The sequence below is a fragment of the Pomacea canaliculata genome, linkage group LG1 (assembly GCF_003073045.1).
Source record: "Pomacea canaliculata isolate SZHN2017 linkage group LG1, ASM307304v1, whole genome shotgun sequence".
Classification (NCBI taxonomy): Eukaryota; Metazoa; Mollusca; class Gastropoda; order Architaenioglossa; family Ampullariidae; genus Pomacea; species Pomacea canaliculata.
In genome coordinates, this window is record NC_037590.1 from 23,657,933 (window position 1) to 23,726,621 (window position 68,689).

Here is a 68,689-nt window from a genome sequence, read left to right on the forward strand (position 1 = left end):
GATTAACCTGCGCACGTCGATCTCTTACATCCTGAGAAAGAGAGAGACTGTGCTTTACAGAAGTAATTTTTATAAAACAGTATATTCAAGTGTATCTCCCATTCGCATGTAGCGCAATATGCATGATCGCATGCACGATTTCTTTTCTAGGCTTGCACGACACAACGTAGCCGGCGACATATACCTTCACGTCAGTGAAATAGCTTTTAATCCATCTAAACAAGCCTCCACAAACTCATGCGGCTAATTTGACTAACATATAAGCTGTGTAGTTTTACAAATCATTCGACTTTACTTAACTTTAGTATTTTATTTCCTTGAGTGATATATTCCATGGCTACTTTTATTTTCATGTTTAATCTTGCATATGAAAGCAACACCTGAGTGGCTCCTTTTAAGCCTTTTTGAAAACTTGTGTACATTGTATCACCGTTGCTGTGTGAGAGGCACTATATAAACCTGAGCAGGCTCTAAATGTATCACCATTCAGCCACACCCAGTGTAATTCTCAAGCTTTTAAACCAAAAACCGCTATATCTTTAAAACTGGCAGTTACCTATAGTATGGCAATGAAAAGGTTGGGCGGGTGAAATAGAAAACAGAATAGGCAGGTGAACACAGTTATCTTTCTGTACAATCAGATTAAAAACAAGAAGAAATGTCACAGAGAAAATAATTTTAAGGAGCTATCCCAGCCACTCACACAACCAAACTTTTTAGACTACAGATACTCTTAGATCAAAAAACAATTTGTTGTCATAAATATTTTATTTTACTTTGCAAAAGTACTAAAAATGCACTGACAACATTTCATACAGTTAGGTAACAGAAAAGACAGCTGAGCAGAAGTGTTACTTATCATACAGGAACAATGTACAACAAAGATAGCAGGAAAAAAGTCATTTAATCAGACACTGACAAGGAATTTCATGTTGGAATGTAAATGCTTCTGGAAATAATTTATTTACAAACTATCATGAGCTTACACCATAATGTGCACCAGCACTGTATATTCCCAGCCAAAAGGTCAAAGTTCTCTCCAACTGCATAATCGTTGTATCTATGAATTACTTTACAATGCACGTTCAACACTTTTCACTCCTGACATGAGATAGCTGAAGTACCAATGTTTGATGGATTAGCCATGATTCTTTGTACATGTATGCAATCTATGAAAACTGCATGACGAAAAATAATGCACTAAACCTTCAGTTTCCCCAGCCTATCTCTAGCTCCTCTACCCAAAAACTTCTTTTGGCTTGGAAGTCTCTTCCACTCCAAATTAACTTTTATCCATCAGCCTCACTGAAACGTGGTTGTAGTTTCTTTGGTCCTTGCAGAATTTCACCAAAAACAGTACAGTATTTGAATTTGTCTATGTGACTGTAGATTCAGAAACCAGAACAGCAGCATCTGCAGTTACCGATTTGTGAACATGGCGGTAAACCCTATTCCAAGTTTAATCAATTACGAGAAGAATGGCTTTTTAATTAACACTTTACAGCTCTGTCAAACCAGGTCAGCTAAAAAAAAAAAAATTTACTGGATGTAAATGAGCAAGAAACTCTGAGCTGTAAAGAATTAAATAACTTTTTTCCTTCTTTGGTTGGCTGCAGTAAATGCATTTATTTTTAATTGATTTTCATGGAGTTTGTCTAAGTTAAAGATTGGGACCATTCTGAGCAATAAATGATTCTGAAAATATTTGTAAAGTTTTCTGTACTTCTGTACATCTCCAAAAAAAAAACCCGGCATACAAAACATCACTCAATAGAATTCATTTCTACAGCAATGTGAAACATTACCATAAATAAAAAAGACACAAAGAAATAAAATGATGAGTAAATATGAATGAAAATGTGCTCTCCCAATCTTTCTGAAAAAAGACTAGGATGTTCAATGACAATGCAGCCTGAGCTAAATATATCACGTCAAATGTACTGTCATGACTCCATGAGTAACATGATGACTGGGTACAAAAGGAACTACAAAGAAGCCTTGAAGAGAAATGCACATACTAACAATGAAGAACTTTTCACAGCTTATTTCAGTTTTGGCTTTTAACAAATAAAAGTGTTATAAAAACCAGATCTTACAAATTTACAAAAATACTGACCTTTTTTTCAGAAAGTATCTGAAAGCTCATTCCAACTGTATTGACTATATCAATATTCTGCAGATAAACTTTCTTAATATCTGTCAAAATCCCTCAAAATATCTGTCTAAATAAGCATAACTTATATAAGTTTAACATCTTAAACCTATTCTTTGATCTCGGTTATACAACTTTAGCACAGTTAACAAATCGTTTATGACAACAACAATTATAAAATATAGCATGCTCCAGCAATCCCTACATCCTCAAGTAACAATAAAGAATATTTTCTTTTGTAGCCAATATTTGCAATTAATCACAAGTGTTACTGAAATTAACAAAAGCTAAGTAGTTACAAATACAAAATATTGAAATCATTCAAAAGTACATAAACTTTAGCCATCAAACATGGATAAATTTCACTGTGGTCTGTATCATGTATTTATTTTCCTGTTCTATAGGATGAATAAAAGTTGATTTACATGTGTATGCAAATAAACCACCTCACAAAAACTAGAAACATGGTTCAAAAGAATCACATAAGTAAAACTAACATACAAGTGTGGTCATGAAAACCAGTAGTTGCAATGCTACTAATAATACACATTTCACCATGCCCATGTTATTAACCACAGGAAAAAAAATACCCTTTTGTTTGTTCACAAAACTCAACAATAAGATTCAAGATAAGTGTTGTTTTTATCAATAAGTTAAACAAGGATTGCTTGTTTTTAGCTATGTTATGTTTATCAGCTAAAATGCTTTGAAAACTCAACAAGAACCTATAAAATTAAGTTGTTTTTTTTAATCTTATACTTCAATCTACAGTCATACCACAAGCCAGCCTACTGATAGCTCAAGAGATAAACCCGATTCTATGGCATTGGGTCAAAATGTAAACCACTGGAGCAGTTTAAATTTTACAACTGTGCAGCCTCTACAAAGTATATAAGGCCCATTTTTCCTACTCTTTCAGCAAGGGATATCTACTAAGTAACTGAATGGTGAAAGACCATTAATGTATCCTTTCAAAAGAAATCGGAAGTCTCAGTAACCAAAGTGCTATGGAAAGTTTGTTTCACTATAGCAGATTGGTAGCCTTTTCAGACCCGCTGAACAAAAAAGTGCCACAACATTAGAAAAACTACATCAAAGAGTAGATTTAAACATACAACTCTTATTATTGTAATAGGTACCCCCCCCCCCCAAAAAAAAAAGCAAGGTGCCACAAGTATAAAAAAAATAAATGCTATAACAGATAAAAAGTGGAATGTGAAATGATGTTTGAAAAAAGTTCTAGGCAAGACATGTTTGGCACAAAAGAAATGATTCCAGAAAATCTGGAAGATTTATCTTATTACTTTATTGTGTTCCAAAAAAAAAACCCCCATTTAAGTTTATTCTAAATCACAGTAAATATGTAACAATGAAAGATTATAAAGTTAATCGACATACCTGCAAAGAAAACTGAAATATTTGCCATTTACATATCTTTCAGTTTTACTCTTTTATGCTCACTCATAGTCCATAGTCTTTCCAGATTTTCTAGCTGAATACTAACTGAAGCATAAAAAACAGAACCTTATTAACCCTGAGGTTACTTGGGTTCAGAATTTTATGTAATGCTGGGTTAACCCCCAACATTATGTGGGCAGTGCTCTTCTGCCATCTAAATGCAACATTTTGTTTTGCATTTTTTCCCAGGGTAAATATAATGCTAAAAAGACTTAAAAAAAACCCACACACAAATGATTATGCTGGAGTTAAAAAAAAAACAGCACAAAAGTGATACATATCACATAGAAGTGAATCATAGAACCTCCTTATTAACACTAACTGAAAAAATATGGAATAATGAGAATGGATGTGCTCTTAAGTAATGTGACATTACAGAGTTTGATTAGTTTTCAGTCCATTCTATAACATGCAAACCTAAAATCCAAAGAATTTACTGTACATTCATTTTCAAGTATTTTAATGAAATGTTTTGCTAAACTATAGATTCTTGTGTTGTAAAGAATTTAAAAAATGTACATTTTCTCTTCCTATAAGAGCAGACTACATTTCTGGTAACAAAAACAGCTGTTTAACATAATAAAAGCAAGTAATACTGTCAGTCATTTTTTTTTTTTTGCATCAGAATTATCCATGTGCTGGTCAACAGCTTAATTATATTAACTCATCTCGATACATACACTTTCTTTTTTAAAAAATCAGTTTTTCAAAAGGAAGCAAGATTCTGAAGAAATTTAGGAATGAACATGCACATGAATATGCCAAAATTTAAAAAAACATGAAATTCCATTTACTAATCATCTCATATTTATCATAACTTACCACTTCAAGGCCCTTCTTAACCGGACAAAAATGGATGAATGTTTGACTATGTCTAGTTTTCATATAATTAAGTAAAAACTCTACCAAACGTGGACAAACATTTGGCCATATTTGTCTGGTCAAGAAGAGTCTTTAATGGAGAGAAGGTATGGAAAATACAAACAAAAAACTATGATTAAACACATTATGTGCTCCAAGCTTCTGTACATCTGAGAAAAAATGGTAATCACAATTTGATTGTCCTGAGGGATGTAAATAGTTAAGCATGCCAAATGTGGTACTTCCTGGAAACAGCATGGAATGTTTAGGGAACTACATGGAATCATCTTCCTTGATTTCTCTATAATCAAGTTTTTGATCAATAATGAACTACACCATGGAAGCAAAACCTTTAGGAAGTCAGGATTTTCTATGGTACATACCACAGAAACCACTGCTTTAACAAAACAATTGAATCATTGCTAGGTGTGGGTTAGCAAAGGTCTTAGAGGAATGAGGCTGTTATTGACCATCTTTAACCTAACACTGGCATCATGCAAATGATGGTCATGGATAAACTGATTATCTCATGACAAACAACACCTCTCAAAACTTCATCTCAGCATTCATGCATGCTAAACTTTGCCTGCTTTGTAAAATTTTCCAAAATTTTGTTGTAAATGAAGCAAGTACCTACATGAATCCTCTACATTCTAGTGAAATAAAGAAATCGCCAAAAACAACCAGTAAATGGGTTTTCTTAACCTTAAGTTAATGACCTTATTAAACCTTACAATTTTTATTTTTTGAAGAACTAAAGCACTCTTTCATTAGATGTGATGCTACAGGTGAAATTCACAGTATGTTTATTTCAACTACCTGTAAACTAAGACATATGTGACCACCAAACAATACTTAAAGCATAGCTAGAACCGAAAATAGGCTTGGTTCTTTTTCGCACAGCTAGTTCTTGACTTCTCGGACATAGTTGCGTGGGAAAAGACCTTGCTCTCCAGAAGACTGCACTTGTCCGGTCCACCAATTCTCGTCGGTCTTCTCTAGTAGTATAATCTTGTCTCCACGCCGGAAACCCACCTCTTCAGGAGCTTCAGGATGAAAATCATGCTCTGCCTCAAACAGCTGGACTCCTGCTTGAGGCTTGAATAGGAAAGAAAACAAAAACCATAAAAAATGGTTGGTATCAGGATAGGTTATTCAATGTAAGCTTAAGCCATAGGTGTGGAGTACGGTGTGCAAAAAAGTGTATACATAGAAATATGTGGACTGAAAGTATAAATAAATTTAGTCCTGTATATGAATCCCACTTCTGTCACCTGAGCATAAATAAATAAATAAATAAAGATTGAGACAGCAGAGACCTTAGTTTTCATCACTTTCTATGCATTCTTGTTTGCTGACAGTCATTTTCCACTGCATTTCTCCGTTTATAATGTCTCATTTTTTTTAATATGCCTTAACCACTGAGGAAAGATGAGGAGGAGGGGAGAAGATGGATGGGAGCCATTACATAGAACCCGCCTACATGACAACTTTTTTTTTTTTTTTGTAAACCCCTCTGATTTATGCTTTTTACTTCTGTGATCTGTATAGTTCTAGACAACAGAAATATTGCAAGGGCAAGTTTAAGATCAGGGTTTATTTTTCATTTGTCTTATTTATTTTTATAATAATGTGTATACCATTATCTATACTGCTAATGAAACAAACTTAAGGCAAAAGAAAATGAAAGGCCAAATAAACCTCATTAACATGCATAGTAACAGAAAAGAATTATCTAAAAGTTTTTTAAGATGCACAAAATCAAATCTATTATAATGCATAAACTGATTTAATCGGGTTTTCTGCCTTGAACAAAACTGCATATATGTATGGCTAATAAACTTTTAAAATTAATGCAATCTAAGCAGAGAATGAACACAAATCACACATTTGGCACAGATGTATAATTGAACTTTCTAAATGGTTTTTGTTACCAGTCTATATATATCTCTCTCTTCCTATATAAATAATTTTAAGTGTATAATTTAAAAATTTGCATATGTTTTTGTTGTCTCTACCTACCAATACATCATATTTTTCTATCTACATCATAAATATTAGAACTGCTTCAAGTCACCAACCCCATTCTCCCCCCCCCACATTTTATTTTGGTTTAATTGGCAGACTGGTTGATAATTCTGTTTCAAAAACCAAGCTTACCACCCCAGCCAGGTTGGGAAGGAAGTGCACAAACCACTTAGTTCATGAGACTGTTCAGTTTGTAAAATGCTTCTGCTGGCACTAGTGATAATTGTGAAAGCACTACACTCACATATGAGAGTTTAAGGGCAGGAAATCACTTCTTTGCAGCCACAAAGGAGAAAAGCGCCAAACTGCTTTAATGCTCACTTAACAATAGGTAGGGTGGGGAGGTGTGTGTGCACACATGCATGTGCATGCATGCAAATGCAACGTACTACAGCCAAGCAAGCAATAAGCACGGGGAAGCTTGTATTTTAATTTTTTTTATAATAACATCTAAGATACGAGTTTTATTATGCTTGTGTATGCTTGATTATAGTGATAACAGCTGTCTAAAATCGAATTGATTCTTGGTTTGCTTGTATGACAGTACGGATTCTATCGAACTGTACAGTCACTGCTTCCTTCTTTTCTGCCTGTTCTTGTTTTATATTTTCAGAATCTGGGACCCTATATAATAGTACTGTGTGGTCAAATGTCCAATGAAGAGCAGCATGAATTAGGAAGGAGTCTGACTTGTACATCTGAAATCTCTTTTTAATAAGTGTTCTTCTTGCAGATCTCACTGTTTGTGCAAAAGCTACAGAAGCAGTAGGAACTATATAATCCCAGTGTTTATTTGAAGCACTTTTACTCTTTTGAGCATGTAGATGTGGATATCTAGTTAAGATACAGAACTTTCTTTACCTTGCTAAGTCCACCTTTCTTCTTATCTTTTGCATTACTTGCCTTTAAACAAGCAAAAACAAAAATGGCTAGTATACTAAACAAACATTTTAAAAATAAGAAAAATATATTTATATATTTTAAAATATATCTTAATTTCTATCAAGCTCAGTTGACTTACCAAATTAAAGTATTACTCCTTGAATAATATAAACTTTCCTTGAAGTCTAAAGACACACCCGCAATTTGCAACGTTGAACATTTTTAATCTTTAAATATTAAAAAAGTTGTTTTGTTCTATACATATGCATAAATCACCCACTTATTCTGACCTTTTACCAAAAACAGAATTGTGAAGCATGCATTCTATGGAATACGTCTTGGGGCCTAGTCTAAGTTTAGGCATAACAACCCCATGCCCATTCAAAAAAATGTACCAGACTGCTTTGATCTTTATACCAAGATATAGACTATTTGTAAAGCTGATTTTATTCAGGGATTTTATCTAAACCCTGTAATGCTCTGATAAACATGTAGGAAGAAGGCAAAATAACAGGAAAATGCAATAGAAGAGCCCAAAAAAACTGGAAAGACTGGACATCAAAGAATGGACCCATCTTCATACCCCAGCCCTGCTTTGATGGCCCTCCAAGTTGTCTCATGTCTCCCATACAAATATATAGATCAACTGACTATGTTAAAAAAACCTATGCCATTCTGAAACATTTATGGCTGCTTCTCTTTTGTAATGGCATTTTAAGGAACAAAATATCCCATTTATATTATCTCTTTAAATAGTTTTTAAAAGTGCTTTGAATTTCATTTAACACCTGGATCAGGTGTTATATTGTTATATATGAACTTTGTGAAAGCATGAAGTTCACTAATGGATAAAGTTCTACTGATTGAAGATTTATTGTGACTTTCCCCCTTATATCACCTTAAAATATGCTTAATTTAAAAGCAAACTGACAATACTAAAATACAGCATGTCAACTATTTAAAATATCTGTTTTAAACAACAACTGTAAAATTAAGATACCACAGAGGTTGAGATTTTTTTAAAACTATCACTAGTTGGTATAGTTTTAAATTTTGGCAAAGTTTATTCAGAAAATTTTGCTGTTTTTGGTTTGTATGCTTTTTTTTTTCAGTCGAATTTCAATTTTACATTGGTCTGCAGTTTCAAAAAGTGTTATTTTAGTATTTGCCACAGCTGGGTATTCTGTATATTAATGAACACTGGAATATTGTAGCAGAGAATAATGACATAAAGACATGCTGTGATTGCACTGAGTTGAGAACAAACAGATTTTTTAAAATCAAATTACAGATAAGCCCTGATACTTTCCACTAAAACTGGAAGGAAAAAAACTTTTCATTCACCAGTTTGATGGAAAATTTCACTTACGCAAAACATGCAATTTTTAATAACTTGATCAGCAAAAATACACGGCTTTCAAAATAAAAAACAGATTTGTACCTGCATACAACATTTAGCATTTCATTCACTATATTTCTGTCGAATCCTAAGATGTCTTTTTTTTTTAATGTGTATGCTCCTTTGAAATGTAAAAAAAAAAAAATATTACAAAATGTTGAAAAAAATAATACCTCTTGTAGGTCTTTCAGCAATATAACAGTGCGTGAGTCCCGTGCTACTGAATTCGTGCGGTGGTGGTTGATAAGCTCATTGATAGAAGTGAAATACTTGTGTGGCCATAAGTAGTACTGACCATCCTGGTTACTGAGAATCTTGAAGTGCTGTGGACAGCTCCCATGCCTGAAGCCATTCCAATGCCAACATAATGATACTATGGGCATAACACTTATGAAAAGATGTTCCAAAGAGACACATACACTCACATTTTTACTATCAAACACAAAGTATTAAATGTTATAGTCCACTGCAGAGCATACAAATTACACAATATTTCACGGATAAATTAAATGTTAAGCATCCTTTCTTCTATTCTGAGTAAATGAATTTTCACATATAATTAAATAAAGAAGTAGCAAAACAAACATTTGCTACAGAGTATATCAATATTGTTACAAAATAATTTACGCTTACTCCACATCTGACCTGGAGTCAAGTCATTGACTGAAACATGTAATTTTGATCCAATGATCCATTTTCAGTGCCAGGAAGTCATTCTTCCTCATTACTGACACTACTTACTACACATTATGAAAACAAATAAGTTACTTAAATGCCAAATTCATAGGGATGTAAAATTAAATTGTATTCGCTGATATTTAGCTGAGAGTACCAGGAAGGAAAATCCCACACAAAGCTGCCTTTTCAATTACACACAACTTTTGTAATAATTTATTTTCTCACAAAGAAACAAACATTTACTCACTTCACTGACAACGAGAACTGGTTTCTGTCTGATTCACAGTCACGCACTATGAAAGTGCCATCAGGATATACATGGTGACCCTGAGAGTTTGTTTTCATTAAGAACATTTCTGCTTCTGCTCGGGACATCTTTCCTTTATACCATCTGCAAGATTGCAAGGACTTATGTGATGACTGAACATTAACAGTGACTGGAACCACACTTCTGAAAACTTCTGATAAAGCCCATTTGATTCTTGTACCAATTGAATAAAAACAGCCATACCCATAATCCACCTAATATGGATATCTGTGAAACAGAAGTGTGTAAACTCAATGTTAGCTGTTATCCCTGTCATTTGTTTTCAAAGCTAGGCAAATATTAAAAACTGTACAAATAACAACAGGAGGATATGTCAGTGTGATAACGCTTACATCATATGCAATGTGAGGCTAAATGTACTACTCTAGATCTTGCTTAAGCTGTGTACTTGTAATTAGACTTCCATTCGTTCAATGAGTCACACAGCATATTTCAAAAAGGTCTACCGAAAAAGCAATAATTTTTGGTTGATCTAAAAAGAATAAATCCTATGTTAACTAATGGCTGCCTTGAACAGAATAAATAAAACAGATTTAAAAAGCATATTAAAGCAGCAGGCTCAATATGTTTTACAAAACCAAGCCAGATGAAGAAGATAAATAATACTGTACATACTCATTTTTCTCCAATTCAACATATGTTGCAGGAATGTAGCCTGTTCTGGCACCCAACTGGGCCTGATACCAGTCTTTGTCTTCCATGTTTCGAATCTGAAAAGAGACAATTAAAAAGCAACAAGTTAAGAGATAGAACTTTGTACAGCCTTTCCTGATAGTTCAGTTCAGTTCAGTCCCATGCCCGGTCCGGGGTAGGGGGGACCGTCCGGCAGCAGCAACAGACAGAATTTTCCACCCGGTCCTGTCTTGAGCAGATGAGAGCAGGTCCGGCATCTCGCGTTCGGTCCATTCTTTGATGTTGGTGACCCAGCTTTTCCTCGGACGACCACGACGACGGCTCCCTTCAAGGGTTCCCTGTAGAATCGTCTTGGACAGTGTGTTGTGGCGGGTGACGTGACTGAACCAGGCGAGCTTGCGCCGCTTCACTGTTGCCAGAAGGGGTTCATGTGGGCCCATGAGGGAGGTCACGGTGCTCCGTACGTATTCGTTGGTCTTGTGTTCGCGGTACGAGATGCGGAAGCAGCTTTCTCAAGCACTTGTTCTCAAAGGCCTGGAGTTTCTTTTCCGTTGTGGCAAGCAGCGTCCAAGTCTCGCAGCCGTAGAGTAGGATTGACACTACGAGGGACTTGTACAGCCTGTGCTTGGTACTGAAGCTGATTGAGTTGCTCTGCCAGATCCTATCCAGCCTGGACATTGCGGATGTTGCCATACCAATCCTGATACGGATCTCTGCTGCACAGCAACCATCTTTAGTCAGGGTGGCACCCAAGTACTTGAAGCTGTTGACCTCCTCCAGTTTCTGGCCGTTCATGACGATGTTGCTGCTACTGTCGTTGGTGGAAATAATCATCACTTTGCTTTTTTCTGAGCTTATTTCCATGCCATAGGCCCCCGCTTGCCTGGAGAGTCTGTCTGTCAAATCCTGAAGTTCGTTATTGCTGCCTGCCATGAGGTCAATGTCATCTGCAAAGCAGAGGTTGCACAGGCGTCTGCCACCAATGGAGATTGAGGTAAGGTGGTCGTGGAGGGTTTCTTGCATGATTTTCTCAAGGAAGATGTTAAAAAGGATGGGAGAGAGTAGGCATCCTTGAACGGACCCCGATCATCATCTCGAAGAACTCGCCTAGTTGGTTGTTGAGTAGTACCGCGCTGGAGGCGTTCTTGTAGAGTGCCGCTATCACCTGGATCAGTCCCTCCTCTATGTTGAATGATCTCATGACCTGCCAGAGTCCATCGTGCCAGACATGATCAAAAGCTTTTTTGAAATCGATGAAGTTATGGTATAGTTCACGTTGATGCTCCAGGTGTTTTCTATCATAACATGGCAGTTAAAGATCTGTTCTACTGAGCTTCTTCCAGCCCTGAAGCCAGCCTGTTCTTCTGCCAGCAGTTCCTCAGCAATAGGTTTTAAGCGGTTGAGGATGATTCTGATCAATACTTTGCTTGGGTGACTTATCAGACTGATGGTTCTGTAGTTTTGGCACTGCTTCAGGTTCCCTTTCTTAGGGAGTGGGATGATGATAGACTGAGCCCATTCTTCTGTCTTTCCTGATAACCAATTACCAATTAATGATCAATTCTGCACCGCTTTCTTTTTTTTTCCAGTCTGGAATCATAGGATAATTTCTTAATTCGGAAACAAATGGAGTTTTACAGATTGGCAGAGCAGCTAATAAATTCAGGATATTATCCTTTGTAGGATAGTCTCCCAAATGTATCCACAGTCTAATGGCACTTGAGCTTTTCTTTAGGTCAAATGATCAATTTTCCTTCAACAGGATGCTTAAGGACCTTGCTTATCTTATTCACATCTTGCCCAAACACATTCTAGTCTATGCCACAATCATCCGAACAAGCTTATTTATGGATGAAAAATTTGAAGAAAAATGTGATAGGTTCATGTACCTGGGCAAATTCAACTACTTGCTACACCAGTGAGTTGTAATACATATATTTAATAAACGTATCATCTCTGAATTATCAATTACTTGTCACTTATCTATAAAAAGTATAAGTTCATTGTTCATATACTAAATAGTACTAACACATTTTTAGCTATAATTATCGTTGAGTGGCACACCGTAAAATAATCACAAAATTTAATGTTCTCGCGTGTTAGTGTGAGGAACTTCAATGCATCTTTCGTTTCAAGTAATTTAATAATCCGCTGTAAACTGAAAATCCATTGCCATTAACTGAAATGTTTCCAAGTTTTTTAAATACATGGGGTTCGCAAGTATAACCAGGAAGTAAGAATACATTCGAGTCCCAAAACAGTGAAAACGATAGTCTTGACGGTTGAAAAATGTTAGGATTTTACAAGTTTCTGAAATAAATTGAAGCCAAGAAATTATTCTTACCACCAAAACATCACCTCTTCTGAAGCTGAGTTCGTCTTGTTGCGAAGCATCAAAATTATACATCGCCTTGGCTTCCATGTTGGGCTATGTGTTTTTGCGTGCGATTGCTTATCAAGCTGTCCTGATGATTTATCACTTTATTTCCAAGCTGAACGTGATGTCTCCGAAAGACTTCAGTAATCTATCATTTCACAATCTCGCACAACACTAAGGACACATCAGCAATGAGTAGAGAGCTCTCTGCAAGAATACCCAAGTAGAAGTCCGCACTGAGAAGGCCTTGTCGGTGAACGACAGTCGTCCTCAGCTGTGCTCCGTTCAGCGACACAGCGACGAAGTGGGAATAGCAACCAAGTGAGACGTTGTAGATTTTGCGTCAGAACTGCGTGCATGTAACAGCTCATCACAAATAATAACCAGAAATATTAAATCTGAACGGAAGAATAATTAGTGTTCAGAAGGTAAAATCGAGGTGATATACTGATATAGATGGGATGTTCAAGAAATTAAAGAAATAATAATAACAACAGTTAGTGTAGTCTCGCTGTGTTGTCAACTCGAGAGTTTCGAAAGCAGACTTCGTTGTTAGTTCCTCGTTTGGGACTTCTGCGAGAGATGAATAATTTCTTTTTTATTGACCAGGCTCTCCTCGTTTAGTCACACGTTTCTGCCTGGAAATGCTTCATTATTATGTTATAGACTATTAATAATCACAATGATATATGTATGCTCTCGTGTTGATGCAGGAAGTGTTGGCAGTATAAGACGTACATTGTACATACACTGACACAGCTCATGACCTGACTTCATTGCTCGATTCAAATGTCAGATATGTCCTATAGTATCTTCTATTTGTGCGGGCCAGGAAATGTGTTGATCCTTGTTTAAATGAGGTCATGGATAAATATTTGTTTCAGCCACTACGGTACTTTTGTACATGTTCACCTCCCACTATATCTTTTGATATATCGTATACCTCACAAAAAGTGAACCAGTTATATTATTTATTTTGCTATTTATTCAGAAGTCCTGGTCATGAAATTGATGCTTAAAACTTCACTTTTGCTGTTTTCGATATGTGAAAAGAGTTATCATGCAGTTCCTTCAGATTTAGTACGTGCTGAACATATATATATATAGTGGCCAGCCCAATCAGTCTGTCTTGCAACATATTATATTGTTGATCTCATAATTTTTAATTAATAAGGAAATAAAATTAAGATAAAGAAAGACAAAAATCGTGTTAATAAAATATATACAGCTATGTGACAGCTAGTGTATAAAAATCATGCGAACTTACCTTTACGAACTCTCATGACGTCTTGGCGGTAGGACAGTATATGTCTCGTACGTACGCCTAAGTCCAGTTCACAGGTATATTCTAATAGAACAGTTCAGTTCACAGATCTTCCAACAGACCTTTAATGATTCAGCTTTGGATGGATGATAACTCCAAGCGCCCGAACAGGTAATTACAAAGTAAACTCGGCAGCACGAGATGTCTGCAGCCGCTAAAAAAAAAAAAGATTTTTACAACGTCCTGTGGGTTTTAAGTTTAAAGTTAAAACTACTTTTCCCCGATCTTGCTTTGTCCAGTCCTGTCAGTCTGATCTGAATTTCTTTTAAGTGAGATAGATTTATCTCTACCCTTCTCCGTTAAGCCACCCCACTTTAGGTCCTTATTTCAATCTCTCTCTTTTCTCTCTCATTTTAGGGACAACTATCAAAGCAGCATCGCACCGACTATAGGTCTTTGCTAAAAGCAGACATATGGATCACCTTCTTCGTCCAGTCTTGCTAATCTGATCTGACTGGTCATTAAGCTGTGATAGGTTTATCGCCACCTTTTCACCTAGCACCTCGACTAGTACTTTCTTCATGTGAGTAGGGGGATTTCAAACACTTGTCTAAAAGGCTTTAATGGATGGAGTGGCGACACGTCGATTGCTCCCTGATGCAGACAAGAAATCTGCAGCACCTTCCTCTGGTCTTATTTTGCTCTTTGGTCTAAAACTCCAGCTATCACAACCTCTAGCATCAGGCTACCCTAATCGCAGTGCCGCTTCCGCATGCTCCCATCCCGAGAGTACGCCTGACAGGAGGGCGGGCGGTACGAGGGATCGAGATTCTAAGAGACACTAACAATACAAATTTGTAAATCTCTGGTGTCAAGGTGCTGCCGTAAAACATTCCAATAGCCAACCCCGCTCGGTGTCCGGCCTGATAAAGTTTGTTGAAAACTAGGGAAACCTATACGAATTCTCTTTAATAACCAATTTTAAATATTCTATCAATAGAAGCATAAAAACAAGCTATCCGTTCAAACTGTCTACAAAGTGAACCTAAAAGCAGGTGTCCTGCAAATGTCATGAATATGATATTTTTCCCTAACGTTTTTCATCACTTAAAAAAGGCCACTTTTGCGCCCACATCCGTGACTGCAACATCAGCCCCTTCCCCATCCACCAACATCGCCCCTCCCCCGCCCCTATGCAGTCCCTTCTGCTCTCCCTACTTCCCCGCTAGTTATACTGGTCACTGCAAATGTGCGTTAGAGTAATGGGGTTTTGCTGATATACATGTACTGAGAAACCATGTGATCAACGTACAAGCAGAGGAAAGGTGGCCAGCTAATTAATTATATGAAAATGATATTTTTCCCTAACATTAATCATCTTTGAAATAAACAGCAGACCATCTTTGCGCCCCTCCGTGATTGCGCCCTAGGCGACTGTCTAGTTCACCTAATGAAAGAACCGGCCCTGCATATACCTTATATATTTATTACTACTTACTGTTTTAGTACTTAATTACTTATTCTTCCCCCGTAAAGGACGAAGCGGAGAAAAGCATGCCTGCTTGCTTACTCTCGTTAATAAAGACTCGTCATTGTCATGGGTCACCTTGCATGAGCGCACTGGAGAAAACAACCCACTCAACAGAGAGGCTTTATCCACATACATGTACATTGTTCATCTAAGTTCATTTGATGAAGTCCGGTTCCTGTTATTGTGTTAAGAGCTGAACTTCCACGGAGGCACGCGCATGCGCATGATGTATATCTGATCGTAAAACAGATGTAACAAAGAGGTTCCTTGTGGAAGCCCAAGTCATACCACCACGGACTTTACACGTCCATGATATCACACAATTTTATTGCCTATACATGTCCGTGGTAATACTAAAATTTAGTTTGGACCCAGACATAGTATTTTTCCCTTCATAATTCATTTAAAGTTTGTTTTCTTCTTCAATGATTTTTTTTAAACTGTAAATTGTTTGTGGGGAGGGGTTTAGTAGAAGTGAAATAAAATTCCATTTTCTCTTAATTACTTTTAGATGCAATGAAGAACAAACATATTTACTTCGAAAGAGGAAACATCGTGGCTGAAGGTTTTTTTCAATTTAAACTGCATGGTAGTCAACCAATGTCATTCTTTTTCTTCAAAAATTACAGGGAAAGGGCTAAGGAGATATGAATCTTTTAAAATCCTGCCTAAGAGAGAGAGAGCATGCAATGCGTTCGTTACTTTAATGGAGCCTCTAGTCACCATGTTAATCAAAAGCGCGGGGCCCCTGTCAGATGCCTCGTCTGCCTGTACGGTAATGTCTGCAGCTCAATGTTTCTAAAACCAAAGATGATAGTTGACTTGGGTTCAGATCCCACGGGGAACACCCGTGGAAGTGGTACCTGTTAACAGGGTTGGCGCTGGCCCTCCATTGTACTACAGCGCCAAATCACTACCAGGTGGAATTAAGCAGCTTTTCAACATTTCTTCTGGATCATGTCTTTAAAAAGTCCGAGAAAAAAACAAAGCACCGTATACTGCTGTTGTTGTTGTTTTGTTTTTTTGTCGAATTCTCGTTTGCCAAGCAGGTTATGAGGACGGTACACTGCACCACGGACTGTCTGGTATATCTACGCTCGTGACGTGGTGTAGGGTGCATGGACACATCCTGTTCCTCTCTTCATCTGTCAAGTGATCGCGTTGATAGCGAGAGACGAAACTGCGCGATATCCCGACTTAACAATAATTGTTTTATGTGTGCATGTGACTGAGTCAACTCCAGCTGACATGGGCAGGTGGGTGAGGAGGCCAGTGCATGCAGCACGTGCGCAGACAATAGAGACCATGGTGCGGAAATTCCGTTTACTACAGGAAACAGCGTTGAATCACGTTTCCAGGCATATAAAACAGGCCCGCAATTTCCTACACTGTGCGAGCCCAACGGTTATCAATGTCCGACAGAACTGCAAATTACATCATTCTCGCCTCATTTCCTTTTGTAGGAGACATGCAATACCTACACAAACTTAATTTCACATTTGACATTTCCAAAATCAAGACATTTTTACGCAAAAGAAGATGATGCATATTTTGATTTTGTTTACTGTCATCAGTGAATAAAACAGTGTCTAATATTGGCCTAAACAAGCAATGAGAAACAGATCAAAGAGTGTATTTTATGCTCTTCAAATAGCATTGCATAAAAATCCTGTCTCTTGATGCAAACAAGGATACTTCTAAGAAATAATAAAGCACTTGTGCTCCATCTTGACAAATAGACAAGGAAAAGTATGTGTAGAAACATAAGAGATGGATCAATATATGGTTTTATTGGTTTCAAATGTACCATTCAAAAAAATTCACTTCTTGTGCTTTGTCACAGTCATAATACATTCTTACTACCTATGATTTGTAAAGCTGATCACTCGATGCAGTAAGATGTTTTCCATATGCTTTTTGACAATTGTATGAATTATGTGTTTATACAACATATCCTTTGTTGTTAACTGAAACTTCCTTGCTAAACATATTTTCATTTCTTATTTCCTTGTTATTTAAAAAAAATTAAAATACTTCCAAGCATTAATCAGACATACATAATTTCCCATTAAATGTTTGCCCCTTATTTGGTGGCAAGTTTAAAATGCAGTGCAGTTCACTTTAGGGGACCTAGGCCTGGACTACGCTGCACAAGTGTTCATACCTTTTCCATACATACAACTTTCCACAAATTTCACTAGTCACTTTTAAATAAATGAAAGAGATAAGCTCTATTTTCCTGAGTTAATTAACAATACATATGATCCTTTTATTGAATTATCAAAGAAAGAGTTCATAATGGTATGGAAATCACAGATCGTACAGAAAAAATGGTAGCAGTTATTACCACTGACTAAATGTGTTCTTTCAATGATATCTAGGTGATCAGTCAAACCTCTCCAACTTCAGTAAATGAACCAAATATGCGTTTTAAAAAACTCCCAGAAGGTACTACTCTTTACACTAACAGCATATATTTTTGAGACTTAGCCATGCCCTACGAGTTACAACCATTGACACAAAATACATTTCAGATGACTAGAAATAAATGATATTCTGTAAAATATCTGGAAGATATACAACGCTGAGGAACTGCATTCAGCCAGTTTTACATTATTATGGATCTCTAAGGTATTTTGAAGCAAATGATTTAGATGAATGCCACATAGCACCGGCCTAAATATCTTCAGTACTGCTTTTTTGTCACTGTTGCTGTAACTAAGCATACATTACAACTTTATGGCCTATAAACTGTGAATAATTTCCCTTTGGAGGTTGAAAGCTCTGAAAAGTGAAAAAAACCTTGAGATGTCTCAGGAGCTAAAGTAAAAGCCCTCAATGTTTTATTTTTCTAGTTTGGAGTAAATTAGTTGTTCTTAAAAGCTTATAAAGGGCCATTCTTTCTTTAAAATAAGAACACAATTAACATATTGAAAGCATAAGGCATTATGCCTATGAAAAGAACATAAACGAATGAATAATAATCATATTTATGTATCGTTATCTGCAGATTCAAAGGATTACAATGAGGAGCAGGTATCTGGCTGTCATTTCTTCCTTTGCCAAAAATGTGGTCAACCATCATCCGTCCTCATTCATTCCATAGCAATAATTTACTAGCAATATTCTAATTAATCTGCAGTGGTTTATTACTCTGAGTCTTTCCTGTATTGAGGACGTCATGAGGAAAAACCAACATCTTCTGGAAAAATATGGGTTGTTGCCTACCTACTAGAGCTATATTTCAACCAGACATATTGCAGATTACTTGTGATCATTCTTCACTAGGCCAAGTTCTAAGATATTTTGACTGATGAAAAGACAGATTGTTATAGCTAAATCTATCTTAAACTCAAAGCTAAAAATCTATTTATATAAAAATGAATGGTTTGTTGGTTTATTTAGTAGGAGAGTGCTTCCACCTTGAGGTGATTTTGCACTATTGGTGGTGAGGAAACATGAGTACCCAGAGAAAATACCCAACGGAGACAACGCCTGAACCCGAGTTTCTCATTGCAGTGGTGACAAGTGTTTTAACTACTACTCTACTGGGCGGCCCTATAAAAATGCAGCACTTATGATATCTGTATATATCTTACTATATGTAGACATAGCTCCTACAGTTTTTATCCTAATTCAGTGGAATTTATAAAATTATGAACATTTGGTTCTTTAGTATGTCCAAAGGCCTAGGAGAAAAGAACGATTTTTATTTTCAGAATCTTGTGGTCACAGGGGAGTAACTATCTGGTTCATATATATATAAAATGGCATAAGCGAGGTAACATTTTCTTCCACAGGATTTAAAATTTTGTCAAATAAAGTTTTCCAGTAACTGATCTGGAGAAACTAATACTGAAAACCTTCTGCTCTGAAGGCAAGCATACTAAGCCAAAGGCTGTGAAACTTGCCTTTTATCCTACATACGCAACTCAAAGTATGTTCCAATGTGTCGCTGTCTCAGGTTAGTGCTAAACATCTAATTGATGCTTTAGATTTTTGTTATTTTGTAGACATTCAACATCACTTACCTTATTTGATTTGCATGCACATAAAAAAAAAGCTACATAACAGGATTCTGATTGTGTTTCTTAACAATTTCAGCTTTAAAAAAAAAACTGTCCCAAGTTTTCAGAAACCTGTGGAAAAAATATTCTTTAGCATCCTGTACAATTTATCATTATAAAATGACCAGTAAACACACAGGAAATAAAAAATTAGTTTGCACAGAGGTATGCATTAAAGAATAAGTGCCCAAAATATGAAGTGCATATATTCTAGTTTTCACTGTCTAGTACATACAGATCATCATGCTATTAATACTGGTACTTATTACCTACAACTAAGGAATAAGTAACAAGTTTATTATAATAGCTTTATCTGTTAACAACATGCTAACATGCTCTAAATGTTTCTAATTCAAGAACCTTAAAGACTCAAAACATTTACATGAAATGTTTTTCATGCAATAAAAGCCATTGAGTTTTTCCCTAAACAGAACAAACACCAACTTCTCATAGATGATCTTTATGAGTTTTTCTTCATTCATAAATCACTAACACCTGTTGCTGTATTAATTTGAAGTCTAAACTGGTAACTATTTCTAAGAAAATGTTAAATTAAGAATATATAAAGCATACATTTTCTTGACATTTACCTAATGACATATCCTAAAATGTTTCAGAACATGCTAAGATTTAACAAACTTCTAGATTTGCAATTAAATTATTATGTATACATAAACAGATATTTTCAAAATTTTGAATTGCCTTACAGATTAGAACTATCAACAAGTTAAAAAAAAGTCTTGGTACTTCCATAGCATATACAGATAAAATGTACAGTTATGAAAAACATTTAAAAAAACAAAACTCTTGATAATTTAAACATTAAAATCTAACCAATATAAATGGTTACTACATGACTGCAGTTCAGTTCCACCACCAAAAACAAAATTTTAGTGCTATTTCTCTGCAACAAACCATAATTCTACAAGCATTTATAGTTTTAAGAATCCAAGACAGAAATGAATTATGTATAAACCTGTTTCTTTTACATTTCAGCAGCAGCGGGTGAAGGTTAATTATTGTGATACCAATCATACACACATACATCTATGCATATACATGCTTTTCTAGTAATATAGCACAGATAATCCCATTTTTATCAATACTGTGTGTAAAACAAAACTCAATGTTCTTTGCTTTTTGTTTTTGTACACTATATAGACTGGGCACTTAGTGGAAATACTTTTTTTTTATAATGTTAGCTTGTTTTTTTTATTTTCATGACATAGAATACCAAACTTAAAGACAGAACCCTCCCTTAAAAACAAAATCCCAAACATATAGCCTCTTACCTTGAATCACAAACATTAAGCTTTACATAAAAACATCATTAAAAAAAACTACAGGATGAAAGATACACTATCAACACCTATTAGGTTTGATACAAAGAATGGAACAGATACAAAAAAACAAAACAAAGCACAAAAAAAATCCAATCACATCCATCCCCAAAATGTTTAAAGAAAACAAAAATAAAGTTATATCCTGCCAGGATAATGATGCTCACTGACTTAAAAGATTATATGCTGTAGAGTTTAATAAAGTTTAACAGACACAAAATGCCAGTAAAGCAGCCATACTGTCTTTCATGATTAAATTTCTTGAAGTCGGTTTACAAATAAATGTTGGTTGTTTAAATCATTTTTATGAAATCAGAGCATTAAATAAGATGTTTCTCTCTCACAGGAACAATGCTCCAACAAAATGTTTTTTGAACATTAGGTGGATCCATGCCAACCTTGCTTTTTTACAAGGGCTATTTAGGAAATTTAACAGCAAGGAAAAGGTAAAACAAATTCATTAAAACATTTGATATCTAATCACACACATGAAAGCTGGGTTCAGCAAGTGAAGCTCTATTACTCTTGCTTATTTCATTGTCTCATCCAAAAACCAACACTCACCATTCTTAACAAAGTCTCTTCAAAACATTGACCATATAAGGCGATCATGGTGCTTTCTCTTCTTTTTTTTTCTACTACATTTAAATCTGTCATGGCAGTCATCCACTGCTTGAAGCCACCAGTTGCTCGTCCAAACATCAGACCATTGTGGCAAGGTTTGAAAAGAGGCAATAAGCCAAAATGCACGAATACATGACCTGATTTCAAGAGGCTACTTCTTATCCCCACCCCACAGCCATCCCTTGACAAAACCAGTAATGCCACCTCCTGCCACCTTCTTTTGACCTTGCTCCAGCTTATCCTCAAGGGAAGGAAACCCTACATGATTAAGAGCTAGGTCAAAGAATAATGGCCGGCAGGGAATAGGTTCAAAATCTGGTGGGAATGAGGCAACAAATGGTTTCTTTCCAGTCAGAGACTTATCTTCTACATATTCATCCAGCCGATCCTCCAGGGGCTGTAACAAAAAAACTGCTTTCAACTACAGGTAAGTTTTAGAAGAGGTAAAGCAGGCAATAATTTAACAATGTGTATGCTTGGTAGTATTTCTATCACTTGATAGTCTACCAAAACAAAAAAAAAAAAAATACTGTACACACAAAAGATGCAATGAAGAAACGATTTATGAACCCATTCACGTGATTGAATTACTTCCCTTGCAGTATAAAAGCATATTTTAGAGCAGACCTGGGCAAAGGCCGCATCCGGCCCGCCTCCTGTCTCTGACCGGCCCGCTCGCCAGTGTATATACTTTATATACAGTATTGGGTAAAACCGAGTTAACTATATTAGTCCGGCCCTCTAAAACCATCCCAATTTCCCATGCGGCCCTTTGGGAAAATTAATTGCCCACCCCTGTTTTAGATAGGGGTAGTGGGTAGGTGGGGAAAAAGTAAATGGGTAGTCTGGTGACCTTTAATGCTGTATGTAAGGGAGGTGTTCTAGAAACTTATCTTAGGGCCAGCGCCCATCTCTTCTCCCTCACCACCATACCTTCCCTATTCCTGTAGGAAGTCAGCTACTAACTTCGCAGCTGGGTCTACTAGAGTTTAGTTGTTTGCATTTTATGCCATTCTGGCACTTAAGGCTATATCATGGCGAAGTTAGAGGAAGTAAGCTCTGCCACACGGGTATCGAATAGGCTAATGTGCAGGTTTCTGCTCTAACAACTAGACCTGTCCATTCACTCTTTATTTCCAGCATCAATCTTTTAAGCTTAACACTACTGTATACAAATGAATTATGTGTTCACTGGATCTTGAAGTAACATATTATACTTTTAAAGTCATTCAGAATATGGCTCACTTTTGATTTAAAAAAAAAGAGACATTCTACAGCTTATTTAAGATGACGTCCCTAGCCAGCATATTAATGAATGTCATGTGACTGATGTTTCACTGATACACAATATCTATAAAGCTCACCCTTCGTTCTGCAGCAACGTTGATTACTGCTTGATCTCCAGCAGGCGATAAGTCTAAAATACTGTTGGCATGGCAAGAGTACATCATTCCACTGATCTCCCCTTGAAGCTCCTTCAGGTTTTGAGCCTCTTTCTGTTCAGAGAATTTATTGCAAACTTTATTGATTTTCCTTTGTTCATCCACCATCTTGTTTCTTTTTATTATTATAGGACATCTGTTTAAAAGAAACTACAAATCTTTGACAAGAAAAGAAAAGGTTTACCCACCAGGCACTGTGTATCTGTCAACTTTTTGTAGCCAGTCAAAGCTTTTTGTGCACAGTCCAAAGCTCTCTGATATAGGGCTATTGCCTCTGTCCATTTTTTGGCACTTGAATAGGCACGGGCTATGTAAAATAACCTGTAGAATACCAAATATCTACTAACAAGGTAGTTGGGATCCATGTATATAGAGACACATTGGTACAGATTGACATACTGGTACAAGATCAGATACAACTTCTGTCCACCACACATGCATGCACCCATTCATTTAATGCGAACTATCATGTCACATTTTTTCACAGCAAACTAGAAGCATGAATTCACCTGTAAGCTTTGAATCCCTGAATTCGAGTGTTGCTCTCTTCTTCTAGTGTAGAATCTTCTTCAACACCATGCAGTTTTGGAATCTCCCCAAGATTCTAAAGAAACAAACTCAGCCATGTGATGCTATTTTTAATTTTAAATGTGACCTCTTTCCAAATGCACATGCCAAAAAGTGAACACTGTTTTGCAAGTTCATCATTCAACAAGGCATACAATTTTATCATCACAAAATCGAATCTGATGAGCTAAAAGAATGGTAACTACTAAGATAGCTATACAAAATTATAATTTAAGCACCAGAAAATAAAAAAAGTTATGCATGTAGAACTTTGTGGAATATCACTTATGGATGTGCAGAAAAATTGAAGCTGCAGAAGAATTCTATAGTAGAGGAATCTATAATTAAGCAATTTTGTCAGTGAAAAAGTAACCAACCTGAATAATGATATCATACAGCCTAACTAGGTCCTGAGGCTTGGTAACTTTGCGCCCTTCCTCCATCTGTGGTCCTTGAAGATACTGCCTTAAATTTTCTATAAGAAGGAGGTTTCTTTCAATAGCTATTTTCAAACGGAGATAAGTGAGATATGAGTATAGATAGTGCTGGTTGGAGATCTTCCCCTCTACTTGTTGACCACGGATGGCAGCTTTGAACACCTGAGAAAACGGCAGGATAAAGTGTAAGCTGACTGCCACTAGAAAACCAGGCTAACATACATGTGCATGCATATGTGCCCTACCCATTTTAATTTTTTTTTTGAGAGTCAATGTTGAGGGCAACCCTCAGAATTAACTACCAAAAGGCAAAAATCTAAATGAAGTTGGAAAATGATGAAAGTAATTAAGCAATACAAAAATCAGACCGAGTCTCATTGCACTTAAGAAATTGAAAAACATAAAAAGGAAACTTTCTTCATGAAAAAAGATACTACCATAGAAATTGCCCAGCCATATAATGTAAAACCAACAGGTTAAATTTCAATTTAAAAAAATGCCTCATCACTTACTACATCTTCCTGAAGTGTATCCCTCAAAGACTGCTGAGCATCAATGCACTGCTTTAGCAAAGTCTCATATATAGAGATTTTGCTGTCAAGTGTGTCCGCAGATTCTAGCTCTTTCTCTGCATCTCCCACACCAAGAAGAAACAAACGCACTGATTCAACCTTTACAGGCACCATACGACCACGCCAGGTCACCTCCGACAAAGTGGCTGCTTGCTTTTCTCTAGTCTGTGAGAGAAGATCCTAAAAAAAAAAAGTAGTAATCCATCAAGTAAACTGTTATCAGTTAAATATAGTCAAGTGATACTAAGCACAAGACAGAAGTATTTACAGCAAAACATAAGATTAAAAAAAAACTACTCTTCGGTGTTTACAATATTGACACTATTACACCAAACAAGTTTTACTTTGAGGCATGGCTATCTCTAAGCAACACCATAACATGACTCACATCAAGCTTTGATGAAAGCTGATCCTCTCCAGCTGCAATTCTCATCTTCTGAAGATCAATTATTGCAGACTCATCACCAATGTTGTAGGCACAGTAACGCAGATTGGGAGCAATCTCATCAACACGCTGCTGGTACACAACTTGTTGCTCTTCTGTGAAAGCACTGGCCAGTTTCTGGTAGATGGTCCTGTGAGACAAGTATTCCCCCTCATCATCATTAGCTGTATTTCATCTGACTCTTAGATCAAGATGGTAACTGAATGAAGCAAGCATATCAAACAAAACAAAAAATGTTCATTTATCTTTTTCATCTGATTTCTCTCTTGTAACTACCACATTCTTTTCCTTGTATATAGTTGAGAACTTGAAATTAGCACATTAGAAGGAAGAAGTTGCCCTAAGACTGGGTGAAGTCTTATAAAGTCATTGTGTGTGTGGTAATTTTTTTCCCTTGGTACAGTATGCCAGATACTGGTTTAGAATACCCAGTGAAGCAGAACGATTGTCTCCCTTGCAACAAATATTGTAAAATTTGAAGCTAGTGCTTAAAACAACTTTTGTGGTATGCAGTTGTAAACGAAATTTGGGAAAACTGCAGCCCACCACAAGCACAAAATAGTAGCAGACTCCTCAATAGCAGTTACAAAGACTGCTCATACTTTTACAAATTGCAGAGAAGCTTTTCCAAGAGCAACTGATTTACACCAGTTACCAAAATCTCAAGAAGCAATCTCTTAAAATATAATATTTTTTTGGTAATTTCTGCAAATGTTGTTACAGAGCATAACAGCTGGTGATGTCATGTCGTTTATAAAGAAAAATGTACATCAAAATGTTGTTGCACTTGGGAACATTTTAGAATGGAAATTTAACTGTATAGACAATCACTCTGCACTCCTATATGTCACTAATTTTTAAAAACATATTTACTTTGCTTTGGTGAATAACTCCATGGCTTGCTCCCAGTTTTCAAGCTCAAAGCGCAGAGAGCCGCTAATCCAAGTACTATAGGCCTAGGAGGCAAAATGACCAAAATCATCATGTGTAGCCAATTCTTTGTTGAAAGAAGCTGATGTAAAGGGAACAAAAGGATAACCACATGCTAAAATAAGAAAACAGCAGTAAATGTTTAAATGTACCCTCTTTAAGTTACACACCTCACATTCCAGCTTAGTCCTTGCATCACATTTTGGACTCTGGCAAAGTGCTACCAGCTCTTCTGCATAGTGAACAGCTTTTCTAAGCCGTGCTGTCATATGAAACTTTTTGCGGGGCTCTGTGTTGGCTTCAGCCTTCAGCTGCATAGCATAGGCCCAGCATCGTTCAGCACAGAAAAGAGGCAGCTGGATAAACCTGGACAGAGATTTGATTATTTAATAAACAGCAAAAAACATCCTGTCACACTGTGAACTGATGGATTTTAAAGTACCCAAGGATTAAATGAGTAAACAATGGTGCATCCATGCATTATGTAAAATGTCTGCCAAATCAAGTCTGTAAAATGATGCTCACTGTATCTCAAGAATGAAATGTGGGTGTTCTTTCTCTAGCTGGAGATAAACACATCCCTGTCATATCAGTATGAGTGCTCACTCATATCAAATGTAATGGTTTCAGGATCTCACTGTGAACATTCAAACATGGTATTTATGCTGCATTGTGGCAGGAAAATAATATTGCAGAAATTCAGTACAAGCTTACTAGTACTAAACAGGCACCCTACCTGGGATCTGTCAGTATTTCTGGTGTCACCTTTTTGGGTGTAACTCTGTTTTTCAACTCCCTGAGGAAAATGTAGTGACTTTCTTATTCTTCTGATTCTTCTAGAGCAGTAACTCCTGCACAAATAAACAGAATGAAACCTATGAAAAGATATATTTTATGCCACCAGGAAGATTTAGTTTGGAGAAGAACATCTAGCAATTCTTGGGTTTAAATTCAATTATTACAATGACTGCTTATTTCTATCATTATACAGATTCCCAGTGATGGATAATGTTTTGCACATTAAAAACTTGAAACTGAGGGTTACAGCTATAAAGACACCCATAACTGCATTAAAAAAAAAAGATATTGCCTAAGTACTAGAAGCTTAAGTGTTTATTCCAGTGCAGTTCATTTTTGTACTGAGTACAGCTCAGTGCAGGAAACTGTCTTTTAAAATCTGGGTGAATATCATTCCCACCTCCCACAAAATCAAGTACCGAAATTGTCCACAAGACATCAGGATTGTACAGAGACACATTTAGGCTGTTAAGGTCAATTGGAGAGCTGGGATTAGTATTTTTAGACAATTACGATAAAATCTGACCATTCCCTACAGTTCTGTTTTATGCGACATTAAAACATGCACAGAGGATTGCAAGGTCTTGAATGATCAATGTTCTCCATTGAAAGAACACGTGGGCACTACCAGTGCTATTATATTATAATAGAAATCCTTTAATTTATAATTACTTTTTGTTGGCTTTTATGTTTGGATGCTGAAGCAATGAAGAAGCGTGGGTTCATCCCTAACCCCTCCAATCATAAATTTACTATACTTGTACCCAGAAGCAAAAGCACAGTTGACTCGATAGTTGCAGACGACTGAGCAAACACTAGATCAACTGTTGTTAGCCTGAGGCTTGAGAACTCCTACATTTATTTCCATTAACATTAAAGTTAAATGGAGGGAATAATTTTACTGATGTTGCCAAAATACAAACTATATTTTATCCTGGTTCAGGAGACACATTTCTGCTGACCTATTTTTGCTCTCTTAGCCTACAGTTACTCCTATAAAAGTAAAAAGTTTTGTGTGCGTGTGTGTGTGGAAAAGTGCTAGAATAATATAATTATTTGAGATGTTTCAGACTTGGATAGTTTAATTATTTTAGAAAAGATTATAAATAATTTTTATTTTTATTGATAAACAATGAGATTAAGACCAGATTAACATTTACTGTTAACTGGTCAGAACCTCTTCTTTTAGGTTCTGCTGTGAACACTGAACTTCAAACTTGGGTTCCTAAAAGTAAAACAAGGCAGGTACTAACAATGTAATTGTGGAAACTGTAGGTGCACTTTCTTCTGAGATATGGTATGTTAGAAATTCAAAGTCACATTTCAATGGTATAAAAAAGCAACTCTGCTAATCTGCAATCTCTCCTCTTCCTGTCTCTCTTGCATACTGACACAAACTAACACATATGCACCAAAAAACCTCACTATCCTTTCACAATTAAATTACCAAGCATAAGAAGACTAAGGGTAGGGGTGGATACCTGTATCGTTGATAGTCTCCATGCCTTAATCCATGCTGCTGCTGAGCTTCTTTGATCAAAACCAATGCTGGATATATAAACACACACACACGACACACAGAACAGTAGGTGAAACTGAGTTATTAAATGAAGACAGATGCCTCATTTCTTAAGACCAAACTACACACGCACAAACGAACATGAGCATAAACGCCTTCATTATAGCTGCGGTTATTTTTATTTCTGGCGTTATACATATATCTTGAAAGCGAAATGGGCTGTGCCATAAGTGCATACAGCCATACACCATCTAACCAACACCAAACTATGTATACAATTAGCGTTGAGCAATACTCTGAAATCTATATAAATCTAGAATTACACATACTCATAACCCCCAGTTTTCTCATTCATACAGAATGTGATACAAATCCAGTGCACTAGAACGTTTTAATAATTTCAGTCACCGGCTTCTGTTATCGATGCACAAGACATATGGGTGGGAGAGAACACCGGCAGAGTGATTAACAGAACGTTTCACTCGTCCTACTAGCTGATCAACTATATCGAGCCAGTTGAAGTTGAAAAGCGAATAACTCTGAAACTATGATGTACCTTCTAATGTATAAGAATCTGAAGATACAGCTTCCGAAGCATGGTCGTCTGACTTTTCTTTTCCACCTGTCACGTTTTCCCCTTCGGCAGCCATTTTGACAAGCGATGTGTCGGATCAGGGATAACTCGTGCACGACCGCTGTGTGTTACCTCCCCTACTTTCCTGTCTGACATGGTTGTTCATGACGTGATGTGGCATGCAGCGGTGTCTCCGCGGCAATTTAAAAAAAAAAAAATTTTTTTTTTGCTCATTTTGGAACATAGTTATAGTGCACAGTACTTTTAAAGGTGCCACTTCGAGGAAAACTGTTCGTCATTCGGGGTGTGCGGTAGTGTAGTGGCTAAAGCACTCTCTTGTCACCACTGCAGTGAGCGGCTGAGGGTTCAGATCTCGTCTCGGGACACTCTGTATGTGACACCTTTTCGCTGGGCTGGGTGTCGGGGGTTTTCTCCGAATAGTCCGGTTCCCCCCTCCCCCCTAGCCTGCTTGTGGTGGGGCCCACTACTACCCCACTAGTTTTGTAAGCTGGACCTTTCCTTTCCCTCCATAGTGCAAAATAGTCGCAAGGTGGAAGCGCTTTCCTAATCAATAAAACAACTAACTATTCATCACCACTGCAGTGAGAAATTCAGGGTTCAGATCTCTTCTCAGGACACTTTCTGTAAGCGACAACTGGGCATCGGGGGTTTTCTGCGGGTATTCTGGCTTCCAACCCCTCCCTTTCCTCACAAAGTGCGAAATCACATTAAAGCGCTGTAAATAAACCAACCAAGCTTTCGTCATTTTTCTGAAGGTTTTATAACTGTTCTCTCTGTGTTGACAAAAGAAACTCATTTTCTTTCATTGTGTGTGTGTGTTACGGCAGATAGAGGTTCATGGTTGGGCAACCGCTCAGTAAGGAAAAGACACCCAGTCAAAGAGTGGCGCTCCTCCCCCTCCCCTCCAAACATTTTAAACTTTTGTTTTTATTGCTTTAGTAAGAGTAATTACTTTTGTTATAACACATCTCTTTTTTAATTTTGATCATTTTCATAATAACTCGATCTTGTTTTTGGTGTCAGCTTTTTCAAGTTAGCAGCAATTATTGTCTTGATACTTGCTATAAAGTTCTCCTTGATTAGGTCTTTTGTAAAGAACATTTTAACTGATATCTTGCCTTTTAAGGGATGCTGTCTGCTCATCTTGCCCAAAACTTAGTACGCCATTGTGTGTGTGCACGCTCATACACACCCATTTGTTGTAGGACAAGGTTTCTGGTGATCCATTAACGTTTGAATGCACTTAAAAAATTTTAATGTCAGAATATAACATAGAATATGATATCACATTGCTCCACACACACACACACAGAGTTTGGCAGACAGAAGCGCACAGATAACTCTATATTTTACACACACACACAGACAATATCATGATGGGAATCCTGAGATGTTTTATTCATCATACATATAACATTTTCTGTTGCTAGTGTTTAAAAGAAACAAAGTAATACTGGGTCAGAGGTTATCAAGCGCACTACGTCACGAAGGCCACAATGTTTGCTACTCTTGCGTGACTATGTGTGACGTAGGCATTGGACAAGAAGGGCGTCAAATGATGCAGTGAGCATTTTTTGCCGATTGGCCGGCACAACCCTGATTTTTAAGTTGCAGTCAAAGAGAAGCATGGCCAACTTGCAATCTGCTGAAAGGCAGAGCTTACAAGAATGATGTCTGCAGACTTGGCTTGATGTTTCTTTGATATTCTTCTATTCTTGACACACAGAGAAAGCTGGCCCGACAACTTCTTCCACAACGATTGCCATTTTGAAACATGCAGTAGCTACATTGAAACACTAGGTTACTGTTTGTTTACATTATATACTATATACATACATATTATACAATGCCAGTTTGTTGCAATTCGCTCAACATTTCATCACTCGTGCTCAGGTTGGAAAGTTCACTGCACGATCTCCAGATCCAGGATGACTGCTAGCTCTCGTGCACCACCATCTGTGATGTCCCTCGACAACATAACTTGGAGGCTTACTGGAGCATCTCACACCTGTGCTTTGGGCGTGAGTGTACGGAGATGATGCAACCCGAAAATTTGATGGGACGTGATTTAGAACGTCAGTTTTTATCTTTTCAACCAAACTTTTCATTTCCCTTGTTTTTGCCTACAACAAAAAAGTATCTGATCTTTGATACTATGGTCTCTGAAGTTAATTTGAGCCAAGCAATATGTCGTATCACCTACACCTGTATAAATATAAACAATTAATACAACGTGATAGTTGCATTGGATTTCTCCTTAAAAGAAAGAATCTCCTTTGGGTTTTCTGACAAATCTGCAGTGGGAACAGAAATCGATCCAAGGAAATGGTTTTTAATTGCCCCTTCTACACAAAATACAGTCAAAAAGGCACAAAATTTTTAACATACTGAGACATTACCAAAACATAGAGAAAAAACATTGAGAATTTTTTTTCTTTAGCCAGTGGAGGTGGAGCTTTGTCTTAAGGAGTATTTACACCATTAATGAACAAGATGGATGCAGGTACCCTTGGCAGGATGATCTAGAATCGCACACACGTCTGTAGCTTTGGGTACGTTTTTGCTGGGCAGTAACCAACACAGGTGTTGTCCAGCACATAGTCCATACAAACCTGCCACAAAAACATAACAGTAACATGTAGTCCACACAACCTGTCGTTAAAATGTAGCAATAACATGTCAACCTCACACACTTGCTGTACTCACGCAAAGAGTTCTGTAACAAGCAACAATTATCTCCTCTTCTTTCTCCTCTCGCAACTCTTTCCGTTTCGTCTGTCTCTTGTCTCTGTTTTCCTCCACCACCTCGTCTGTCTGTGTGCATTTGTGTGCTACGTCATGCATGAGTTAGCAAGTATGTGAATGGAGGGGTAAGCTCACCAAACAGTCTTGAGGACCAGGCCCTGTGCATCCTACAGCGCAGTTAGGGTGACAACAGCTGTCTTCTCCTGGTCCGTAACACCGAAACCTGCAATTCTCCGCGCAAGAACCTGTTACCACTGTAACAAATATATGTGAATATGATTATTGTCTGCCCAAGCGACTATGGGACTGTTGGAGTGTGTTTGTATATGTGTGTGTGGGTGGGTGAGGGTGTGGGTGTAAGGGGGGCTGCGAATGCTGTTTCTCACCCTCCTGGCACAGACTGGGGTCGTCGCCCCAGCATAGCCTGTAAGGATCCACCAGACATTCCTCGGGGCACACATCATCTTGCACTGTAACATAAAAGTCAAGGGTGCAGTTTGTCAGATGAACTGGCTCTGCCGTTTACGATTGAACCTCATTAAGCTGTCTGCTACTGCTGGAGGCACAGGGAAGAGTTGAAATATTTGACTAATACATGTAGTACCAGCCGCAATGCAGCTCCACAATAGTAACATAGCACCTATGTAGTCATCACCGTTGGCACAAAAGATTTAAGGGATAAGGTCGTCTGGAATCATGATGTCAATATCAACAAAACATTAGTCTGAGTGGCTAACATCAATGAATACAACATTTAAAAAACCAAAACGTTGAAAGTCAATTTTCTTTTGTTTCTAAACTAAGTCCTGTAACTAAACTATGCAAGTTCATTCTCCCTCTCCCAACAACAACACCGCTAAGTAAGGGTTCATGAAGTTTATCGACTAGACCCCTCAACCCTCTCCATAGAGAATATACACCAGTGACGTCACCGTACGTTTGGCGCTGAATGGTTTGGTCGCCAGGTGCACGCTGTCCGGCTCTCCGCGGGTGATGAGGTCCCACGACACGGACTTCATGTGCGTCAGCAGTGGATTCTCGGAAAACATCACTCGACCTCGTGAGATTTCTGCACAGGGACCGTCGTGATGTCATCAGAAGCACGAGAGCATCTATAACTGTCAAGGGCTAATCTGATTCAAACACGAAGGTTCTAACATTGATTGAGATGATTTTTAATTTTAAACACCGTTGAAGATCGTAGTCAATCCGTCACCTTGCTGTTGCCATTGGAACTACACGTTGGTGTCGTCGCTAGAAATGAGGTCTTGACCTACTTCCAAAATGCAGATGATGATTGTACTTTTCAATAGTGTGCATCTCGTAAATGGAACAAATTTATTCGTATTCGATTTCGGGAAGAAGTGATGTGTAATGAACTATACCCAATCAAGACCCAATGATTTAACATTCAGCTGCCTTCTTCCGAATCTGTTTAATGAGTTCACTTCAGCACAATTTGCTATCGCGGCAGTTAATTCTCCTTCTAGTCTTCCTTTCCTGCATGGATAAGAACTGTCACCAGGTTCAGTTTACCTTTGAGTTTGGGCATGTGCAGGTGTTTGAGGCCCGTGACCGGCGCCGTGTCCCGAGAGGTCAAGGCCACGACTAGTGCGTACTCATGACCCTGGATGCGATACGTCTGGTTGCCACGGATCACCTCCAAACTCAGCAGAGGGATCCGCTCCACCTGGCATCATCACCAAAGACAAAGGTAAATACATGTATAAGCTTTTCTATTTTCAGTATGTTTTTAAACACACTCCTGGTTTTCTATCAATAAATGATTTTTTTTAAAAAACACAGATCTGAAGCTATCATGAATTCTCAAATTTTCGATAAATCCAACGGCTCCTTCTACCCTGCCCCAACTCCTCTACACCGCCCGTTACCGGGTTGTGCAGTCTAAGGCCTGTTTGAGGTTTCCACCTGAAGCTGAGGTTCGCACCTGAGTCAAAAGTCCGATGAGGAGATAGCCGGAGACATATCTGATGGAAGACAGGAAGTCGAGGTCGTACTTCAGCATCGGATCGTCCAGGTTGGTGATCTCCAGGTTGCCGTGGACGTAGGTGCAGCCTGCGTAACGCTTGCGCAGCTGCTGGTAGTGAAGCTCCAGGGTACCCGAGTACCCGAACCCGACGCTGGTCCCATGGCACTCTGTCGATGATGGACAGACAGACGGAGGTCAGTGAACACCCACAGGGAGCGCCTCACCATCTCGTGCAAACCAGTGCAACATGTCTGCTTCAATGAACTCAATGCATGCTACTGATTCATCAAGTAAAATATTTTCCATGAACATCAGACACTACTGGCTCAACAGTAAGATCTTTTCATGAAGTACAGACCGACTACAGGTTCAGCAAGTAAAATTTCGTTTCTGGAGTTCTGGTTAGGCGTCTCCTTGTATTTACGATGTAGCTTTACCCAGACTGAGTTCCTGGTTTTAGTTTGTTATATACTTCTTTCGACAAAAAGTAAATCAAAACAAAAAATCCGCTAAGATATGCCTCATACTCCTCACTTTTCACACCCTGTCAACGTATCATAAGACCGGAGCTTAAAGCGTTTCACAATAATAATAATTGTCATCATTATCATAATCATGAGGTTTCTGTTTTCTTTTTCCCTCACTGTGAGTGGAGCAACTGAGTGCACCTATTTTGCTTAAACTGACATTACTTGTGTAAATGATGTATAATGATATTATTTGGGTAAATGGTGCATGATGATACGAGCGTTTACACACCAAACTCTGAAAGGGAGAGGTAAAGATTGTGGTAATGACGACGGAAGTTCAATGGTCTTATTTCCTGCTTCAGAAAATTTGACGAAAAGGTGAAGCAAGCATTTATCAGGAGAAACAGAGAGGAAATACGCGACACTTTGTGATTTAATGAAATAAAACAGCTGCAATAACAACGACAGGAACTTCCCCCTAAAAAAACAAACAAACAACAACTAACAAAGAAAAATAAAGCAGAAAAATACGAAACTTCCTCCTTAATACCAGCAAAAAATATATAATATTATAGAAGATTCCTTTGAGAAGAAAAAAGTATAAATCAATGACAACAAGTTAAATATATATATACACAGATCGCTCAGCGCTGTAGTTACGTTTCCCATTACAAAAACCTCAATGAGATTTTCTAACATCTACACATTCACCACCACACCGCGAGGAGTGCACGCGAGTGCATGTTGGGCAGCAGGCGGTGAGAACCTATACGCGGGGCCTACCACCAAAACCTCGGAGGAAAACTTATGGTCGCCATCGCGGCTTCCCGTGTGTACAGCCAAATTATCTCTCCCCACTCCTACTCCCCTCAATCCTTCCTTTCTTCTCCAGGCGTGCTAAATTTAGAGACTCTCCAACACGATGGCTGTACGGTGGCAACGTGTACCCTACAGACATCGGTCTACACACTGTCCATCCCTCTGCTTACCTCTCTCTTCCTCAACTTCCACTGCAGTGTCGAAGATATCCTCCTTCAGGTTGACTGCCAGGCACACTGTTGGCACTAGTGCCAGGATCGCCCCTGCCCACCACATGTCGGAGGTCAGAGGTCGAGGGGGGTAGGGGAGAGAAAGAATCGTCTACACAGGTAGTGTCCGAAACCTAAGATTAGTTTCGATCTGAAAATGAAGGTGGTAGGAAGACAACAACAGGGTGCCACTAGCCTTCCGCTTCGGAAACTGAAGCACCTGGTCACGTGACTCGCGGCCTGCTCGCAGCGCTGTGGAATTTTCAGGTTTCAGGTTGCCCAGGGAACGCTCGCTGGCTTCTCGGGTCAGCTTAGAAAATGATGGTTGGTAGAAATGTAGTTACACTGCTAGAGACAGCTCGTTAGTTTAGTTTTTAGGTTATTCCTTGTTGCTCCTTTCAGGAGCACAGGGCCGCAGAGGCTCTTTACATCATAGAATTGATATGAAGAACAGCCACTGTAGTAGGGGTGTGGGGCTGGTGATGGTGGTGGTGGGAGTGATCGAGGGGGAGGGACTAAAAACGGTTGGTCAGTGAATTTGAAAATTATGGACGACCAAGATATATCGATTTTGTGTCGGGTTTTTTTAATTGATTCCGTCATTACCTTATCGTTATTCCTCCACACGATTAAAGGGAAACCATTTCCCTTCCCACAAAGCAATCAACTAATCATATAAGCTACTGTACATAATCGACTAATTAACTTTAGATTCCTTTAAACCATGGGATGGAATAATCCTGCAGATGCTTTGTTTTTGGAATCTGAATCTGACACCTGTAACGTTAAAGTTTGAGTATCTAGTCTCACCTTTCTCTTTCTCACATATTTCAGATATAAAGGAATCTCGTATTTTAATCTTTAGAAAATAATTTGATTTTAATCTAGTATGTCTCTTTTTTGTGTAATGGCAATGGTGGGTGTAGGAAAAGGATGTTTGTACTGACAGGAAGTTACCCACTCCCCCTACCCAACACCGACTTCTTTCACAATGAAGCAGACGACAAACGGCGTTGGGCACTGACTGCCAAAAAATAAAAAATAAAAAATAAATAATGCATACATTACTGCATTGTTGTCTCCATGTACGAAGCTATGGCTTTGATTTTGAGTCTGTCAAGGGCTGAACAGTTGCACACATGTGCTCTTCAGCCTCTGAAAAATGTTGGCGTTTAAACTACAGAGCACCGACAGTTTCACACGAACCCAGGGACCTGTTGTCCTGAGAAATAACAGTACATTACGAGGTCAGAGATTCCTGACCCAAAAACTGTTGCTGCAGTTCATGGAAAACATTACTGGAGGGCTGGGATCTCTTAAGCTTTCGTCACCCCGGCATTTCGGGACCTGAGATTACAAACATTGGCATTTTAGCAGAACCAAGCTATGGTGGTCGTGGGTATCAGCTATGACTGTAGTTTTTGAAACATGAAGCGACACACACCACGTTCTCTCTCTGTAGGGACAATTTCAATCTCTTTCCTTCGATATTGTACACCGTGGACCAGTGATGGAACAGTTCTCAAGCAAGAGCGCCGTGTTTGATTTTTGTCACACACAGTTTTATGATCCAAGACAAAGATGAGAGCTGAATGCTGCCTTGTGTTTTATTTCACGCTCGTCGCCAAGGAAAGCAAACAAAGCCCTAAGGGGAAAAACTGCAGCATGGCTTCAAAACCGAAATGAAGTTTGCTCCCTTCTATTGCACTTCTATGTGTCTTTTGCGCGAGGCAGCAAGCACCGCGTTGCGACTTGGACCGACTTTGGCACCACCAAAAAGCAAATAGAATAAAATAGTAATAAATATAAGAATTTTGTATATAGGCTCTTTGTCTTGGTGTGAAACTCTTTACCGTGTGATAAAAACTTGTTTCATTGATCTCTCACAGCTATTCCTGTTGTCAAATGTGAGGTTTGTGCTAATGTCTAATGTTAGTGCAGCTGAGTCACGTACATCCAGTTGCAAAGTTTTTTCTTCAGTGTTTTTTTTAAAGCTGAGCAGCAGCTTTCATAAGCTGTAATAATCCTTGCAAGGACCTGCTGGATGTGACATTTAAAAATCGAGATTGTTTGTTGTGCTTTACGCCGTGCAGGGCGAGGAGCAGGCTCGTTCTTAGCCCCCGCGGGGGCCGAGGCAAAGGGCATGTGCGGGGCCCTGACGCCACGATCACACGGTTTTAGTTGGGATCTAAAGTCACTTTTTCCTCAGGGATATTCGTCTTTTTTATCATTGACAGCACGCTGCATACACATTACAACATAAGCCTCCGATTAATTTATATCAATCAAAAGCGCGGGGCCCTTTGAAGCGCGGGGCCCTAGGCAGATGCCTCGTCCGCCTGCCCCTAAGCACGGCCCTGGCGAGGAGGGTTATTATTTCACAGCGTAAAAATGGAAAAGGCGGCACAATTTGAACGATACATATTATTGTAGAGTTTTTTGACCAGCACCAAGGTCTTTCCAGCCTTAGCGAAGTGATATTCGATGCAGAATCAGATACAACCCCAGCTGACGAGGTGGCAAAGAGGTGATGACATGCCGCGTTCTTTGTCTGGGCGTCTGACAGTACAGTCGGACAGTCGACCTTCCCTAAGTCGAAAACCTCCCATATCGAATTAATTGTTAGTTCCCGGCCAAATACCTGGGCCTATTATGTCATTTCTCTAACTCGAAAACTCCGTAAGCCAAATTTTTTTCGGGTCCCTCTGAGTTCGACTAATCGAGGTCCGACTGTATGGCAACAGTGGCAACGGCTGTGTCCGTGTCTTCTGGTGCCGAGTAGTCTGTGGAACTCTGGCAGACAGGACTGACCAAGGCGGGTAAAGATGGACTGAAAGACAGGCACTCAAAAGCTGGGACTGTAGCTGTTAACCGCTAGACGTACCGTCCGTTGTAGTGACGTCATGACCAATCATATCGCGACTTTGGAGAATTTTGCCACGTAGACACTTTGCCGCGACATGACGTAATCGGCTGTTGGTGACAAGAAAGCCTTGAGACCATCAGGTAAGCGTACACCTGTCAATGTCTTCTTCATACCTTGGGAGACAAAATATCAAATAAACTTGCAGAATCTTTGTACTGACACTTGGCAAGTAAAACTGTTGTGCCAAAACCACGTGTCTGTAGAGGTGAAGGGGGGGGAGAGGGGAGGGATGCTATTGCGCATGCCCCCTGAAACAGCTAAGAAAAATGTATATGATATTGGTCTGTAAAGGAAAATCTCGCCGCGTGGCCACATTAAATGCATAATAAGTTGTTATTTTCCACAGCTGCGTTACAAATGTACGTGCATGCTCAATCAATGTAATTTTCATCGGGCGTGACAGACGGACTGAGGATAGCTGTACTTAGAAAGTGCAGACACTACAGAGAAGATTACTTAAGAGGATGCTGCAAAGGTCGGCACATTCTGTGTTATACTGAAGTGACATTTCGTGTTATACTCAAATGACATTTGGTGTGGGTTTTTAAAATATTTTTCTTCGCTCTTAACTCAGACGTCGATTATGGCAAGCCACACAAACAAAACATTCTCTTGTTATTTCCTTATTATTGAACTGGTTTTCATATAAATGTTTTTTTTTCTTGTTTTCCCTTTGGACTTTCGGCAATTTTTTATTTCTTTCTTCCTTCGTTCTTTTCCTTTCTTAGTGTTATATTCTGTTTGATGTTTGAGAAGATATCCTCGTTATATACATACGACTGAGCATTGTCTAAAGACAGAAATGCTGAACTAATTAAGCAAGGAACTCGTTTTACATTCAGTTTGGGTGAGCAGAGTAACAACTAATTCGACTTTTGTTTTCCGCATCTAGGCCAGGTTTGTAGCTATCCCATAATAGCCACACATGAACATGCATGTAAAAAAAAAAAAAAAAAAAAACAACCAACAAACAAACAAACAAAAACACAAAACAAAACCAAACCAGTGTTTTTCATTGTTTTACGCGACTGTAATGTACATATTGTTGTTAGGTTTTTTTTCTCTCCTCTTTTGCCCATGTCACGCTCAGAATTACAAGTGTATTTCTCTCCCATTTAACCTGTTGCTTTTCTGTCTGCAGTTCTGCTGTCGTCACAATCGATGCAAAGTTTTGTTTCTATGTCCAGCATCACGAAGGAAACTGTTTTGTCGAGTTAGCCCACAGAATAGGACCCGATGTCCTTTAAATTGAAAACACGCCTGTTTGGTTGGAAACAGTCCCAGGTTCTTGTTTTTCAACTTTTTTCGCTGGTAGCTCGTAAACTGTTTGCGCGGCAGTGCAGCAAAGTTCATTAGAGTAAATGTGAGATGTGCGTGCAGCCTCCAGCCTCCTCATTGTCCTCAGCGCTTCCTTCTCACCACCACATGCTGCACCACCGCCTTTAGTTCTCGCTGACAACTTTTGGTGTTTTTAAACTTTTTTATTGGTTTATCGAATTATTTTGTTTATTTCGTTATTTCTGTCAGCAGGTAGGATGCAAAAAAAAAAAGCTTGTTTTAAAAAGAAAATTTCACAGCACTCGTACGCACAGAGAAGTCAGGTTTACAGAGGCACACACACATACCTCTTTACAAAGGCAGTCGCATAATAAACACACACACACACACGTATAAACATATACAACCCATGGAACTGAAACCAGAAGGCAGGGATTTAAAAACAGCCGGCCACTGCACGACCGCGCGGCAAGGAATAAAACGTGAGCCATGGAGGCGATATCTGCGGGGCCTGTTAACTCTGAAGACATCTCCAGTCACCGCTTTAACAGCTTTTTAAATGCACGGAAAGCAATTTAAACCTCAGCGTCTCACGCGCCGCGCGCAAAATAAAAATGACGGGAAAGTGGTGGCAGCTCCCACCCCACAAAAAGGAGGTAAGGGAAATGTGTGGTGGGTGGGGTGGGGTGTGTGGGGGTGCGGGAGGTGGTTTTGCTCTGCCGCTCCGCTTAATGTTGGTCACGTGGTCGGTTTCTTCTCTCGCATTTGTTGGGCAGTAAACGAGAAACGTCACATAAATGTACGCATATACATATCCACTCTCTTTGTCAACAACCAAAAGACGGTATGAGTCTCCTACTATTACTTTTTAACCTATGAGATATTTAAAAAAAAAAAAAAAAGACTTGACGAGAACTTTTAAAAACGCATAGCTTCGTCTTTCATGCGCAGCTGGTTACGACCTGACATTTATAACATTTCCTCCCCTCTTCCCCCCCCTCCAACATCCCCCAACATCCCCCACACACACACAGGTGGTAAAGTGGGTCGTACTTCCTGGGTGGGGGGGAGGGAACCAATAATCTCAACAACAAAATGCCCTATACCCGCCTCAATCCTCACTCCGCACACCATATAGCTTTTGGTCCCTGAGCTCTTGTACTGCTCTTCCCAGATTCGCCATCAGTGTTGTTGTTTTTAAACAGGTCGTCAGCTGCTTCATCCTCACAGGTCCGTGGCTGGTTGTCAGGGAGTCCAGGCCTTTCTCTACCCCCTTCTCTCTCTCTCCTGGAGGGCAGTGAGGACACGGCAGATGCGCGGAAAGCCACGTTAAACATAACGGGTGGGTCGAGTGGCCGAGGTACTCGTGTTGTAACACTGAGCGACGATATATCTCTGGACTGCTGGCTAGTAGCTAGGACCCACTATTCGCCTCTTGCGAAGTTGTACTATGTCTGGTCTCGGCGAACTATTAGGACAGTTTAATATCCGGAAAACAAATTCTTCAAGGGAACAATAGACTTGCAATAAACTTGTAACATAGTTGTTTTTTTCTTTTTTTGGCAAAATTCCTCGACCTCCACCGAAGACGCAACAGACCTTAAAGCTTAAGCTTTTGTACCTCCATCACCACGAAAATTCGCATCTTCCGCTTTTCTTTTTTACGTTGGTAACTAAACTGGAGTCGAATTTGCGCTTTTAAAAGTTAACGAGGCTTGGAGGGTGTTAGGAAAAACATTCGTCTGAGAGAAGTCCAGATATGTAGGTCCGTGAACGGCTTGCAGGAGATTTCTCAGTTTCTCGTGACCACAGATACACCGCTGTTTGAAAGGAATATCATGATGATGAGGGTGATTATACATTCATCGCTGACACAACGAAAACTGGCACAATGGGTAAGAGAGATGACAGAGTGATACAGGACCGGTCATTTCTCATTCAGCCACGTGTACTTTGTCACGACAATGGTTACAGAAGTGGAACTACTGAAAGATCTCAGTGTAGCCAAGTAAATAATGGCGTTGTAAGATGGCTTTTGCTGGAAATTAAAGAGCATATTTTTCTATTATGTGCTTCGCTTGTAACCTTTGACCTGTCACACATTTGTAGAAACACTAGGGTTGCTGATACAAGAGAGAGAGAGAGAGCACGTGTACCCAAAGGTGGACAAAGAACGTGACGTCAATGTTGTATTTTGCTTAATCTTTCACGAAGGATTGAAAAAGGATGAACATTATGGTGGCTGATTGTGGTAAAATGCTAACATGAGAAAAGTCATCCAGCATGCGTTAGACATGACCACCTTGTATTTACGTGTGCGCGCCGCGCACACACATTTTCTCTCTCTCTCTTGAGATGATACATTGCTAGCGTCATCAGACATCCAGGAAATGTCACTTTCATTGTGTCTTTATGTGTTTTGAAAGTTTTGTTTGTTGTTTATAGCTAAATCAATATATTCATGGACGTTTTGCTGGGGCGTGGTGCCTTCTTTAAGGAGACATTATTAGTGAGTGGAGTAGATGTTATTACTGTGACATGTTTGGATGCGAAAGGGGTTATTACCGTAAATTGAAGTATACTGATGATCAGGAGAGGAAAGGTCGGTAGTCTTACACATCATGGTTTTGAGTCGAGAGCTTTTTGTTGTATGGAAGCTGCACGTGACTTTTCTTTGTCGCTCTCTGTCGTCTCTATTTTTCCTCCCCCTCCGGCACTTAACCCCCTCCTCACACATGTTCCCCCCCCCTCCCCGGCTAACTGAACCACACTCACTTACTCCGCCTCGTAATCAAGACGTGACGCACTGATGACTTTAACATTTCCCATTGGATCTCAATTTCCACGTCACGCACGGTGGTGGTGCGTGACCGCAGGCTGGCGCTGAACGGTTTCAGAAGTCTGCTGCTGTCGGACGCTCGTCGGAAAAAGAGAGAATGATGCTGTGTAATAGTCATCTTGGGATGCGGGGTAGAGAGACGGGGCAGTACCACACTGCGCCTCTACTTCACTATACTTGAGTTACAAAGAGATCTTTTTGAGCACAGCGGCAGAGGGCGGACACTCGTCGGACATCAGGAACCTCTGTTTTCAACAGTCAGGTGACATAAGATGTCTTCTTTGGCCACGTGACCTGGCACGACACCTTATGACTGGGGATTCGAGGCATTTTTTTCGGAGAATATCAGAGATAATACTAAATAAAAACGGCAGGCTACATATATCGGTAGAAATAACCTGTAGAATTCCATCCTTGAGATATTGGTAATAGCGCGGAACAGTAGCATGCTAGAAGAATTATCAATCACCTGTAACAACAGCATGGTAAGAGGAATGTTAATAATCTCAACAACAGACAACAGCATGTTAAAGACATTGGCAGTAACCTATCCCAACAGCCTCCGGGAGACGTTTAGTAATAACAACAGCATGCTAGAAGAATGGCGTAACCTGCGACAATAGCATTCTAGAGATAGTATCAATAACCTGTAACAATACAATGCTATAGGAATTGTCCATGACCTGTCTCAACAACAAAGATACTTCATCAATAATATGTAACAAAGTGTGCTAGAGCTTTTGCCATAACTGTAACAAAGAGTGATAACGACGAATTCGACACGGATCATGGTTTCTGGTGACGTCTTAACCTCGCAGCCAACATCGCGCCAGCTGTGGGGCCATTGTGTTGCCCGCGGCCATGTTTGATCTGGAAACGGCGTTGATTTGCATTAAACCTGCAACACGTGGGAAAAAATCAAGAGGACATTGAATTGGGACCACATTGTAAATCTCACCAGCCAACAGCTTGCCCACTCCCCTCTATCACTAGGATCACATTTTCTGACCCAAGCAACACCCCGCCTCCCGAAATATTCCCCCACCCCTTGCCACAAGGTGAGAGCCGAGAGGTTCGCGCCCTCTGCAATCAGTGTTGGCGCGGGGCTTGAGATGTCTTGGTGCCAGTAAAAAGACAGGCCAAGCCGCAGTGGGGCGCGATCGGGTGTTACTTAAAAGTCCGTTCTCAGAGCCTGGCACGGCGTCTTGTGCGTTTTATAGGGCTACAAGTCGCGCAACTTCCGCCGCCAACGACTGTTTTATGGCGCTCGCCAACCCGGGTGGGGGGCCCGACACAACAGCGCCTCTCATTCTTCTTCCCTCCAGTCTGTTGCGCATATTGCCTGTGGTTCGCCTCTTGTCTTTTCCTTTGTGTGTGCGTGTGTTTTTTTCAAATCAGATATCCAGCAAAAAGAGATTTATATCAGCAAATACAGGCTCTGTAACACGCAGACTGTCGCGGGTCTGTCACACATGTCCATACCTTGACTAGAACCAGCTGACATACGGGTAAGCTGGTCCACCCTTACTAGACGTCGGGTATAGATGCTAACACTGACAAGTTAGGCCTGTCTCGAATGGTGGTGGGCAGGTTATGTGGGAACGACCAGTCCTTAAAGACAACACCAAACGCTATAAAAGCAAGACATGAGAAGAGAATGAGATTTGAACAAACAACAGTCAAGCAAAGAGAGAAATATTATTTAAAAGTCCTATACCAAGTCGAGCGTCTAGACCTGCATCTAACGATGAGTAAGTAGCAGTGTTCAGTAGCTGCAAACGCACGTAGATACACCAACAAACACTGACGTCAGAGAGTGAGGGGAAGTGTCGGTCATTGTTAGGATTTGAACTCAAGTGATCGTTAGTTGGATAATAGTATATATACTAGTGATAACAATCAAGATGGCTATGAGCAATGTCCAACCATATCACTGATAAAGATTGTATTATTTACATTTAATCTTGGTACCTTCTAAACACCTATCAGATTACTTGTATACAAGTAATACTTTACACATAAAGTAATAAAGTGCGATGAAGATTATATTCATCACCTGTTGATGTATGCAATCACTTGACATCAAGCAGCCTCACAATAGACTGCTGGAGAATTTTAGTTTGGAGAGGTGAGGCTGCAAAACACATGCATCACTACAAACATCCATGAGCCGCTGATTTTAGTTTCGTCGACAAAAGTAGAGACAGAAGAAAGAAACAAAGTGAATAAGAGAGCGAATAAGAGAGAGAGAGATGCATCTTATTTCCCTAGGCCCCTTAAGGTTCGCAAAAGAGAGAGAGAATGGTGGAAAACCTGCCTTGAAATAATAACACATTTTTCAGAATGTGTATTTAAAAATAATTGTCAAAAAAAGTAGAGACTGATGACGGCATTCACTGTTTCTTCCACTAATGAGGGAAGGATTCGTCCTCTGGTCTGAAGTTGTTGCGATCAATGGAGCACGGAATAGCACGGTCCGCCCTTGACTCAAACGTTGTCACGACTCGCAGGCAACCTATTGTAAGCAGTGCTCAGCCCAAGATAAACACACGTAGGCTGCACCTGCTGCGCGCACATGCACATCTTTTTGTGAAGATTTTGACTTCTTGGGGTTAATCACTCAACCTGCGCCAAGAGAAATGCGTATCTAGGATCTGGTTATCATCGAGAGGAAAATACTAGGTACTTGCTATGCATCTGGGCCCTGGGTCTCGATGAATGAATGACTAGAGATTTTTGCATCTGAGCCTCCGGTTGTCCCTGAAGGGAAAGATTGTGGAGTCTTTGACATGGCAACGACGTGAGCGTCATACCTAGAACTGTCTCAAGCCCCGTTACTGTCCGATGTGTTTTAAATACAGGGATTACAGAATTTACAAATATGTTACTGCCATCAGGAATAATGCCTACAATTTGATTTCAAAGGATCAGAAATTTCGTTCTTCAATCCAAGATGAGATGGCATACACGCACGAGAATAACAACCAGAATCAGAGATTAGGAAACATAAAAATGTAAAGACATACAGGTGAAGGAACACAGAGAGACAGAGACATACAAAAGACAGAAAAAATAAATCAAAGGTAAGAGAATGATAAATCACGAAGCGGGGCCCAAGACCCATTCCGACCGGAAGTAGTATTTTAAGACACACACACGTGCCATGGACACATACTCTGTCACACACATCTCCACCCAGTCCTGACTGTCGACCCGACTCTCCTAACAGCTCCTTGTCCGCCCCTCCCAAACCCTCTCAATCAAAGCCTGAAAGAAGTCGTGACAAACCAATTTTTTACGGGAGTTACCTCCACCTCTTTGTCTCCTTTGTCGGTATCGTCGCCTCTGCTCAGGTCCGTACGATGGTCTGTTAAAGCCGCTTTCATGCCTTCCACAAGATCAATAGTTCGTCCTTTGCTTGAAGTTTCTTGTCTCAGCTTTCCTTCCGTTTGTTTTTGGTTTTCCGATTGCAGTATACAGGCCTATTTCCTTTGTCTCTCGTGTCACTCTTCCCTTTCTTTGGCGAGTAATAATTTGGTCTTGCCCGTTCTTGTCTGACCCTGGCCCCACATGTTCCTTTCTCATTTGTTCAGTTAAGGAACGCTCTAGAAAATCTGACGAGAAATGGATGAGAGTTTATGAGATTGCGATGATTATAACGGGACTGCCCCAGCACGGGTTAGCTCCTCCGACATGTCCACCACGCAAAATGTCTGGGAACCACTGGACCTGTCGTACCGGAGACAACCTCCATTACAGAGAAATAAATAAAGAAAAACAGAGTGTAGTTGGTCATTTCGCTGCCAGACATAAACGGGTGTCCGCTTAGCCGTTTGTAGAAGGCAAGTGACTCCCAGCATAACGGGTAAGGGGGGACACCCGCTTATGTCTGGTAGCGAGATGCCCATGTAACATGATAGATAACTTATAGACGAGGAAAAGCTCATAGAATGAAAAGGGAGGGAGAGAAATACCAAATGATAATAAACCATAACCAACAAGCTGTTCTTCCTTGCAACAATATTTTATTAATTTTACTGCAAATCGAGAACAAACACAAATACCCTCTTGCTTTCATCTAAATATTTACTTCTACAGTCTGAATAGCTTACTTTGAGATTGAAAGCTGACATCCTTCATCCACCTCACCTCTCGGTCCTCCTCAACGTGAGTGACTGTTGTCGCTACATCTCTGCTCTGTCTCCCCCGAAGTGAAAAGGTACAAAACAAACAACAACAACAACAAACAACAACAAACAACAAAACAAACAAACAAAACTAAGAAACGTGCCCCCTAAATCAGGGAACTAAAAGACTAAAACTGGAATAAAGACCGCCGTCATCTGAAGAGTTTTACTGTATATTCCCATAGAAACTACAATTACATACTCTCATACTATATATAAAAACAGAAGAGTAATATCAATCCGAGCACTAAACTAAAGAAGACAGTCCTCCTGCTGCCCTCTTCTTGAACGTATTTTGCACATGTCATGGGGTTTGCAATTATCTTCTCTGTCATTCGGAAGATGAAGAGCAGGAGAGCTCCGAAGGTAAAATGTAAAGGTCAATAAAACTTGATGTGACCTTTGTAATATTGTTTTATGTACTTGAGTCACCCGATGCGAGGTGAGAGGAATTAGGGTGAGGAGGATGCACGGCACCTGCGTCAGACCTGTCCCACTGCCTTGACTCTCAGAAGGCATCGGCTGCAGGCCAGAGCTTGGACTGATGGTTTCGCTTGACGGCATTTATTGCGACACACCACATTTTGTTCTTGAGGGAGGGAGCAGAAGAGTACCGTCTTGCCGACCTGTGCTGGTCACCAGTGGACAACCTGTGGTCGGTTTAAAAGATTTCTAAAATAGTATCATCGAGACTTTCTTCTTTGTCCCATGTGACCATGTGTGGTGTATTTAAAAAAAAAAAAAATGCTGCAATATTTGGAAAGCGCATACTCACACTCCTAGGAGCATGCTCTTAGCACCTAAGAACAAGAACGAAACATGGACAGCATACGAGGGACAGGAAAACAAACAAATAACATACGAACTATAAAAGAATAAACAACCGTACTAAACAAAGAATAAAATCAAATACACAAAACACAAAGAGGAACCAAATAACAAGAACAAGACCTGAGAGTAACAAGAGGAAGGGTGGGAAAAAGGACTGGCATCATGGGTAAGGTTGTTAATAATAATAATAAGTGGGAACTTATAAAGATCAATATATCAGCCAAAGGCGAACTTATTGCGCTGAACAAGCTAGCAAAAAGCAACAAAGATGTAGAACAAAATGATAAAATAGTAAGATGTAGAACAAGTTAACAAAATAATAACAAAGATGTAGAACAAGTTAACGAAATAATAACAAAGATGTAGAACAAGATCACAAAATAATAACAAAGATGTAGAAGGAAGAACAATGGAGGACTCGCTGCGTTCTGGTAGTAAAGGGCGATGACTTGTAGATGTAACGGTATCGACATCAGGAGAATACTGAGAAGATAATTGAGTAATCTTGAGAATATGGAAAAATGTTATCATATGAAACTGCAAGAGGGTGATCATGACTTCAGTTACTCAATGTGCTCAAGGTCGTTGTCGAATCGAGTGAAGCGGGACGGAATGGAATCCAGCCAACAGACCCAAACAGTTCCCACTTCACAATAACGTTATATACAGTGCTGTTGCGAACCAGAAGAGGAAGAAAACGCAGCAGAAGGACTTGTAAACATACAATATTTTTATCCAAATCGAAGAACGCAGCACAAAATATAAACAATATCACGGAGAGCCGATCCTCTCAGTCTGTTAGGCGAAGGGACAAAACTCTTCTCTCAACATTTGTGGTGGTCGCAAGGTGAAACTTAACTACTTTTTCCATCTCTATATTCAAGACGACTTTTGTTTTATTTATTGCTGTGTTCTGTTACCTGTAAGATTGATTATCATTTTCTGCTCACGAATTTTCCATTTTCTTGAGTCTTTGCGCGGGTCTTTCTCTTCCCAAAAAGCGTTTCTGTTCGCCGTACATTTTACCTTCAACACTTCTTAAGGGTACCTCTAGGTTAAGGATTACTTTTGTGATGAAGGCATTACTTATCGGCAGGGAAACAAGCTCACAAACATTTGTCTTCCTCGTCCCTATTCATTCTTTGTGCAAAAAGATTTGTCAGGATAGGAAGACGAGGCAAAACCTGGAAGGAAGAACGCGCAGTGTCTTCTCATCTAACAGTTATTTCTTTGTTCTGGTTTTTGTCACCTGTACTAAGGACAGAGTTGCAACTCAATTACGCGACATTCGTCGGATTTGGAAGGCCTGGTCATCTTCGCCAGCTTTAGGCGATGAAATACTTTTCTGAAACAAAACCACGTTAAGGTGAGTAGCGAAGACAATAGCGAGAGTAGGATTCTCATCACGGCTCTGTCTCGCTCTGTCCACGAGAATCTGCGTGGATTCACGTGGATTCGCGTGGCTTTGCACGGCTTGTCGCGGACTTGAGCGGGCTCCAGCTGCTGCTGATCTTGTCAGGGCCTGTCTAAGACACTGGTCTGGCTTTCTTGCAAGAACGTGGTCTTACGGACGAACGAGAAATAAGCAGAACGAAATCCCGCGTACAGAGAGAAACAGCGCAGGACTGTAGTTTCAGTCCCTTTATTCTTCTTGTCGCTCAATCGGTGGAAGAGCTTGGAAATATGGGAAACGTGATTTTAAAAGTTAAAAAAGCAGAATCTGGCTTGAAAACAGTTTTTAACAAAATTTGCGTGGTGATTTCAAGTTAGATAAGTATAATATAACAAACGTGCACTTCGTATTACACCTACACAACACAACGGTCGACGAGCCCCCTTCAGATGACGATGAGGATGAAGAGATTTGTAGGGTGAATCGAATAGAAGAGGCACAAGCTCTGAGGAATGTCACTGAGATAGTCACAAACAAGATGGCGGAGAATTACGTCGTGTTATCCCGCTCACTTGGCCATTTTAGAGCGACTGCTTTCTCTTAAAGATGACGTCTTTCTCTTATATATGACGTCTTTCTCATATGTATGACGTCTTTCTCTTATAAATGACGTCTTAAGTGACGTGAAACAAATGACGCACGCAAGACGTCAGACACAAGACACCATTGTTACACAAACAATACACTACCCACCACAACTCACTACAATAAGACTCACGTGTACACGTGTACACCTACAACTACCTACCACACAGAAGCACACACACATGTCCTCCCCATCCGGTATTTTGACAATTTGGCTACCCCCTCTTCTCCTCATCATCGTCAGCACAGTCAGAGCTTTCGTCAGTCGTCAGGTGGAAGTTTCACATTTAAGTGTCGTCTTTAAAAGGACAGGAAAGAAATCTTTAACAGCACGAGATTTTTTTTTAACCCTGTATGTACGCCTGTCACCGAGCACTTCCAAGCATTATCTTCGCTGTGTAAAAATCGGAAACACGACAAAACACTAGGACACGCGCCCACGAGAGCCCGGATGACAGGGAGCCAGGGAGGACTCTCTCTCTTTTCACCGGGAAGCGATTGTCCTTGGTGATGGCTGTGTGTGCGCCTCCACAGGGAGACAGAAAATTGCAAATCACGACTTTGAAGCACTCACGCCAACTCCGATTTAAAACTTACTTAGGGTCGTTAGATCACGTGGAAATAGATCACGGTGATTTGAACTGCTTTTCTTCTTCCATTTTTGTCAAATGCCAAGTCGGAGACGTGGGAAAATAGCAGTTCCTGAAATGTGCCGTGCGTTGTCTGTGTGTGTGCGCGCGCTCGCGCGTGTCCCTCCGTTGAGGTTGGTTTGCCTGTCCATCAACTCCTCCACTCCCTTCAGTTGTGTGATTGGTCTGCAACACGGTGCTGGTGGCAAAGAGCAATAGGCCTGGTGTACACACTTTTCTCGTAAGGGAGGGGAGTGGGTGTGGGGGTTCCAGGCTCCATGGACCGTCTCGGACACATCCTGTGCAGTTGACCCTTTCTCCACTGCGCATGTCTGTGCCCCTTGACATTCGCTGACCTCGTGCAAGGAATGAATGGGTCAGCTGTGGGCAGAAGTCTGCACGATGGAGGGAGGCAGGTCGTAGGACGAACAGACTGGCGAGCGCTGGAGATCGATGGGATGGGAGCGAAGAAGGGGTGGGGAAGGGAGGCTGGTGTAGGTGCATCTAACACAAGGTCTTTTCTCTATCACTGTAATAACAATAATAAACGTGTGACTTATATCGCGCATCGTCAAGCTCACGAAGGAGCATGCTCTCAGCTCTTAAGACACGTACGAGACATTGACAAAATACGAAGGACGGAAGTAGAAAATTTCTCCAGACAATTAGAAAAGATAAACATAGAAGACACAAAATAGAATCAAGGAACAAACAGCAAAGATGGGAGAGTGTCATAAATATGCAGAAGATAAGAAGGCAGACTAGTAAATTGACTATAATCACAACTATTGGCAACTATGTTGATTAATCTAAGGAGTAAAGCTCGCGAAACATGTGTTTTGAGTACATTGACAAGGATTCGGTGGTGGGTAGATGGCAGATAAGTAAGGGAAGAGAGTTCCACTGTTTTGTACTACAGTAACTAAAAATATCTGGAGACCATATGTAGTTGGACTGGTGACAGGGACAGGGTACAGTCATCAGACGAAGAGCAGAATAGTGTGGCTGGGATTTCGGGGAAGAGAAGTTCAGAGAAATAGCGCGTGAACCTGCAAACAAATTAAAGCACAGCAAGGACGGTTGAATACGAGAACGGATGAGTAGCGAGTCAGAAAACGAAGAGTGACAAGGTCCTATTCTACCTCTAAGCACCAGACGCTCAGCGGAGTTGTGGGCTTTGGAGTTTATGAAGAAGGTATGCAGGACACCCTGCAAGCAAGGGTTTACAATAATCAAGTCGAGATAGAACAAACGCAGAGACAACTGTGACAGTAGTCCTTTAAAGGCTCACAAGGGCTCAATATATATTTTTTTTTCACGTGGGTCACGCTCAATGCCTAATATTATTTTCCAAAATATGAGCGAATAGGCCCCATCCGTTCTAGAGATGTAAGCCTACAAATGTCAGTCTGTGCAGGAGAAGTGAATCAGCATGGTAATGCTTCGCTAGCATCTGGTCCCAGCTGTCTCCGTAAGAACGTGATGCGAATGGACATAAAATCGCCCCGCCATCTTAACTACTACTTGTGTCGCCACACAAACAGCTGTTGTCTGTGTCTTTTGTGCTTCTTGCGATGAAATCCACTCTCCAGATTATGCTTAGACAAGCTGTCCATTGCCAACGTGCCCCTTTCTCTCACCTCTTTTGTTGATGCCAGGAACTCTGTCTATCCATCCATTCTTAGCTTTCTGCCTCTATTTACCAATTAATTAAGTAATTAACCAACAATTTTACTGGACATTTCGTTTGTTAGATACCCGTCACTCAAGTGATGGACGTATATCTGACACTGTCGTCACACTTTAACATGGAGATCATCTGATGACACCAGTTAAACGTGCTTTATCCGAGAACTGTTATCGATGACATCATGACCTGTTACTGACCCACGACGGTCATGAAATGGACGACTGTGCTCCTGATTACTAATATTCTTGCCTCATCAACTCATTTAACCCGCCTGCTTCCTTCAGCAGCTGGTACTGTCTGACTCCACAGTCCCCGCACCATGCCCTACCAGCCAGCAAGCACTCTAACTCTCTATTACGATCTCTTTGTTCTCGCCATGTCGCTCCGCTCGGCTCTTTAGGTGACGTCACGCGGCATCTTGGGACTCAGCGACTCACGCCCTCCAAATGACGTTCGATCACTCCAGCGCCTTGTACTCAAGCTGTTCCATGGGATCAGTCAGCTTTACAAGTCTCCTAAGCTAGTCCCGTCATTTTACGGTCACGTGGTGAGTTCTAGCATTTACTGTTTAAAAAAAAAAATAGGGAGAACGCCTATCTTTTCGTTTCTTCATAACATTGACCTAATTTGTGTGTCAAATGATCAGCGCATGTTTCTATATAATTTCATCATCATCATCATCGCTTGATCTTTTCTTTTAGTTTATTAATTTTGTCGTTTATTAAAGTACGAACAATCGAAGTTTTGGTTGAAGAAAATTTCTAGCCATCTAAATTCGTAGCTTCTGTGGAATCAGCGCGGTAACACTATGAACAACACGAAAGGGAGACAACGCTTTCCGAAACTAAAAATAATAAGCCTGTGTCACCACTGACACAATGTCACTTTATGTTCACGATGATGACATGAGTGAGCTGACTGCACACATGTTATGCTTGTCTGTGACATGTTCAGAACAGCCAGTAACTTGACTGTTTGTTTTGCCGCCAAAGATCGTTCATCGCGCGATCCAATAACTTCTCGTTGCGGCGCCGACAGAAAATGAAAAAAAAAAGTGACTTCCGGCAAGGGAAGACACTCTTGTACCCAATGGCAGACGATACAAGAACTGGAAGAACACAAACCAAAATGGTTTTAGCTGTGCGCCCGATTTCCCGGACACTAGGGGTGGGAGGATTTTGTTGACAGAATTGTACTTGTAGCTTATAGTTTGGCTGTTCGTTTTGCTTACATTTCTTCCATGTTTGAAATGTACGAACTTTCCCAGCCTCTTCTCAGTTTTCACACACATCCAACAACTTGAAAAACTTCGTCGATTCTCCAAAAACTTTAAAAGACTTTCACAACCCGCGTGAACCCTGCCTTGCTGCCTTATCTTCATTAATTAACCCTTCAAGTACCCGTTTCATGGCTAGGTCACCTGGGGAAGTGCGTCACGTGACCTGGGTAGCGCTAAGCAAGTGTGGGCTACGTGACCTGGGTATGTAAGCTTTTGTTTGTCTTTGGGTAGCGACACCGTTGGTCTAACCACAGGCCTCTCCACTTTCCCCAACACAATTAGTTGAGCAGGACTGACAGGGGAGAGCGTTGCTATCCTAGCTTTCTGACATCGAGAGGAGAAGTGAGGGAAGGCCACAATATTTGTACGAGAATTAGAATCCAGACTACATCTACCCAGCGCACTCGCGTGACCCACGTGAATTTCATTTACTGTTTCGGGGCGTGTCTGTGTGTGTGTGCTTTACATCAACTTTTTTTGTTGTTGTTACCACGAGTTACATAATTAGGAAATCAGCACAGGTCACCGTGACATAAACTATGTACATGAGCGCGTGTGTGTGTGTGTGTGCGCGTGTGTTACCCATGAGCATACAGTTACAGACTATCACCAAGGCTTTGCACTACGTCTGTGTCGGCTAACAATTACAGGTAAGACTTTGTTAAGCGCAAATTTCATTCCGTTGTTCCACCCCCACCAGTCCCCCAACCCCCTCAACCTTGGCCCACCCGACTCCCCCCGCTACTGGCCACCGCTTATGATCACACTTGACTGATTAGCCGCGCTAATGACCGTGCCGTGTAACTAACTGCAAGCTGTCAGCGCGGCCATGGACGCCGCTACTCCTCGCGCACGTGATTAATTTTCCTGGCCACCGCCACATCCCCATGACGAGCTTTAAAGAGCTCGTAGGGTGCGATTTTTTTTTTTTTTTTTTTTACTAACTAGGTAAAGCTCAATGCATGAAACTATATCCCCAAATCTGGATTCGATTCTCGAGATGCGCCCCTGCAAACATCATTATGCACAGACAAAAGTCAACAACACAGACCCCTCGGGCGGTAGTTTTGAAGTGAGGGTAACATGGAGAGTATCTAATTGCCAAAATCATAAAAAGATTGCCAGAACCCGCAGATGTTGTTTCACCCATGGAACAGTAGTTAAAGCGGTGGCAAAGTGTCCATGGGCAAACTAATACGAAGTAGTGGACCCTCCGGTTGGACATCTCTTTGGAAACAAAACGCTTTTCCTTGAGTTCCCTATTTTGCCCCTTGGGCAACGAGTTGCTCTCGCTTCGTAACTAGGGTGGGTCAGGGTGTGAAGACTTGGGATGACATGTTTCTGGCATATTATGTACAAGCGTGACCTCATGAGTTTCTGTTTTCTGTGTGTTTTTGGCATGTATAATGAGAACAGAAGTGGGTATTCACCATGCTTTGTGAAAATATTGTCTTGAACTGAAGTTTACCGAGTCATTAGAAACAAATTACACCCTACTAGATCTTTAAAGTGCATTATGGGATGGTGGGATAGGAACTGTCCCATGACAAGCGGAAGCCGTGTCCCCATTCCTGTCTTTCGATTAAAAAAAATGTTTATCATCAGTGAACTAGATATGAATATTTGTTAGACTCGTGGCTTCACATTCTTAATTACTAAGAATCAATTTCTCAATAGTCCATCTCTCCGCAAATCATGGATTTGATCAAGGTCTCAGTCATCGCGCGAAACCCAGAGCAGGAAAACAAATGATATAGAAAGAAAGGAAACAATATGTGCTACAAACTATATATGGAGAGAGAGAACTAAAGGACCAGAAACTAACATAGAACAACATAACTAGGAGAGAGAGAGAGGGGGGAGAAATGAATAAGAATAAGAAGTAGACGACGAAAAGGAACCATTGTTTTCTACGTAAGATGACCTCAGATACATATTTGCATCACACAGAGAAAGCAACCCACTGTGTAGGACATGACCTGGTGTGAGTCTGGAAGCCATCAGCAGCTACAAAGCGTTGACATACTTTGTGCAGTGGTGTGTAGCGACTCCGGGGTGCCGCTGATGTGCAAAGTCAGACCACCACACGAAGACATACAGTATGAACAATGTTGTAAATGTCGAGTCACTGCCACAGGTTTCTCCATTATTAAAACAGAAAGTAGAGAGGCCAAGAGATCTTCTAATGGCTTGATTGGGGCAAGAACTTGACCTACGGCACAAACGCGGGTGCAGCATCCTAAATGCATGTGGCATTCAGAAAGTACAAAAAGTCTGGAAGTCTCGCAGCGTGATGGCATCGGAGGGTCAGATAAGGAAGCACACAACTCGAGAGGTTTCCAAACACCGCCTTTTGTGTTGCCAAAAAGAAGTTGATATTATTTTATAAGCAAAACATAAATAAAGACAAAATATATTTGAAAGAGTTTAAATCGATTTTTTATCACAGATTTACATCTTATAATTAAACGATAAATGTCTTGTTTTAATTTCCAGAGAAATATTTGCATGGCCGGCCTTCAGCAATGTAGCTGTTGTGTATGTTGAACGCCAGCTGTTGTAGTATCGAGGTTCAATAACCAAGGCCAGATGTTTTCTGCGATGATCATCGGAAAATTCACTTAAACTTGTGTGATATCTGTGTGTGTGTGTGTGTGAGAGAGAGAGAAGGGGTGGGGGATGAAGCTTTGAGGAGAGCCGCACGGACACTATTTACCTCACTCTCCACTAGACACGGTTGGCGGCATCACCTTACTACCTGCCCTTTGACCTTACTGACAGACTTTCAGGGCATCACTTGGAGAACGCAAGTTACCTTTGCTATTTCTAACGACGACTGTATTGACAAACAGAATAAAAAGCTGCTCTTACTGTTGTGTAGTACAGTTATAGTATAAAAATATGGAAGAACTGTTATTTCGCGTGCATGTACACTGTTGCCACTAGTCCCCAGCTGACGTCACCTAGCACCGCGCGGCGTCAAATGGCAAAAGGCGGGAAGCATGACTCAGCCGCTATTATCGGCAATACATGTCTGTACGATAACTTACACCATATATGACCGACTCCTTGTTTGTATTCAAGCCCTAATGATGAAAGTATCCCACCAGAGGAATCCAGCAGCAGTACGAGGGCAGCTAAACATGTTGACGATCAATGGAGAGAGTGTAGCAGCGACATCACGAAACTGTGCAATCTCACACCTTCACAATGTGTGTTCCCACCACCACCATCCCCCCCCCCCCTACACACACAAATGCTTCATTAACTGTCACATTCAAGGCCAACACACACATTAATTAAGGGGAGTGGGAAGGAAGACTGAAACATAATAAACACGTCACAGGCGATATTGTTCGTTTCCCATTATTGTCAGTGATGAACGGTGATTAAGCATTATTTAATCATTTAACAATAGAATGTAAGGTAGTAATTTTTTTTTAAATTTTCACAAAACGATTGATTATAATAGTTGATTCTCGATTGAAGAAGCATCGTTATTAAGTCTCATTAATAATGGAATTCTAGACTGATGTTTGGTAATTTCACTGCCACTGAATGTGATTACACTGGATGTCTTTATTTAGGTAATTAGCGGGGAAGGAACTTTACATTGTTACTAACAAAACATTTTAAATATAACATGGAGGTAATTGATCAGCGGAATAAAAGGAATGGCTAGTAGCTGGGTAATCTTTTGTGAGAACCTGACTTACAAATATCATACCACTCAGAAATTGAATTTGGGAATTCATTAAGGACCTACCCGATTAGTGACACACATTACCCTCTAAAGACTCCTTTCATATCAGTAACTAATACCTCGAACATAAATAGCAAAGTAAAACAGAAATCTCGACAAATTAAATAGAAATGTGCTCGCCTCTTCACATCTCCATTTTGACCCAAAGCCGTGAGTGACGTCAGTTCCGGTGACCACAGTGGTTGCTACAAGTTGCTCAGAAAATACCCAGTGTCGAAAGCCCAAGCTCGGATATGGAAACTGTTGTTGAATGCACTGGAAAGATGGTGACAGAATGAGTCTGCATACATTTGTTAAGTAATGTTACCGTATTTTGGAGAGTGGGAAGCCTATAGTAATAGTCTTTCAAACATTTCAGCTGAAGCGTATCTATTATTACTGAATGAAGGATAAAATAATAAACCAGTGATTGTGACTAAACACATCAACATGAGCCTGAAGAATTGCAGGTTTCCACGACTGAAACGAAAGAAATAACTTGTAAAAGGATCGACTTTTACAGCAGCATGGAGCCGGCTGTTGCAGACGACCGACTGGCACATCACTGACGGACTGGGATGTCTTGGAATGGTTGCATCCCCTGACAGCGCCTCTTGCTCAGAAACGTCAGTGTGTGCGTGCGTGTATGTGTGTGTGCGTGTACGTGTGTGTGTGTGTGCATGTGTGTGTGTACGTCTGCCTATGTGTGTCTGTGTATGTATGTGCGTCTGCGTGTGAGTGTGTGTCTGCGCGCGCGTATGTGTGTGAAAGCACAAGCAAGCCTGGTTCCTACCATTCGGGTGCACTAAGACACAAGCACTGGCGGGGAGAGGACGGGGATGGGGCGCCGAGATAGTCTGCAGTGAATGATGATGTGGAAAAGCTGTCACTCTAAATATCCACTGCGCATGACTTGACAGGGTTATTGGATCGCTAATTACTCTCTATGCACAGCCAAAAAGAAAGTGAGGTACCCAGCCTCACTTTGATGACAAGAACACATTTACATTAATTGACTGTTAAAGGTGTAATAATTCCTTGAGGTTTTTTGTAGGGGCGGGGGATCACTTATCACTGGCCCTATGCCAAAGTGCACCTGGGAGAATTGTGTGTGTGTGCGTGTGTGTGCGTGCGTGCACGTTGTATGTGTGTGCATGTGTGTGTGTACGTGTGTGTGTGTGTGTGTGTACATGTGTGTCTGTACGTGTGTGCATGGCTTGTGTGTTTCAGTGGTTACAACATGCAATGGTGGGATAGTAAAAGCATCAGAGCTGTTTGTGAACACATTATGTCTATCAGCACCTGACTCGTGAAAGGGGAAAGATTTGTTGAAATGCGCGTCTGAACCTGGATTCTTCCCCACGCTGATTTGTTTCTGTGCGCAAAGTGTGCACGGGGGAACAATGCTTCACCTCCAAATGCTTCACTTTTCGCCAAAGGGCTTCAACCAAGAGACAGTTTAGCATGGAAGAGTTCGTAGCCGCTACGACTTCTACCATTCTGCCAGCCTCTCTCCCTCATCTTCGCGTGCGGGCGTGCATGTGTGTGTGCTAAAGTGGAAGTACCGACAGAGCTGTCCTTAGGTCTATCCACGAACTTGTTATTACTGGACTGCTGGCAGACGGTTTCTTTGCTACTAAAACGAGGCATGAGACTACAAATTTCCGGTTTAGTCATAGTCTTTGTTACGGCTCACCGAGACTAACGACGGAGAACTTCGCAAGTTGGTCTTGGCAGACAGACAGCAGTCCACCTAAACATATCCATGGGTCTATCTCCTTGAATCTTGAACCATGCACAGCTTTCACCTCACTAGAAAAAAATGTCTGAACGGCAGTGATACTGTTTTAACAGAATTGACTGATTACGAATAAATATCGAACTCACTCATTTGTGACATGTTTTATTTGACTTAGTCGAACATTTTGAGTCCAGCTTTGGACAGTTGTCTGTCAAGGTCGATTACTTACTCCTTACCCTCCCCAAAACTCCTAACTCCTTTGTGAATTAGTCATAGTTCATCGGAGTCTTAATTTCACTAACTGGACACAACTGGGTTTAACTAACCCACCACCACTCCTCTTCGTCGTCTCATTTACAATGAACTAGAGGGTTTTTTAATCCTTACAAATTTCAGGGTCCTGATGAAGGAAAGAAAAAAGATGAAACAAAATGTGAATCTCAGTTAATCAACAGGGAGAGATTTCAGCAGAGACAAGTTCTTGGTCATAATAGGTCTTCGTAACTACGTTTTCCCAGGCAGAAATATTCAGGGTTTGACATCTTTCCGAAGGTGTTTTCTTGATACACTTTGCTAGCCACAGGATTTTCAGAACTCCACCAACCCGAGACATCCAAGGCGTTTTGATTAATGTATAAAATATAAAGCATACTGCATAATATATTACAAATAGGAATTAATTATAGTGTGTACAGAAGAGGAGACAAATACAGAATATTTGAATGAGGAACTGATAGTAAAGACAGTTTTAAGAAGATGCAGAAGCAAGCAGAAGCTCCTGTGAAAGTTGATTTCCAGACACAAAGAAGGAAGAAGGGGGGACATCATTTTTCTCACCAGCGTGCGGGTGAGCGGCTTGGGCCTAAAACCGAGAAGCCCTTTATCCGAGCATGCTGCACGTGCTATCCAATTAAAGCTTTGTCTTTCGGGTGAAAATGAGAGAAATTGTCTTGTTCAGGATGCAGGCCTTTCCGTCTCCTTTGGGCGTGTTTCTTTTATCCTTTCTGTGTCCAACATCACGCTTTCTTGCAGCTAAAAGAGGCCATTAGCAACTGCATTTACTGCGGGCTGAAAAAAGTATCAGTGGTAGATATAAAAAGGGTATGGACGACAGGACATCTACTTTTAATCAAATAAAGGCTGTTTCGTCGCCATTGTTTTTATTTGGGACATGACATGTGACAGGAGTGCAGGGCTATGATAATATGTCACCGGCACTGGGACAGGGAATGCTGTCCTTTTGTTTCGAGAACATTTTAGGACGATTATTAACATATTTCACAAAAGCAGTTCTTCAACATCGCGTAAAACAACAACAACAACAACAACAACAACAACAACAACAACAACAACAACAACAACAACAACAGTTATGTTGTTCAGTGTCCGGTGGCGCAACGGTTAGCGTCTGTCACCAGTACAGTGAAGGTTCAGCTTTCGTTCGGGGCAGGTCTGCGAGTGGTGCAGGCCCGTCTGCTTTGAAGTGATACAACCTTCGTTTCTGACTCTCATTTGTTTCTTCTTCTTTGCATATAAATACTAATCGAACTTTTCTCCTTTGTCAGTGTGATGTTCAAAACGATTATCGAATCGATAAGGAATCACAGAGTTCAAGCTAAGCCGCACAAATGAAGAGGGTCTAAAATTTATGGGAGCTTCATATTTAGAAATATTACATAATTTAACTTTTTTGAAGCAAAAGTCATTTAAATAGACTGGTAATCTAGGTAAGTCATGGTCAGCAATCATTAAAGACCTTGGTAGGTACTAATTATACGCCACTGTATATTGTAGTTGGATTGTCAGAGAAAACTTCACAATGATTTTATTTTCAGTGTTTGCTCATAAGGCTTTGTGATCGAGGACATATTAGCAAAATAAAGGGAAAATGTTTGAAAATATACGAAAGCCGCCCTCTGTAAACATGCACTGAGCTCCTGCTTGGTACTTGTAAACAAGACAATGAACTTGATACAATTTCTAAGAACTATATGCGTCAAACTTACAAGAAAAAGGAGAATAAGATAGAATTCAGAAGCAATGTTAATTATGTTTACATGGAAAATATATTTACTAATTTATTATTTTTATTGCACACATTTAATTCAAAGTTCACCATATATGTTCTGAAATACTTCAGTATGCATTCAAGTTTCTTATGCTGCTCAGTTCTCCAGTGGATTCTTACTTCTGACGACATTGAAGGAAACTGAAACCGAGGAAACGTGTCGAGATATTTTCTCTCGTGGCATCGTGGCCACGATATGAAGCAGTTACATTTCCTTTAGATGAGCACGGAAACTGTGTCCTCATCCACAAACACCAAAGACTTTTTGGAGAAAACAGGATTGAGATACTATTTTTGCATTTGGAAGATATATTTTTAAAGTAATTAATTTCTTTGCATGACTCTTCTGTACGGTTAAAAATAAAGTGAAAAGTTTGAAGTGAGTAAAGGTCTTGTGACGCTTTTGCACTTTTTGACATTCATCAATAGAGACCAGTAAACTGCCATCAGAAGGGATGATGATTAAGTCTTCACATATCTGTGTGTGTGTGTGCCTTACTAATAGTTGAGCCATAAGGTGCTTTTTATTATGTATTGTACTGTAATTGTATTGTACTGTGTATTGTATTGTACAGTCCATTGTGTTATTGCTGTATGGAGTCGTCTCCCTTCAACAACTACAAACCAGTTCTAGTTCTAACATAAAGAAAGAAGGAAATAAAATTTGCATAGCAATCACGCGGCCCCTCCTACTCGAGATTCAGTTGAGGGGGTAGTGGGGTGGGGGTGGGGTGGAAGCGTAATGAGAACGTGGAGGGAAAAATGTCGGCACGCAAATCTAATTACACCGCCATTTTTGCTGTTGGCGGTACGGTGGCGGGTTTTGTCGGGAGCAGATGCTGATTTTCGCATTGTTTGACTTCACTATCCAAATTTCACAGTATTATTCTTGAATGGCTTTGATCTTGTGGAATGACGGGCCATGTTGGGTAGCTGACATGTGCATGGGTGGCGCTGCCTTCCAAATTGCACGCAAAAGCAGACGTCTTCACCCTTGTCCTCGGACATCGTCCTCTAATCCTCTGTCGGATAATTGTTAAAGAAACAGCAGTGATCGTGAGCCCTAATTCCAAATGCAGAAGTTTTTAGTCATCTTTGTATGTGTTCCTTTGGTTCTCGGACTCAACAAAACTCTACCATCTACATCTAACATGTAAAAATGAAACATTATTTTCTTTGATTAAAAAAAACTGGTAAAGAAAATATTTCCCTGAAGAATAAATTCAGTTCATTCCAATTAAATCCGGTGAGATCTTGTGTTTAGTTCACAGTGATATATGAACAGCACACACTTTTTCACATTTATGCAACGATCACAACGGACGCCATGAAACGTGTCTTTAAAGATTTATGAATTTCAAGACGAACATAAAATAATGTGGATATTTACGGAGCAATTAATATTTCCCTAAAGATAGGGAGACTTAAGTTAATGCACATTTCTTGGTGGAAACAAATATTGCTGAAGTAAATGCGAAACAAGATGAAGCGGAGCGTTGTTTCCCGAGGGCAGGAATCGTGACTGTGTTGTCCCCGTCAGTCATGCCCCCACCAAGGACACGCAGCCCCCAATGGCTCACTTGTTGAATTTCTCCAGTCCGATTCAATCAGAATAAAAATAAGAACACATAAAATTTGATGCCACCTTCCCTCCTGGTTTAAAAAAGTGTAAATGGAATAGAAAGAAGACACTGGCCGATGTTTTCCCGTGCTCTGCTGTCTTTGCTGCAATCTCCACACACCCTGGACAAATTAAATGCTTTCTAAGCCTGTTAGACCATTAAACTCCTGTCAACTCGGTTTGGAGGGGAAAAACTGATATGATTGCTGCTATCTGAGTAAAACGAGGAATTAAAGAGCCGTCACTCTCATTCCGGACCCGATTCTCCATGTGCCTCACGTTGTCGCCTCTCGCGTTTCCCTGCTGGTGCTTGAAAGTGTTGTCTACCCATCTTCTCTCATATTAAGTTAGAAGAAAATGGTGATATGGAAATAAGGACAGGCAACTGAGATCTCACGTTCGCTGAGGATTTTCCAACAGTCCAAAAAGTGAAGGTTACGAAAGATGGGGACGAGTGAGGATGGCCAAAAAAAAAAGGGGGGGAGCAGGGGGAGGAACTGCTAGACAATAGGTCTAAATGTCTATGTTCTTTTGCGTCCCTAATAACCTTTAGTTTTTCCCCCCATTCTAAAAGTCAGCTGCGGACGAAAAAAACAAACTTGCAGGCAAACTAATATCTAATTTCATTGGCAGCACTTTTCCTTTGTGTTTTCCAGCGCCAGGGGGAGGGGTAGAGGGGCGCTAATGTCGAGATGGGGCTTCGCCCTCCTGTGACTAATAAACGACGGTTATTTCCAGTTAGCTCCTCCCTCATCGTACCCAGCCCACTCATTACTGTGATTGCTAATGGAACCTCCTTTTCTCGCCTTTGCTCTGTTCTAAACAGGACGTTTGGAAAAGTCGTGGACACCGTTTTCATACAGACTGCATCATTTTCATTAGGATGAAACAAAGACTGATCAAAACTTTAGACAAGATGTCTGTCTCAGGCCTCAGGACGTGTGAGCACACACCGAGAGTCCGGGCCATGGAGCAGCTTAGACACGTGGGGCTGTGTGCGACAGTTCGGATGCGATGTCTTAAATCCTGAATTTGCAAACACGCATTTGTGAAACCCAATAATTTACATTAAATATCTTTAAAAACTATTTCAAAGCCTTGATTTGACACTACACACTACATATTATATTTTCAAAATCCTGTACTTAAAGCTACAAATTTAATTTAGAAAATCGGGCATGTGAAGACGTTGAAAGGACAAAGTCGTGACAGAGTATCAAACTTCATGATGCACATGACAGCTCCTCGCTATCGCCAAGCAGTAGACAGCCAGTGACACTCGCTATAGACAGCCAGTGACACTTGCTATAGGAAGCCAATGACACCCTGGCAATGTAACTTTAAAGAACTTTGATCCAAAAGATACACCTCTTGCAGAACTCCCCTCGGACAAGCATGATGCTTATAAAATCTTGCTACTCGGGTAGAATATATCTCTACCGACATATCTTGCCTGCATAATATTTCCAGAACTGATTTTGGAGATTTTGAGCATTTATCAGCGCGGAAACTGTCAAAAAAAGGAAATCCGTTGTAGAAATTGCAGAAACTATGCACAAATTGATTTTCGTTTGGGATTTGAAAGACGGCGTAATTTCAAAAAAGAGAAAAAGAATATTCGTTTTATTTTTACGAGAAGAAGAATAATCTCTTTGTGCTCGGCGATTACCCCATTGAGGTCCCCTGGCCGGGGAAAGGCAGCGCTTTGTGGTGCGAGTGGAAATCTGGCAGCTTATCACTGGAATATGGCTTAACTGTCTTTCTTCCCCTCCTCGCACCACCCGCCCTCCCATTTATGCTTTCGTTTAGCCGGCAACATTTTTGTCTGCGTGTGAGTGGTGTGAGTGTGGGAAGGGGGCTCGCTTGCTTCTGTGTCTCCACACATTAAGGCTTCAGCAAAGATTAGTTGCCTCTCTTTTTCTGATGGACTGAGACCTGCACGGCGGGGTACCCTGCTAGCACTGACCTTCTCTTGCTTCCCGTGCACCCCGGCCTCGCCCTCGCTGTCAACGCGTCTCCAGACAAAAGAAATGCAAGAACAATCCCACGACAAGTCCTGTGAGATCAGAAGTCCTTACAATCGGCACTGTGCTAACTTTGGTACCCCTAAAACCCAGACATCTGCTTTGCATTGTATAAATAGCGGACACAAGAAGTTTTTAAAGAATACGAATCTTCCAAAGTTTCAAGGATACCCTTTACAATCACCAAGAGTTCAGAGGTTTGCGATGCCCATGGAATCATTATCAAAACTTTATTCAGAAACGAACTTCGTAGGTTTGAGTAGATTGTTTTAAGGATAAAGTATTCTGACATAACGGAATAAGCAAACCCGGAACGACCGCCATAGATAGGAAGTGACGAATGTAGACTTCCGACACCTACTACTGCAGTTGCCGCAGCTATCATCTTAAAGTCGAGTGCTGCCTGTTAGGAAAACAAAGAAACTGGGAGGAGACACATGCTGCATGAAGTGGAGAAAATCCTCGTGTCAGGCCAGAAGGTACATTACGACCTGCTCTTCTGTCAAGGTTCTGACCAAAAGGTTACGAACGTCTTCGCGAATGGAGCGCAAGAACCATCGAAACGTCACGTGCCTCGAGACGTCACGTGCAGCGGAAGAAACAAAACAAAGCACAGGAACTGAACCTGCCGGCATTCAATTAGCTTTTTACATACCCGTGAACATAAAGGTGAATCGGGAAAAGTCAGGGACATCAAAGCCACTACGGGATATGCACGTGCGCCGTTACCCTAGGGGGCACCACGAGCGTCTAAACAGATCTGTTTCTGCTTACGCCCTAGGGTTAGTGAAGGCCGCCACATAACCAAGATTCAGAGTGGAAAAATGTGAGAGAGAGAGAGGGATTAATACAAGGTCGTGTCACCCTTTGGGGACAAAACAGTTGCTGTGGGAATCTGAAAGAGAAATATCATCTTGATGGATAAATTGTGGGAAGACGTGCAGGTGTCAAGAAGAGCCCAGGGCCAGAGGACTTGGTCTTGAGGCTGGGCTTTCCCCTACCCCCTTCCTTTCTCTCTCTCTCTTGTAATTATCAGCCTGTCGTTGTCTGATCGCACACCCTGGCAATTGATACCAGAGGGAAAGACTCTAAAAGAAGAATCTGAGATTCTGAGCATCACCAAAATAAAGGAATTCTCACATTGCTACATTTCTTTCTGACTCGGGTGTGCTTTTAGTCAGCTGTGGCGGGTGCACAAAAGGTAAGAACATTCCTTGGATGTCGTCGTGTACAAAATGTTTATCTCCGATGAGCAGTCACCGATTTTTGCACCTAGAAATGTTTTTGGGGTTTCTCTCTCTCTCTCTCTTTTTGTGTTTGTGTGTGTCCTTACCCTCAGGTGTTCATCTCGAGAAGGAGGCGAATAAGTTTGAAAGAAAAGTCAAGTGGCTTCTAAAAAGTTATTTGCACGACTTCCGAGTCCGTGCCTCCTTTGTCCGGGTACGTTGCGCTTGAGGTGGCGCTCCATTGTTGGGTACTGCCTGGGCGCTGGAGTTCTGTCGATGGATGTCGACGTCACCGCGACTCGCAGGACAATGGCGGCGCTGGCTGCTCCTGGCAGGAACTGCAAGAAAAGCAGCAGGCCACGCGGATGATGGGCGGAAAAGGTTGTGCAGGTTGAGTAGATGCAGTCGTCAGCGATGGCAGGTCACTTGACTCCCCATGACCTCCGTGTGGAAGCGCTCTCGACGAGTCGCCCCTCGACCTCCATTGACAGACAGTCACTGACGTCAGGTGAAGGGGAGATCACACAAGGCAGGACACCGTAGATTACGTCCCTTCGTCCTGCTGTAGCTTTCAAGTATTAGAGAAGAATGTGTGAGTATGCAATGTGAGCAAGAGCGTTTGCACGTGTGTGTGTGTGGTTGAACGAGTGCGTGTTTAAGTACTTGTGTCGAGGTACAGTGTACTTGTAATTATTGGATGAGTACCTTGCATCTGTGAGTTTGTGCAAATCCTAGGTCCGGTGGAGCGGGTGCACTACAGGTTACATGGATACCCCAGTGATGGTTAAACAATCTTTTTCAGCGCATGCGCTTACCATATGTAACGTTTCCTGTTTGCCTGTTACATTCACACGCAGACACACGTACCAATAGAAATAAACATATTCTACGTAATAACATTCTTTGTTTTAATATAAAAAACAGGATTCCGATGTCTCGGCAACAGTAAAGGTTTATTTATAAAAGATTATAGTGAAAGGAACTAAAGTATTTAAATAAGACGACAATAATACATCTCATCTGAAAGATCAACGCAATAGTTTTTGAATACCAGTCAGAACCGCTTGAGGTTAAAGTTTCAAGACAGACAGACAGACAACCAACCAACCAACCAACCAGATTATGATCTAGAACACTTTTCAAGCATACAGATGTCTATAATACCTAAAGAAGTGTAGGCAACTTTCACAATATAGCAAATTTCCAAAAATTCTGCAAAACGACAAAAATAGTCTACTGGTTTCAGTGGATAATATTATTTAGTTTACCGCATGTAATAGCGATTTAAATCAGTTACAAATGCAGTGGACAAAATATGTGCCTTAGCCTCTCCTTCATCCTCAGAAAAGTAAGAGTGATACAGCTAGGTGTCCTCATGAACAATGTGAAAGATGTTGGTAAGTCAAGTTGGGTTACTTTTTATGTTTGCTAATATCTGTTATCTTTTGTATTCTCAGTTGCAAGGCATCTCAAGGCATCTATACCATAGCTTCCTCCAAATAAACAGAACTGCTTCGAATGCAAAGAGACAGCCTGTGTATTAATATTTCAGCCATTGTCATGGTGCTTTAAACAAACAAATTTTAGTTTGTTATTCATAGTCTCGTTGATGTATCGTCGGCGCTTTCAAACTCAGTCTCAGTTTAACGATTGCTAGAAAAAAAAAAAAACCCCGCATCGTTTTAGAAATGATACACATGAAGAAACATGATTAAACAGTTGTTTAAGAAAAAGCATAGGATTGCATGGTTGGCCTGAAAAGTCCATGAAAAAATCAGAGATGTAATTATTTTTCGCAAAGAAACAAGCTGATGACCGGAAAAAATGCAAGTATTATGGCAGATGAGCGCGAAAAAAACTTCCCGTGAACGACAGCAGGGGGGCTGGGGTTGGAGGCTGGGGGTTGTTCTGCGGGCGTTTACTAAAATAAATAACAAAAATGGGGAAACTGTGAGATGCTTCGATCGCAAAATGTCAAGGAAAGATGTAGTCGCCCTACAACTATTGCAGAAAGTATACAAACTTACATTAAATTTGTTTGCATGGATTGATTGAAGAATGGATGGAGAAGAAAATATGTGCCGAGCTACAAAGCTCTGAGTAACACCCGAGTAGAAGTTGCTTTCTGCGGAGAAACATTCGGGTGTGAGAGTTGCAGCACGTGTGGCGGGATGGAGCGAACTGGAGGAACACGTTTCCGCCTGCAAGCATCAGACTGCACGACAGACTGTAACATCTCAAGCCTACAGAGATGGCTTTAACAGAGATGTTCACAGGCCTGACAACCCAGGGGCACCCGTGGTAATGGTGGCATCATTGCCACAAAATGAGCTTACTTCTTATCGCGGGGAGAAAATAACAACAAAGTGTTTGTCTGGCACGACTCACGGCACTCTTAATCACCGGTGTTCTTAATCACTGTAAAATTGTAGACACAGCTAGTGGCTTTGGTTATCAAGAACTTGAACATTTCTTTTAAAATGAAACGAGAATATTACTTTATCTGATGAGAAAGTAAAGTGGAAGAACAAGACGGATCAAGAGCGAGCAGTAAAGATGGCGTGGGAGTAATTCTACTCATCATGTGAACTACCTGTAGAAGAACATCACCGAGATACTCAGATGGAACATTTCTGTAAACTCACATCTGGTCTCCGTGTACATTTGTTTGGACAATCCTGTGACAGTGCCCTCAAGTTATTTGTGCCTAGCACCCACTCCATGTGGTGTTTACACCCTACTCTCAGATCGGAAGGACATCAAGAGCCAATACTTGCAACATCCACACTTCAGTCTCATGATTGTTTATTGAATAGTACACGCGTTCTACATGCATATTCACGAGGAATACAAGGCTACAGCGGGTGAACACAACAGCAGGGAGCTGGCTTCAAGTTGCCAACCGACCAGCAGGCCAGACACCAACACTTCATAAACAATTCCACAGACTGGCAGACGATAGCCTCTCAGTGCCTCACCACCAGCATCTCACCACCCAGTGATAGAATGTGTCTCACTTGCATTATCTGCCCAGTCAGCGGAGTGAATCGGTCAGCCTTGGTCAGGTCAAAGGCAGCGAAGAAATATAAGATTTTGACTTATGATACAGTGCTGAGGTTTCCCCCATTCCATCACTGTCACCTCCCTGAACTTCATTTCACCACGGCATGGCGGGATGTAATTCACTGAGCAGAAGTCCTCCCACCATCCACCTGTCCTTCAGTCTGTCTGCTTGTTTGTCTGTCTAGTTCAAGAAAATTTTATGTTATTTCACAATACAGTACCAAGAAGACCAATAGATGTTTGCGAATAGAATGACAGTGATACAGGACAGGCACGCGCGTAAATACAGTTGTCGAGAGGAGACTGAGCAACAACCAGAGCAACACCACCTTCTCTGTTACAGAAGA

The 68,689-nt window shown here is 40.5% G+C and overlaps 3 protein-coding genes across 6 annotated transcripts; all 3 read right to left on the bottom strand.

Moving 5' to 3' along the window:
• Window positions 1-749: 749 nt before the first annotated feature.
• On the bottom strand, window positions 750-13,334 carry LOC112558784 (growth factor receptor-bound protein 2-like). 2 transcript variants are annotated; one of them, XM_025229450.1, is made up of 6 exons: window positions 12,764-13,334; window positions 10,402-10,496; window positions 9,706-9,849; window positions 8,954-9,122; window positions 7,361-7,402; window positions 750-5,569 (listed from the first exon to the last, which is right to left on the bottom strand). In XM_025229450.1, the coding sequence occupies exons 1-6, from the start codon at window positions 12,839-12,841 to the stop codon at window positions 5,375-5,377; spliced, it is 723 nt and encodes a 240-aa protein (XP_025085235.1). In that variant the 5' UTR covers window positions 12,842-13,334; the 3' UTR covers window positions 750-5,374. The 2 variants fall into 2 exon arrangements, with proteins under 2 accessions (XP_025085235.1, XP_025085243.1); XM_025229458.1 differs by lacking the exon at window positions 7,361-7,402 and having other exon boundaries at window positions 12,764-13,129.
• Window positions 13,335-17,134: 3,800 nt separating this feature from the next.
• Window positions 17,135-29,026, bottom strand: LOC112565908 (signal recognition particle subunit SRP68-like). Its single transcript, XM_025241790.1, is given in 13 exon segments — window positions 17,135-22,019; window positions 22,987-23,118; window positions 23,253-23,385; window positions 23,574-23,668; window positions 24,009-24,230; window positions 24,581-24,820; window positions 25,029-25,215; window positions 25,959-26,041; window positions 26,186-26,381; window positions 26,752-26,807; window positions 26,809-26,866; window positions 28,295-28,361; window positions 28,889-29,026. Coding segments are annotated over 13 exon segments (1,809 nt in total). The 5' UTR covers window positions 28,983-29,026; the 3' UTR covers window positions 17,135-21,773.
• Window positions 29,027-30,303: 1,277 nt separating this feature from the next.
• Window positions 30,304-35,400, bottom strand: LOC112573154 (epidermal growth factor receptor-like). 3 transcript variants are annotated; one of them, XM_025253271.1, is made up of 8 exons: window positions 35,122-35,400; window positions 33,621-33,829; window positions 33,209-33,362; window positions 32,610-32,741; window positions 32,059-32,142; window positions 31,808-31,926; window positions 31,435-31,539; window positions 30,304-31,050 (listed from the first exon to the last, which is right to left on the bottom strand). In XM_025253271.1, exons 1-7 carry the CDS (start codon window positions 35,225-35,227, stop codon window positions 31,450-31,452), a joined length of 894 nt encoding a protein of 297 aa, XP_025109056.1. In that variant the 5' UTR covers window positions 35,228-35,400; the 3' UTR covers window positions 30,304-31,050; window positions 31,435-31,449. The 3 variants fall into 3 exon arrangements, with proteins under 3 accessions (XP_025109056.1, XP_025109047.1, XP_025109037.1); XM_025253262.1 differs by having other exon boundaries at window positions 30,304-31,132; XM_025253252.1 differs by having other exon boundaries at window positions 30,304-31,539.
• Window positions 35,401-68,689: the final 33,289 nt, after the last annotated feature.

Coding starts and splice junctions, on each gene's coding strand:
- LOC112558784 (XM_025229450.1), bottom strand. CDS start 12,841: ATGGAAGCCAAGGCGATGTATAATTTTGATGCTTCGCAACAAGACGAA. Junction 9,850..10,401: donor GTTGAATTGGAGAAAAATGA/GTATGTACAGTA, acceptor GCAATCTTGCAG/ATGGTATAAAGGAAAGATGT. Junction 5,570..7,360: donor AGAAAGGTGGACTTAGCAAG/GTAAAGAAAGTT, acceptor TTCCTATTCAAG/CCTCAAGCAGGAGTCCAGCT.
- LOC112573154 (XM_025253271.1), bottom strand. CDS start 35,227: ATGTGGTGGGCAGGGGCGATCCTGGCACTAGTGCCAACAGTGTGCCTG. Junction 33,830..35,121: donor GGAAGTTGAGGAAGAGAGAG/GTAAGCAGAGGG, acceptor CATCATCGACAG/AGTGCCATGGGACCAGCGTC. Junction 33,363..33,620: donor TCATCGGACTTTTGACTCAG/GTGCGAACCTCA, acceptor TGATGATGCCAG/GTGGAGCGGATCCCTCTGCT.